General features: G+C 43.7%; 16 protein-coding genes across 16 annotated transcripts in view; 5 read left to right on the forward strand and 11 right to left on the reverse strand.

Moving 5' to 3' along the window:
- Nucleotides 1-649: 649 nt before the first annotated feature.
- Nucleotides 650-1723, reverse strand: C8R40DRAFT_1177984 (uncharacterized protein; the record flags this gene model as incomplete). The annotated part of the gene is made up of 1 exon (XM_046232774.1): nt 650-1723. One exon carries the CDS (start codon nt 1721-1723, stop codon nt 650-652), a length of 1074 nt encoding a protein of 357 aa, XP_046079340.1.
- An 11321-nt stretch (nt 1724-13044) lies between these two features.
- Nucleotides 13045-13353, reverse strand: C8R40DRAFT_1062505 (uncharacterized protein; the record flags this gene model as incomplete). Its single annotated transcript, XM_046225475.1, has 2 exons — nt 13045-13221; nt 13276-13353. Coding segments are annotated over 2 exons (255 nt in total), but the record flags the coding sequence as incomplete, so codon positions are not given.
- Nucleotides 13354-14370: 1017 nt separating this feature from the next.
- Nucleotides 14371-14913, reverse strand: C8R40DRAFT_1177988 (uncharacterized protein; the record flags this gene model as incomplete). Its single annotated transcript, XM_046232775.1, has 2 exons — nt 14371-14619; nt 14683-14913. 2 exons carry the CDS (start codon nt 14911-14913, stop codon nt 14371-14373), a joined length of 480 nt encoding a protein of 159 aa, XP_046079342.1.
- An 860-nt stretch (nt 14914-15773) lies between these two features.
- Nucleotides 15774-16964, reverse strand: C8R40DRAFT_1177989 (uncharacterized protein; the record flags this gene model as incomplete). The annotated part of the gene is made up of 1 exon (XM_046232776.1): nt 15774-16964. The coding sequence occupies one exon, from the start codon at nt 16962-16964 to the stop codon at nt 15774-15776; it is 1191 nt and encodes a 396-aa protein (XP_046079343.1).
- Nucleotides 16965-17711: 747 nt separating this feature from the next.
- Nucleotides 17712-18756, forward strand: C8R40DRAFT_1016742 (uncharacterized protein; the record flags this gene model as incomplete). The annotated part of the gene is made up of 3 exons (XM_046222938.1): nt 17712-17894; nt 17944-18313; nt 18362-18756. Coding segments are annotated over 3 exons (948 nt in total), but the record flags the coding sequence as incomplete, so codon positions are not given.
- A 1091-nt stretch (nt 18757-19847) lies between these two features.
- C8R40DRAFT_1164056 (uncharacterized protein) lies at nt 19848-24780 on the forward strand (the record flags this gene model as incomplete). Its single annotated transcript, XM_046230439.1, has 21 exons — nt 19848-19877; nt 20515-20579; nt 20631-20738; nt 20789-20808; nt 20912-21067; nt 21147-21203; nt 21273-21298; nt 21475-21604; nt 21650-21689; nt 21710-21751; nt 21817-22052; nt 22108-22238; nt 22297-22660; nt 22707-22750; nt 22842-22982; nt 23080-23196; nt 23302-23386; nt 23444-23487; nt 23508-23568; nt 23678-23952; nt 24751-24780. The coding sequence occupies 21 exons, from the start codon at nt 19848-19850 to the stop codon at nt 24778-24780; spliced, it is 2202 nt and encodes a 733-aa protein (XP_046079345.1).
- A 908-nt stretch (nt 24781-25688) lies between these two features.
- C8R40DRAFT_1177992 (uncharacterized protein) lies at nt 25689-28388 on the reverse strand (the record flags this gene model as incomplete). The annotated part of the gene is made up of 8 exons (XM_046232777.1): nt 25689-25897; nt 26493-26952; nt 27023-27217; nt 27276-27384; nt 27452-27606; nt 27656-27817; nt 27881-28058; nt 28120-28388. 8 exons carry the CDS (start codon nt 28386-28388, stop codon nt 25689-25691), a joined length of 1737 nt encoding a protein of 578 aa, XP_046079346.1.
- Nucleotides 28389-30291: 1903 nt separating this feature from the next.
- On the forward strand, nt 30292-33632 carry C8R40DRAFT_1074949 (uncharacterized protein; the record flags this gene model as incomplete). The annotated part of the gene is made up of 15 exons (XM_046226784.1): nt 30292-30368; nt 30422-30441; nt 30492-30586; nt 30635-30732; nt 30917-30951; nt 31010-31167; nt 31408-31506; nt 31741-31816; nt 31871-31884; nt 31938-32279; nt 32396-32528; nt 32575-32745; nt 32802-32897; nt 32954-33131; nt 33188-33632. 15 exons carry the CDS (start codon nt 30292-30294, stop codon nt 33630-33632), a joined length of 2037 nt encoding a protein of 678 aa, XP_046079347.1.
- Nucleotides 33633-52351: 18719 nt separating this feature from the next.
- C8R40DRAFT_1074950 (uncharacterized protein) lies at nt 52352-53224 on the reverse strand (the record flags this gene model as incomplete). Its single annotated transcript, XM_046226785.1, has 7 exons — nt 52352-52414; nt 52472-52538; nt 52587-52690; nt 52754-52839; nt 52903-52913; nt 52942-53003; nt 53054-53224. 7 exons carry the CDS (start codon nt 53222-53224, stop codon nt 52352-52354), a joined length of 564 nt encoding a protein of 187 aa, XP_046079348.1.
- Nucleotides 53225-53473: 249 nt separating this feature from the next.
- On the reverse strand, nt 53474-54738 carry C8R40DRAFT_1074951 (uncharacterized protein; the record flags this gene model as incomplete). Its single annotated transcript, XM_046226786.1, has 5 exons — nt 53474-53583; nt 53643-53735; nt 53784-54264; nt 54377-54573; nt 54630-54738. 5 exons carry the CDS (start codon nt 54736-54738, stop codon nt 53474-53476), a joined length of 990 nt encoding a protein of 329 aa, XP_046079349.1.
- A 130-nt stretch (nt 54739-54868) lies between these two features.
- On the forward strand, nt 54869-56546 carry C8R40DRAFT_1222988 (uncharacterized protein; the record flags this gene model as incomplete). The annotated part of the gene is made up of 6 exons (XM_046233288.1): nt 54869-54889; nt 55020-55186; nt 55239-55410; nt 55466-55946; nt 56003-56118; nt 56244-56546. The coding sequence occupies 6 exons, from the start codon at nt 54869-54871 to the stop codon at nt 56544-56546; spliced, it is 1260 nt and encodes a 419-aa protein (XP_046079350.1).
- Nucleotides 56547-59205: 2659 nt separating this feature from the next.
- Nucleotides 59206-59969, reverse strand: C8R40DRAFT_1178000 (uncharacterized protein; the record flags this gene model as incomplete). Its single annotated transcript, XM_046232778.1, has 4 exons — nt 59206-59529; nt 59571-59665; nt 59718-59752; nt 59815-59969. 4 exons carry the CDS (start codon nt 59967-59969, stop codon nt 59206-59208), a joined length of 609 nt encoding a protein of 202 aa, XP_046079351.1.
- Nucleotides 59970-61025: 1056 nt separating this feature from the next.
- C8R40DRAFT_1178001 (TUP1-like enhancer of split-domain-containing protein) lies at nt 61026-61641 on the reverse strand (the record flags this gene model as incomplete). Its single annotated transcript, XM_046232779.1, has 2 exons — nt 61026-61417; nt 61506-61641. The coding sequence occupies 2 exons, from the start codon at nt 61639-61641 to the stop codon at nt 61026-61028; spliced, it is 528 nt and encodes a 175-aa protein (XP_046079352.1).
- A 2957-nt stretch (nt 61642-64598) lies between these two features.
- On the forward strand, nt 64599-65154 carry C8R40DRAFT_1178002 (uncharacterized protein; the record flags this gene model as incomplete). Its single annotated transcript, XM_046232780.1, has 2 exons — nt 64599-64867; nt 64929-65154. The coding sequence occupies 2 exons, from the start codon at nt 64599-64601 to the stop codon at nt 65152-65154; spliced, it is 495 nt and encodes a 164-aa protein (XP_046079353.1).
- An 820-nt stretch (nt 65155-65974) lies between these two features.
- C8R40DRAFT_1178003 (uncharacterized protein) lies at nt 65975-67621 on the reverse strand (the record flags this gene model as incomplete). The annotated part of the gene is made up of 10 exons (XM_046232781.1): nt 65975-66289; nt 66340-66360; nt 66729-66842; nt 66894-67042; nt 67091-67148; nt 67199-67226; nt 67280-67314; nt 67372-67396; nt 67451-67551; nt 67604-67621. The coding sequence occupies 10 exons, from the start codon at nt 67619-67621 to the stop codon at nt 65975-65977; spliced, it is 864 nt and encodes a 287-aa protein (XP_046079354.1).
- Nucleotides 67622-69387: 1766 nt separating this feature from the next.
- Nucleotides 69388-69574, reverse strand: part of C8R40DRAFT_1178004 (uncharacterized protein) — a gene marked incomplete at both ends in the record, with an annotated part of 769 nt that continues 582 nt past the window's right edge. Inside the window, one exon of the mRNA XM_046232782.1 lies at nt 69388-69574. This exon is cut by the window's right edge and continues 123 nt beyond it. Coding sequence (XP_046079355.1) covers nt 69388-69574 — 187 coding nt within the window.

Raw genomic sequence — 69574 nt, forward strand, 5'->3', positions numbered from 1 at the left:
TCAATCAACTGATTGTAGCGGGATAAGAAACTGTAACCTAATACTGTTTTACAAGATGAATCTAAATGAGTAACATAAAAGGGCAATAGAAGCAGCTCACCAGAAGGGAACCGAATGGCAATATTCACCATATTGGTAATGGGTTTAGAAAATAATGAACCATCAAAAAGACAAAGATTAACAGCAGAGATCTTGGTACTTGGAATAGAATTTTGAGAAACATAATGAGTATTGATAAAAGAGTCAGTAGAACCAGAATCAACAAGAGTAGGAAATTTGAGAAGAGCAGATATAGGTTCAGCCGGCGCAGCTGAATCGGATAGTGGAAATTCAGTAGTTAATGATATTACAATAGATCATTCAATAGAAGAAAAAGTGGTCGCGTTGGAACCCTTGAAACCAGAGAGGAGTTCCAACATAGCACATTGCTCATTGGGAATGTAAGGAGAGATTGGGGTATGGGGTCCACCAGAACCACCGGGACAGGACCAGCATCCATATATTGACTGATATCTTTTAGTGAAGCACCATGGATCAAAGCAACAGCAATGGTACCAGTGCTTTTATCCAAGTTAGATGCACATGAGCCCCATGCAGTGTGACATTTAACACAGGCATTGATGTGTCCCAAGAGCTCACATTGCTCCTTCTACATAGCGTCTGGCATTTTGCTAAATGCATGCATGTAAAAAGGGCCAGATGTCGAAGGATTATCAGAGCTAGTACATTTGTTGGAATGAGTAGCTGTTTCACTTGTCGCCGTGCGTTTATGAGGAGGAACATTATTGTTGGAAGGAATGTTACTTTGAGCAAAAGATCCAAAGTTGCCATGGCAGCCATTGCAATCAGCAGACATGAGATGAGATTTAAAGCAAACTTCCAAATCATGGCAGAAAGTAATCCAATCTTTGTAGGAAATCGATTCATTAATGACAACACCTTGTTCGGAAAGAATAGCAGTAAGTGTAGGCGTGATTCCACGGGCGAGGATCGTGAGGAGTTGTGCAGGCATAAAGCAATTCCCAACACCTTTCAGACAATTGTTACAACCCTCCACTTGGGAAAGGTACTCGTCAAAATAGCCAACACCATCAACTGACATGCAAACTTCATCACGTCGACCGGCATGGATTTGAGCCCAATCATGGCCGCAGAATTTGCATTTGAGAGCATTGAGGAAAGGAAGAGTGGAAGGCGCCATCTCATCCAAGTCATCCTTGGCTTCTAGAGACAGACCAAGATGTAGGAGCTTTTCTGCATGGAACCAATCACAGTGTACAAGAGAATGAAATGCATCTGCAATGATTTCCCTGACATTTTCAATAGCGTTGGTCAATCTGGTCTTGGCGTGGTGTCGCGCTTCTTCGTAAAGATCATCTAGATCCTCGGGGGACAGTACAACTCCCGATGTGATCTGAGGGCCATATTTGCCAGAACAGAGCTTAATATTGCCAGATTCATTCAGGCAAGTAGTTGTAATGTCTTTGTCAGAGGAAGGAGATGATAAACGTGGGAATTCAGAGATTGTATCAAATTCCGGAGTAGTTTCTAGGGCTTCAAGTTTGACCAGCACTATTGGCTGTACGATGGAAGATCTGTCAGAAACAGATTGTTGAGATGGGCGTAATGAGTCTGGAGTTTGTTTGCTGTTACTCTGTAAACCTTCTTGCCGAGACTTGTTATCAGCCAGATTTGTACCAGGCACGATCCTTGTAGACAACATATTAGTCACCATTGACAACCAAGAATGATGTTTAAACAAACATTATGACAAGGGCAAGAAATATGAAAAGCCACTAGAGACAAATTTCAAGGTGCAAAAGACAAAATACGGGAACCGGCTCTAGGCGAGATACAAGAAAGACGAATCAAAGACAATGCAAAAGACGAAGTATGAAATGCAAGAATGAAACATAAAGTACAAAATGCGAGGACAAATTTTTGATATCCGAGGAGACAAAATTCACAACTAAGCAAGGTATGAGGAAACGCAAATGAATTCAACTGTGAAAATATGCGTCTATTGTTATATATTCCACACCAATCAGGTTTTGAGATGTAGTAAAAAAAATGGAGACCTGCAATGCTTCGCAGGTGACACTGAGAGGAGGACTCACAAGGACTCAAAGGTACTATGAATCAAGTATGATTGAGAGAAAGAGAGAGAGAAGTGTGAGTGGATATCTAATGAGAGAGTACTCAGTATGAGCGATGGAAGTCAGAGGTAAGTAGTGTCCTGTGAAGGATGAGTCTATATATAATGTGATCTTGTCACATGTGTGACTATATGTATGTATGTGTAAGTAAGCATAGTGTTTACAAACATGTGCCTTCTTGTGACTATCAGATTTAATGTTAAAGACCCAGCAGCTCTTAATAACCTTTCAGTTTGCTGGATGATCCATGAATTCAAAAGTACTTCACTGTTTGAGCACTTCAAGCTTTTCTTGCCAGGTCTTAAGCCATTCCTCATGCTCAGCCTTAGGTAGATAAGTAATGTCCTTGTAAGTCCATTTGCAGATGCTCTCAGAGCGTTTCAGCTCCCTGTCAAGTCCATGCCTCGGGCCTCTATTCCGTCACTCGGTATTCCGAAGTTCCATCTTTTATTGTAATCTCTCCTTATTGTTCTTTCTCGCTACACATACCCTTTCATTCTAGCCCCTCCTTATTGTCTTTTACTTTACCCTGCAGGTACTACACGTATAGCTCCTAGTAGTTAGTCTGGCGCTCTGCACCAATGCGCTGCTCTGTAGATATAAATACTGCCTGTACGCTACTGTAGTTCCTCAGTTTAATTATAAACTTAGATCTCCCTTTCCAATTTAGCCCTTCTCTAAGTCTTCAGGCTCAACGCCTTGAAGTACGTTCTACTCTACCTTAGGACTTATAAGTTCTTTGGTTTGCTCCTCGTCACCGGCGATACCGCCGCTCCGACTTGACTGCTACTAGCTCCTCCCTTCTATACTCTCGATCTCCGGGGACTAACGGCGTAACGGTGGTGTTGTTAATAACTTCACTACTGTCCCACTTGACCTTCCACTCTTAGACACCTTGTGGCCTCTGGCACGGTTACATGGTGTACATGATCTTAACAGTATAATTAAACTCAATCCATTAATGTCGTACTGACCTATCATTTTTTATGTCTCTGAAAACCCAAGCTCAATCTAAAGCTAACTCCAAAGAAAATATTTTCTTCACCACAGCCCAATCATTTGCCCTGTTTTCCGAATCTATCTCTGCCATCGGTCAACCACGTTGCCGTAATTGCGGTTTCGGTCCAGCCACAGTTCCTACTACGTCGACTCTTCCTGAAGCCGTGGAAGAATATCAACAATTTGAGTACAGTACTTTGTATACTGGTGATGGACAGCCTGTCCAAGTCTTGACTCCTCGCCATGGACAACCCCCCGTGGTCACCCCGGTTCGGGGTCAGTCTATTACTTGGATTGAATCTCCAATCCTTCAAGCCATAGCTCGTTGTACTGGAAAACAACCTCAATGTTGTGCTACTTCAGAATCTCCTCATGACCCGCCTCCTCACTTCAATCTGGATGCTGGTGATCACGACAATCAAGACCCTCCTGTCGACCCTGACGATCCGGGTGGGAATAAAATCAGATCTTACATCCGGGTACCGTCCTCAGTCTAATGGTCAAACCGAACGCGCAAACCATGACGTAGAAAAACACATTCGACTTTATGTGGGTAGACGAACCGGAATATGAAGTACAGGAAATCCTGGATAGCCAGGTCCGGTGGAAGAGGTTGGAATACCTGGTTAAGTGGAAGGGCTATGACGCAGGGCATAACTCCTGGGAGCCAGCGCCCAACCTCAACCGTGCTCTGAAGATTGTTCGGGCCTTCCACAAGAAACACCCCACAGCAGCAAAGGTTTGACCATCGAGGGCAATGGTCGTAAGAAGGGGGGGTAATGTTATGAAGTACGTAGCCCTTATCATTTTTTTTTTTTCACCGTCTTGACGCCCTTACTTGTATGATTACATCAGTGTCAAATCCCATTGATTACTGATCCACCTGTTACCCTTCTCCTTCTACTGGTTTCCACCACCTTCCTTGTTCCTAAACTGTACAGTATTACATCGTTATTTCTTACAGATCGGATTATGTATATAAAGCCATTCCCTCACAGTCTGGTCCCTCATCTTGACCTCTCTGTCATTATGTGGGACCAGGTATGTACTTACTTATTATTACCTATGACTATGATACTCAATATATCTCTGTCATTATCTGGGACCAGGTTGCCTGTACTCCGCTTCATCGCTCTGCTCCATCATTCTGCTTAGTCGCTCCGCTTCCCTGTTCTGCTTAGTCACTCTGCCTTCATCGCTTCATGACAGTCAGGTGATAATGTAAGACTATCAAGAATTGATAATTCTGCACAGGCTGTAGTGTCCCATTTTCCTTTTTGACAAAGAAGAAAGGTGAAGCCATGGGTGAATGTGATGATTATTTTTGTCAAGTCCATGCTTTGGTGCCCTGCTCTGCCGTTCCGCTGCTCGATACTCTGAGATCTACTACTTATTGTAATCTCATCCTTATTGTTCTTTCTTGCTATACATTCTATCAAACAGTGTTAAACCTCAGCTAATGGTAAAAGCTCGTGTATATTGAATTACCTATCAAACAGTGTTAAACTAAGAATATAGTTAGAATAAGTGAATAAATAATACGGACTGAAACTGTACTCACCCTCAGCTAATGGTAAAAGCTGAGGGTGCTTCGATATCGAAACGTAGTATATAAGGTAGTTCAACTGATAAGTAGTATTGGAAATATATAGCCTTCAATGATGATAACGAACCGTAGGGATAAAATATCCGTCGGTAGCGAAGGATAGAAACAGGAGAAAGGAAGATGAACGAATCGGAACACTTTCGGAAGGCTGTCCTCAGCCGGATCTCATATCTTCAGCCCTGGGCCGAGGACCCTCCCCTCACTCGCTCAACACTCCCCTAGATCCGGATGTGGACGATTCTCGGAGACCAAGCAGGGATACCTGACGACGATGAAGGGTCGTACCAAGGGTTTTGGTGAGGATATCGGCAGGATTATCTTCAGAGGGAATATACTCAATTGCAACATCACCTCCCTCTACTGCATCTCGGAGGAAATGATACCGAATGTCGATGTGCTTGACCCGCGAATGGAATTTCGGATTCTCAGATATAGCAATGGCTCCTTGGTTGTCGCACCTGATAAGGAAAGGACGAGAGGTACCATGTCCGATTTCTGAGAGGAATGAATGAACCCATTTTGCCTGCTGGACCGCTTTCGAAAGCGCGATGTATTCAGCTTCGGTTGTTGATAAAGCCACGACATCCTGCCTCTTCGATGTCCAGAAAGTCGGTCCTCCAGCCATCATAGTGAGGACTCCCGATGTAGACCTACGCGAATCCACGCACGAAGCATAATCTGCATCTGCATACACAACTGGAAATAAACCTCCAGGGGCGTCACGGGTGTATGTAATTCCCAATTCCCGAGTACCACTAATATATCGGACGAGGTGCATGAGGGATTGCCAATGAATTCTCCTAGGGTCATGAGCAAATCTACTAAGGACGTTTGCTGCGTGTGCGATATCAGGGCGACAAGCAGCAGCACCAAATTGGACAGCTCCCAGAATTTCTCTATAGGGTTTTCCGCGCATGAATTCGACGTCGTCGGTAGAGGGAGGAGATGACCCAAGCGATAGTGAAGCACCAGTTGGAAGGGGAGTCGATTTTGGTTTAACATCCCTGAGTCCATGATGGTCAAGGAGATTTTCCCAATAGGCAGGCATGGATAATGTCGCACATCCTTTCTCTCGGTCGTGGGTGAGCTTCATCCCAAGAGCAAATTGCATGCTATCAGTCTCCTTTATCCTGTATCTCGAGCCAATTTCCCTTTTCGCCCTGACCATTTCCTGGATAGACGAAGAGCCCCCCAGTGTATCATCAGTGTATGTTCCTGTCATCGTCTCCCCTGACTCGGATATCCGAGTTCTAACGCACTGGTCTGCTTGAGAACGGGAGTATCCTAGTTCCTTATATGTCCCATCTAAAGTCCTCCACCAGTTCCTACCTGCCTGCATCATCCCGTATATAGACTTCTTGATCCGCATTACCTTTCCTGTACCCCTGCCAGGGAAACCTTTGGGAGGCCAGGCATAAATTTCTTCGTCAAGGTCGGCATTGAGGTATGCGGATGCAAAGTCGATTTGCCAAATATGGTAACCGAGTGTAACCCAGAGAGCAATGAGTATTCGGAGGGATTCGAAACGGAGTACAGCGGCAAAGGTGTGGTAATAGTCTCAACCTTCTTCCTGAGATCTCCCATTTACAACTAGACGAGCCTTTTCCTCCACGATATTGCCATTTCCATCGACTTTGTGAGCCAAAACCCAGAGTGGAACCAGAATAGTGGCGCCGGCAGGAGGATCCTGTAACAATCCAAAGACCCCGAATTCCTTCATTCGTTGGATCTCCTTTTCAATGGCGGGTAACCATCGGTCTGGGTCTTCCATGGCCTTGGCGTAGCTTTTTGGTACTGGGGGAATTCCTATGGCGGAAAGTGCGGTGTTGTATTCAGAAGATACTTCATCAAAGCCTTTCACGATTGAGGCCAGATTTGCACGAGGTATGTATTCGAGATTAGAGGGATTCGAGGGTGATAGAGAGATAAGTCGGTTAGAACGACGAAGGGGAACGTTGGGGTCTGGTCGAAATTTCGTTCGAGTCCTACGAGTTGGATTCTGAGTGGATATGTCAAGAGATTGATCCGAGTCGACTTTAACCGGTAGTGTGGCGTCCGAGGTTTCTGTGGTGTCCGAGGCTTTTGTGGCGCTAGGCGGAAATAGAGAGTCCTCATTCCCTTGGTCTTCTTCTTCCTCCCCTCCGTCAAGCGACAGAGTACGCTGAGGCACACCCTCCTCAAACACGACATCTCTGCTCGGAATTACCTTTCCATTCGGCAAATACAAGAAATAAACTCCGCGCTCCCCATATCCCACCATTCTTCCTTCAACAGCTCGCATATCGGTCTTTCCCAATGTACCATCCACGATTGTAGCCGAACCTCGAGCTCCAAAGGGACGGAGATGGGATATATCCTGGCGCACGCCCCAAAAAATCTCAGCAGGTATACGAAGCCCATTTCGTGTTGAAGGCAGAAGGTTTTCCGTATATGTAACATAGGCTGCTGCCATGGCCCAGAGGTAGTCGGGTAATTTGGACTCATGAAGGATTGTACGCACTTTGGCGAAGGTAACACCATGTTTACGTTCTGCAACACCGTTAGCTGATGAGGAATAGGCCGGAGTTTGCTCAATTCGAATCCCATGCAAGTCAGCCCACATTCCCCACTTATCATTTATAAACTCCTTTCCTCCGTCAACCCGTACGCATCGTAGCCTCTTCCCTGTTTGGTTTTCCGCAAACACCCGGTACGTTTCCACCGCTATAAGTGTGGACTCCGCCTCCTTGTTTGCCAGATAATAGTCCTTGGTATACGCGGAGTGGCCATCGACGATAGGTAAGGAATAGTAAAAACCTCCCCTGGATCGAGTTCTAAGTGGTCCTGTTAGGTCTAGATGAACACGTTCAAGTAATTCCCGTTCGATGGGTACGGAGGCGTCAAAAGGCCGTCGCACGGCAGCCCCAGTCAGGCAATTTTCACACTTTCCCTCCTCCTTCATTGTGTCCTTAGCAACTGCAAAGCCGTCAACAAGGTTTTTAGTCTTCAACAGGTTAAGCCGAGAATCTCCAGCATGCGCCAGTCTTCGGTGCCATGTACTGAGATCGACTGGATGATGAAGGGATCGGGACTTTATTGCAAGGGCCATAGGTTTCAATTCCTCAATCTTGTAAAGACCATCTGAACCAATACCCGTTAGGAAATGTATCCCTTCCGGCGAGTAGAACTTGGCACATCCATTCCCAAAATGGATCTGGTAGCCTAGTCGATCAAGTCAGGCGATGGATATGAGATCGGAGGAGATGCTAGGACAATGGAGTGCCCCTTCGAAGATGAGTACCATGGCCTTTCTGTTTTCCACCACCGTCTTCTTCGCCGTTCCAACACCCTTTATTACTAAACCCGTTGACCTCTCTGATGACTGGCCCATCCGTTCGCACACAGTATAGGTAACAAAATCACATTGATTTCGAAAGAAATGGTCTGTAGCCCCTGAGTCGGCATACAGTTCGCTTTTCGTGTGGACTGTCTTGGAGGCGACCATTGCGTAGTGTTGGGTGGGGTCCCCGATCGCCATGGACGATGAGGAGTTAAGTATGATGGTGTCATCTTTCTTCCCTCTCCACCATGACGGATATTGACCTTCCTTTCCTCCACCTTTCCTGAAGCACTCGTCTTTCAAGTGACCCAGGCGTCCGCAATTATGGCATTTCTTATCGCTAGTTCCAGATCTCGCCAATTTAGCCGTAACCATTTGCTCGAGTTGTTCGATTCTCGACACCAGCGCAGCGTGGGTGGAAATAGCCGAGTGAGCTTGGGAGATGCGATCGCCTGCAACTACAGCATTAGGTCGGTTCTCGACACGGGAGTATTGGAAGGATATTTGTTGGATCACTGAGGCAGTAGTCGAGTATAGGGAAGCATTAGCCGTGATGTTTTGAATGATGTTGTCAAAAGCGTTTGTAGGGAATGCTGCAATCACAATATCTCGGAACTGAGAATCAGTGATAGAGTTCCCTGCCTCAAACTCATCCTTCCGGAGGGCACGAAGTTGGTTGAAGAATTCATCAATCGGAGTGGTTTCACGGAATGTCAGAGATCGTAGGTTACGCTCGGTAAGTACCTTGCGCATTCCATCCTTCTTTGCAAACTCATTTTCCAGAGTATCTAGAACTTCCTTGGCCGTTTTTATGTCGACTTCGGGCATCAAAGAGGGCAAGTCGTCAACATGCGACTCAATAATACCTTTAGCCCGGTCATTTCGAAATATCCATTCCTCTAGGGACGGCGTAAGCGAGAAAATCGCTGTAGATCTCGTCAATTCTGGATGAGTTTGGGCGGTAGGAATAGGAGTATCCGGGTCCGGAGAAGGGGTGGTCGAAGGGGGTGAAACGGTGATGATAGGGACAGGCTTATGGACAGTCCCATCAGTGTAACCCAGAAGGCCCTGAGTCTTGAGTGAGTTCACAATCCGTTGCTTGATGGGAGCCCAGCTGATTTTGACTCCTCCATCAAACTTAAGATCTGTCGAAACTTCTGGAATAGGAGGTGGTACAGCACCGTTACTAGCCATTATTTTTGAGTTTCAAGATGTTAGGATGAGGTGAACGGATATGTTTTCGTGTGAGCTTTGGTAGTGTAGCAAGGTAGTGATTTAGTCGGTGTAGATCAACAGCGGCGGGGCCTAATAACCTATCAAACAGTGTTAAACCTCAGCTAATGGTAAAAGCTCGTGTATATTGAATTACCTATCAAACAGTGTTAAACTAAGAATATAGTTAGAATAAGTGAATAAATAATACGGACTGAAACTGTACTCACCCTCAGCTAATGGTAAAAGCTGAGGGTGCTTCGATATCGAAACGTAGTATATAAGGTAGTTCAACTGATAAGTAGTATTGGAAATATATAGCCTTCAATGATGATAACGAACCGTAGGGATAAAATATCCATCGGTAGCGAAGGATAGAAACAGGAGAAAGGAAGATGAACGAATCGGAACGCTTTCGGAAGGCTGTCCTCAGCCGGATCTCATATCTTCAGCCCTGGGCCGAGGACCCTCCCCTCACTTGCTCAACACATTCCCTTTCTACCTAGTCTCTTCCTTATTGTCTTATTCTCTACCCTGCAGGTAGTACATGTATAGCTCTTAGTAGTTAGACTGGTGCTCCGCTCGATGCGCCGATCTGTAGGTATAAATACTGCCTGTACAATACTGTATTCCCTCAGTTTAATTATCAACTTAGATTATCCTCTCCAATGTAGATCACCCTAGATCTTCTTCTCTCATCCTTCAAGTCTTCAGGCTTGTTGTCTTGAAGCTCTCCTTACTCTAACCTCAGAACTTAGGTTCTCTGGTTTGCTCCCCATGGTCAGTGTTACCGCTGCTCTGACTTGGCTGCTCCTAGTTCTCTCCTTCTTTACTCTCGATTTCCGGGGACTAGCTATGTAACAGCAGTGTTGTTAATAGCTTCACTACTGTTCCATTCGGCCCTCTGCCCTTAGATACCTTGTGGCCTCTGGCATGGCTTCATGGTGTACATGATCTTAACAGTTTTCATCCCAATCTAATATTTTCTTTCAGGAATTCATCTAAAGCCTTCTGTTCTGGTGGACTAAGGGGATGAACGTTGCAATCAACTGGCTTAGAGCCTGGCATTAATTCTATAGGATGATCCCATGAATGTCTTTCTGGCATTTGGTCAAAATCTTTTTTAGTAGCATATCCAACAAGGTACGCAGTAGTGGCATCTGTAGTAGTAGTTTGTACTTTGGTATGACCTTGGTCAGAAAGGTATCCTTTCCAATTGAACCAGAAGATCCTTTCACCATTGACAAGCTTTTTCTTTGTACTATCATTCTTGGGTGATTCATATTGTGGCAAATACTCGCATTTGTCAGGACAATGTTCAAACGTTAACATAGATTCCTTTCAATCGATGCTGGGATTATGATAACGTAGCTAGTTTATGCCTAGGAAGATATCTGTTTTGCCTAAATTGGTAGCTGCCATAACTATCCATTTGGCATGATCATCTGTCACCATTTGGACTTGTACATAGCCTTCTATAGAACCATTTTTGTTCAGAGTGCCATTGGCATTATCGGTCAACATTTTGATTGGTAACTTCTTGACAGAGAGTTGGTGCTGTTCTACAAAATCCTTATTGATACAGGACTCTGTGGCTTCACTGTCTAGGAGGGCTTCCATTTCAATCTGCATACCATTGTCAATATTCTCAATAGTGGTTCGCAACTTTAGCTCACGTTTTCAGGTATTGCGTTATACAACCATTTTGAATCCTTACATGTATATGCTGTGCTTACCATAAACTATACAGTTCCAAGTAGATTACACACAACAGAGACTCCCAGGCTTCCTTGATTATTTCATTACCAACTGAGGTGAGCTCAACAGCGTATCCCAGCTTGATATATATAATAACTGTTGTCTATATATGGGCGTGGGAGGCGGGACAAGGGCCAACATACATTCTATGAGACATTTTTGTAAAGATCCTTATTTAAATGTTCGGCAATTTCTATCACGCTTTATCATTCTTAATTCCTCATCAATTACTGATCCACCTGATCTACCTTCTCCTTTTACTGGTTTCTGCCATGTTCCTTGTCCCTTAACTGTACAATATTACATTGTTGTTTCTCGCAGACCGGATTATGTATATAGCCAACCCTCCATGGTCTGGTCCCTTATCTTGACCTCTGAGTCATTATCTGCGACCAAGTATGTGTTTGCTTATTATTACCTATGATTACAGTACTTAATATATCTCTGTTATTATCTGGGACTAGGTTGCCTCTGTTCCATTTAGTTGCTTCCCCTTGCCATCTTGCTCAGCTGCTCCATTTCACTGCCTTACTTAGTCACTCCACTTTCCTGCTCCATAGTCATTCTGCCTCTACTGCTTCATGACAGGTCTATTTGCCTAACTGAAAATTGAAGAAGGTATGTCATGATTAAGTACCCCAAAATGAGATATACTCACATCAGAGAGATAGTTGCGAGCTGAGGAACCACAGCACAAAGAACCTTGCCAGAAGACAAAAAAATGTTGTAGTGAGTCTAGATTATACAACATAGGGTGGATGTTGAAGCTGCTCTGTGTATGTCAGGATAGGGTTGCTGTAGTATTTCTAGTTTCATATACACCATATAAAATTACAATAAATTGTACTATAGAGAGGTACATAGATTATTGCCAAACCTTTAGGTAAGGCCCCTTACAAAAATGTTTTGTCTGTTTTTGCTGAACCTTCAGGTAAGGCTCCTTACAAAAATGTTTTGTCTGTTTTTATAGGGGAAAGTTGGCCTTATCCACCAAATCTTGACCGATATAGACAAGTATGACTAAGCGAACTCATCAAGTCAAAGAAGTATAAACCAAGTTGGCATCTGCCCAATCAAATGCAATAGTAGAAATTGGCAGCAGAGCAGCTAAAGCAGTATTGCTTATGCAATTAATCAAAGGAACCTTAAGATATAAATGACTTGTACAGTGTAAGAGTTATTTGCCCCTTCATGGTTGTATTCATGTAATATTTTCAACTTGAGACAGGCAGAGTGCCAATTGATGGCTATTGATTGCTGCTGTTCCATAAGGATTATTCATGAACATGGTCACTCAACATACTCAACAGTCAACTATTGGGCCGCTGCCTTACAGGGCATTACAAAGTGCTATACTGTTTGTGTATACACACATCACTATACTCAGGAGATTGACCAATTATGTATATATTGGATATAGTAGTACTAAATGTTCGGCCCTTGCCGCTTGCGGCCTTACCCCCAGTCATATACCCTTGGTTGTTTTGAATCAATTAATGTGAGTTAGCTGGTACCCTACAATATGTTCACACCTTGTTTATGTTATAATTTACAGATTTCTACATGGATAATGCACTGCTAACTGAGAAAATGAAATTCGGAGTAATTTATGTATAGAAGAGGTATTGATAATAGATGGTAAGAAGAAAAGAAAGAGAAAATGTATATGATAGTACTATTGTTTGTTTTATCTTATTTTTTGCCCTGTTGCAGCAGGTAAGGAATTTTTGTTGTTTCTGTATATCTCACCTATTGGACACTTTATGATCCTTAGTCGTATTCTTATGACATAGAGAATTGTCTTCATCTACTATTCAATAGGTATCAGGTAGAATTCATACACAGACTATAAATATTATGAAAAGAACAATATTCAAACAGTTTATTGGTACATTTTTCCATCGGAGCCAAAATTCAATCTGATGTTGCTTTCCATTCCCTGTGAATTCATCAATTGTTTCATGTAAATATCAAGATGGATGTTGTCAGATTAGTTACTTTACTCTCTCAAGCCATTCTATCAATTTCACTCCATCTGTTTGCCAAGCTTCATCACCACTGAGAGCACAAACTTGAATATATCTCTCAACAAAGTTGTTGACAATAATATTTGGTATAACAGGTCGGAGGTCGTTTGTTTTTCTGCGACAGTTAGGACAGGTTTCTGCCCCCTAAAAAATGTCACTTATAACATAAATTTGAGTGTATGTTCTGATATGTGTCACCTTATCATATAGCCATTGATCTGCACAAGGCCCACAAATGGTATGACCACAAGGATTCAATAATTGTGCTGATATACTGTAAGAAGATTGATAACTTGTTGATTATTGCTTCAAGATTGAATACAACTCACTATATATCTTGACATCTGTAAAAGTTAGTAGGTGATAATGTTTTCCCATGAAAGAATAAGTTACTTACATTGGACAGATAAGATCCATTTCATATAGACTTGACAATGTTTGGTGTACTGTGTTGTTTTCTGTACATTTTGCATTGTTTAAAATAAATTGATCAATGTAGATTTGTGGATATAGAAGTTCAGTGTTTTGAGAGTCTATGTTGAGGAGATCCATTATGTATGTTGTAGCAGGACATGAAAACGTAATGGTACCTGTGGATAGTGATGCTATTTCATTTATTGTTTCAGTTGAAGAAACTGGTGAATTCCGGACAGGGAAAGGTGCTATCTCGATTGGATTATAGCTTAATGTGCTTTGAATGTTTTCCTCTTCGAAGTCATTATTATGATCATTGATATGATTATGTCGATCAAAGTAGCGGTTTCCGGTGGTTGCAAGTGATTCAGTTTCCATTGAATCATGTTGTAGTGTTTCGTTAGGTTCATCTTAGACAACGTTAGTACAAAATTATTAATCCAATGTTAATATTCTACTTGTGCGTTCATGAGACTGCGGTAGTTGTAGCTCACCATTTTCATTTCGTGGAGAAATTGCTGTAATTGAATGGATCAACATACAGCTGATCGAAGATTAATCTGATTTACCCGTAGGGTCTCCCGATTCTGTGACGTTGGAGATCATGACGAATTGGTTATGTATGGGACGGTGAATGTCATCCATGATGATGTATGTTGTCCAATAGATGGCGAAGTTGTTTTTTGGTACTTTATATATTGCTTGACATCGTGACCTCAACTAATAATGAAATGATCTGTAAATAGCAGTCCACGTTGTGGCGTTAGGTCAGTGATATCGAAGGAAGTGGTAGATCTTTTGATAAGAAGTCCGTTGACATCGTGAAGCCAAATTTGGCTGTTTGTTGTATTTTAGAAGTCTATCATACTGTATTGATTATTATATATGACGCCTATCGCTGATGGTATCGACGAGTCCGTACTTTAGATAGCCTGAGCTTTCAATGGCTCCATCAAGGCCGCTGAAGATTGTGTAATATGAAGGTGTAGATGTAGATTGCGTCGTCGCCGCCGCTGTTGTGGTGGGAGCGGCGGAGGTAGAACATTTGATAAGTGTTTTTGTCGCACTCTTTTTGATGGGTGGACATTTGATAGCATTCGCACTTTGAGCAAGGTTTGCGCATAAGTCCTTCAAACGGAAAAAAATAAAATATTAGTATGACATCTAATGAACAGTCAGTAGATAGTTCACCATGACTCTCAGCCATGGAAGACCGTCTGCCGAAGCTGGATCGTCGTCAAGGTACCACCCAGGACGAGAACCGAAAGATTTGGGTGGTATAGGCGCGCCGTGATTGTTCAACGCAGAAAGAGAGAAGACGATAGCCTCAGTGGATTCAGGGTCTTGATGAATGCCCAACGGAGTGTGGTATCTTACTAGAGAGGTGGATGCGAGCGCTGCAACAACCAGAGAAGATCGCATTGCGGAAGGACCGAAAGAGGAGGGAGACGCCTTTTCTGTGGTGGATCGGGTTGTAGGACTCAGGGAGAATGAGAAATGGGACGAAGAAGTCCATGGTCTTATACGCAAGCTTCAGGGGTATTCAGGTAAAGGTAACAGGGCAAGAAGGGTAAGTATTGGAAACGCGAACAACAAAATCAAGAGTGGACGGTCCGACGGCGGACAAGATCGTTGGTGATCGGGCCTCGGTCAGGCCACATGCGCAGGACGCCCCTTGAAAACGAACAAACAAACAACGATGTCAACTACAAGTACGAACGTCGCATGCACAATCCAGCTCAAAGCACTTGAGAGCACTAGTGCGAGAGAATGACCTTGCTATGTGAAGCATTTCAGCCGAAAGAAGAGCCTTGGTCCAGGGAAAATTGGACGAGTACTAAGGCGGGTTTGCGATCAGGAGTAAATTCCTCGCCCACTCAGGGCCATAAGACGATCGTAGGGCGGAGAACAGTCCCGGGATTGGGCACTTGAGCGGATGCTAACAGTTGAATGAACGAAGAAAAACTTGTTCACAGCTGCTCTGAACAATAGAATCCTGATTAAAGTTGAGTTTTTTTTCGTACAAGGCATCATTCATTGGTGACTGAGCATACTTGAGTTTTGTTGCTTGAAGGATTGTTGCAAAAGACGGCTTCAGCATCTATTGTTCAAAGATATCGTGGATACCTCCTTGAAAGAGGTCAATTTTACTAACAGAGACCCAGAGAGGAATACACAATGAGTTCTCGATACAGAGACTACAAACAGTATCTGATGTGTAAATGAAAAGTCTCAAAGGCTAGCTAATGCGCTTCTCCCTTTATCGATCTGCAATCGTCGCTTTAGACTAAATGTATACTTGTTATACGTGGTGTTAAGTCGTCGCACATTTCATCGTCATCTTTATCCTTCAACGTATCGATCAGAATTGCAAGGTCTGCATCGGAATAGGGTTCGGTCGTTCGAATACTCCCTGGAGATGGAAATCGTGAAAGAACAAAGGATAAGGAATTAAAATGTTCAAGTCCTCGACAATTGTCGATGAATCCACGATGGAAGAATTGTCCTGCTGCTTCAGCTTCGAGTAATGCGAAGCGCGGCATCACTGGTATCTGATATCTGTCAATAGCGATGGGATTATGACGACCACAAATATCTGGTTGTTGGTGGATACGGGATGTGATAGCGTGTATCGTTATGAATTGGTCAATTGTCGGGTTTAGAGTATCGAGCTCAGTTCCAAGCTTGATTCGAATCTGTTCAACTGTATCTGTGTCAGGTTCTGCACAGATATCTACTACGTGACCCCAGTATCCTCTCCATTTACCAGTAATGACGGTGACCGGCATATTTACGCATATGGGTACTTCAGCATATGGTGGTCTAAGACCTGATACCATAGATGCAAATGAAGATTTGGAGTTGGTGTCGATGCAATCGTAACCTGTGTTGTCGATGGCATGAGATATGTATAATGGACATTTGATCAAAGTGGCGAACGTCTTTACTGCTTCGTTGTTCCAGATTTTTTGCATGAACGGCCAGGGTGTGATTAAGATTTCGGCTGGTGTCTGTTTTGGTGTTTTGGAAGAATGCACTCCTTCTTGCAACAACTCCCAAGCAGAGTTGAGCAATTGTGCATGACGCGATGGTTCTACTGTTTTTTCTGTGTTGAAATATATACAGGTTGTGAAAGCCGTTTTCACAGCTGATGTCCACCATGATTTGTCTTGGTCACTATAGACCCATCCGTGCCGATTTCCGAATACTAGAATGTTCTTTCGATCAGAGATTTCGCATGATTTATGCTTATCATCTCTGTGATTTGCAGTAGTTGCAAGATGGATGAAAGATTCAATGGTAGAAGTGCTGCATGCTTGCGATTCGTCTATGATGAAGTACTGTTTTTGGTTTATTATATGATATGGAATGGCTTTGTCACGTTCAATATGATATCCACCATTAATCGCAGCGACAGGTTGTGAATGGGATCCGATAAAGAGTAGATGTAAGCTGTGCTGGTCGGCAAACATTTTTCAAATGATGTTTAAGGTTATGGTTTTTCCACTACCTGCTTTCCCGTCAATGATAACTAGTAAAGGTTCTTGGTCGATATTATTCCTATGGTTGAATAGGTGTTTCGCTACACTGTGAATAAGTTGAACTTGTTGGTGTTGGAGAGCAATGGGTGAATTCTCGATGTATCTGGCGATAGACGATTGATGTGGATATTGTGAGGGTTCCATGGCGTACAGGCAACTACAGCATATATTTTCGTGAATGAGTTGTGTTCCAGTACAGAGCTAAATGTATATTCACGATTACTGTTTACCGTGACCTTGTACGTTCTTGACGTGGAAAAATAGAAGCATAGCCCTTAGGATTACATTCAGATACGTTTATACCTTTAATATCTGACTTCGATTTTCATGCTGATTGTTGAATCAGCTTTGCAGATCATTCGAATCCACCGTTTCTATTGTGATAACTGTTCCATGTGATACAATATATAGTATTAATTCAGATGGCATATGTGTTTGTTAAATCGAATCTCATGGATTGTGGTTTATATCTTTCGAACTATAACTATATCTAATAAATGTTCCATGCTATACGTAGTAATAAGTAGTATGTGGAAACAATCAAATGCCTGTATAATTTTGCTCAAATATACGGTTCAAAGATGTTGTTTTGTGATCATGTCTTGTACAACTTTTCGCCGTACGCTGTGAGCATATGTTCATCTTTGATAACACTGCTTGTTGATATTACGTGTCAGTCCTATAGAAACTTGCGATGCCATCTTGGATTGCTTACCTCCTCGAGATATTTTTGCATTGGGAAAATGTTCTAAAACCGCGCGGTTTAATGTTACGCATTACAAACAGTGTGTGTTTAGCATTCAATATGCGTACCGCAATTTCTTCAGCGTCGATGAAATTGCAGAATTTCAAAAGATACAGGTATGATATGATGCAAGAAAAGTAATCATACTTACAATCAATTTGGCAGAGTTCAATTGCTCTTCTTGTTTCTGGCTCAACGGTGCTCGGATTTTTTAACAGAGAGGTTTACAACGGTGATCTTGACATGTATTGTCACTATGGTCTCTGTAAACCTGTGGTGGAGTGGCTTATAGGTCGCGGTTATTTGTTTAAGCCTGTTGAAGGACAAGTATCCGACTTCGACAATGCATTTTCCGAGGTTTACAACAAGGAACGTACAACTACAGAAGTCGTCGTTGTACCCAACGATTCAGACATTCGGGATTATACATTTGATACGATCGCCGCAGTGTGGAACTTTATTCGCGGTTCATCCAAAATTCAGTTAATTGCTACCCGCGGTTCACCATTGGAAACTATATTTTCTTTCCATTCAAGTAAGTGTCTTTGAATGCAGTCATCTATTAAAACTAATTACATTATAGCTTGTGTTATGAATATCTTCACACATCGCGCTGCATATTGTTTATTTCCTAAGCTCACATTGGAGGATAAAACAACGATGCTTATCGACCTCCAGGCTCCGTTGAATATGCGCGATATGTGTCCGATTCGTAAATATCAGGACCGAGGATTCAGCGTGGTACACCGGCCAACGTTTGAGCAAGCTTGTGATCCGTCTTCATCTATCTCATTTTTAGCTTTGAGATATGTTGGTGATGCTCATTGTTGTCGTATACCATTCCAGGATCTCGGTGGCAACTTGTCTTCTGTTGATATCATAGAATCAAATAGTTGGGACATGGCTTACACCCGGAAACACAACACCGTTGATTTCTGCTCTCTGAGTGTTCCTGGTGCAATTGTGGATTATGTTATTGGACCTCATAACATTGCTCTAGTCAGAGCACAAATGAATGCAGTCAACACCGTTCTTGATAATGGAGTCTTACAGTATGTTTTATCTTTCTATTATGTTGTTGTTCTGAATCAGCTGTTCAGAGGTGATGTTGCGATGACAGCAATTCAGAAACTTGTTCGTGGTTCGAATTATCGTCCGGTCAACGAAAGTTTAGTCTGGATGGAATTTTGCAAATTGTTCGACTACGTTAAAAATAATTCGCTGTCTATTTCGGCACCTACTGGGCAGGATTTGATCAAGTTACTTTTGATGATTCAACATCGATATACGGGAATGACTATGGTTAGTTCTGGTAATGTTTCATATAATGTTCTTGAAGCAATGGTTATTAGGATGATCCATTCACCAAAACTGAAGCGGGTATTACAAAGCTAATCTTGTCCATCCGTGTTGGTCTTTTGAGGACGAATGTGAATCGAGATGCATTGCATGCATTGATTCATTCTTTCACATCTGACAACATTCATATAACATTACACAGACAAATGCAAATGTAACAGGTAAATTCATTATTTCAGTTTGTGATGTTACTCTGTTTGATGGTTTGCAGTACAATGTTATCAGAACTGAAACAAATCATGCTTGAAAAAAAATGTTGTAAAACAAGTACTCTGTCTTTTATCGACGTTTGGTAGCATTTGGGGTTGACGTGAATTATTACGAATTCATACGCGCGATCTGGACCTTTATGTAGAAGGTGTGTAACCGGAGTGATTGTATTTAAATAATCCCCCTTTGAAAGCGTGTGTGTACTGGAATGTTCGTCAGAAAAGCTTGTCGACGTCTTGCAGACATCTGTATAGGTATCTCGTTATCGGCGAATGACATACAAAAGAAAACACGGTTCTGAATACTACAAATATAAATTAGTGAATAGAACCACTCCGCGTTGTCGGCACGTACATAGTGGTATTCCGAAACGACATTGGACAGATAGAACAAAAGTCCACATTCTTATGTACTATCTGGGAGGTTGATTAGTGTCATGCGATAATATCACGCGTGGTTTCTGATAGATCGGAAGAATTCTGGAGTAGATTCTGGTAGAAATGTGTTTGTCGCCATCCCGTAACTCCCGGGTGTGTGTCTATGTATAGAAAACTGTGAGGATAGATTATGAGGTGATGGCGATGGGTCATACTTCAAGAAAATGTCTGGCACGAGATATCCCTCATTCTTGACCCCGATAACTTCTATACCATTGTATATGTTTTATGTTTTCTATTGGCAAGGCTACGGGGACTATCAGTCGCTGTCCTATCCGCGTTCGCAAAAAAATTAGGGTCATTGACAAAATCCTCGGACTATGTTTTCCCAGATATTGAGTCAGATTTGCCATCCGATAGGTACGTTTCGGCTTCGATAAGCACGATTTGGATACTTGTGATTCTATGGATCTCGCCGTCAAAGTCGTACAAATTCATTGTGTACGAGTTTCTAGCTGAAACTGAGAGATCGTCATAAACTGAGTTAGCATTGGACACAATCATGTGTGGGTAGATGGGCGATACGTGTCTGGTTGAAAATATGAAAGGTTGAATCCTGAAAATATTTGGGAATCGCCGATGACATTGAGGTCGAGGTTAATTTTGGTGGAGACGCCCATCATAGTCAACGAAGCGCTTGACGTCACATGATTACTAGCTAGAGGCTTGATTCAACCGTTTCATCTGTCCTCTTGGGATTCGCTCCGTCTTTTCCTGTAAGATACCCAAGTTCAACGTCGATGCGGATAAAGCGACGTTTTCGAAAGCGTGCAAGATTTCGTCATTGAATCCCATGTAAATATTAGGGTGCAAATGTAGGAGATTTGAATGCTGAATTCTGCGTAGGCAATGGAAGAATATTGATTATGACTTGGAAGATTTTATAGCTGGCGCGCTGTTATCTTCTAATAATCAAACGGAAGGTGACCCGTTAGGCATTGGTTCTGATGTCAGGTGTGTTTTTTATCTTCAAACGGTTTGTTCTGTGTTGAAGTTTGCATTAGTTTGAAAGAAACGGAGTCAAGTGAACTATTAAGAGCACGCTGCAAGAATCTCAACTGGTCTGACTGAATACGTTTTTCCCAGTCTTCTGTCTTCATTCTGTCGAAGTCCTTCGATCCAAAAAGCCTTTCTGACCCTTGTACACTCCAACGCAACATATCAGGATCTTGCATCCGGTATATCCCATCTCCAATGCTCTATAAATGCCCGTTTGAAGGCCATTCGTATCCGGGTTGAAGATAACTTGGATCGTTTTGTGCTCGTGAAGGCGAGTACGGATGGTAGGCGCGCTAATCTATTCTGACGAGATACCAATCGATATTCATCTCTTGTCATCCCTTTATGCTGAAATGAAGGAAGGCCTACTGAAATCTTCAACAGAATACACATCGAAACCGTTACGGGACGAGTTGAAGCGTATGTGCTAACATTGTGTTCACGTGTTTCTTGCCTTCCAACTCACCATGATTAATTTACAGGACGCAGTGAAGGCTAATCAAATCTTTGTTCCGGTTTTTGAAAATACCTCCAAAGCGGACAAGCTCTGAACAACGCTTGGCGTTTTCGAAAGACGCAAATTCTTCCTCAATCTACTCAGTTTGATCATCGAGTCGATAGAGACTGTGAGTACGACGAGCTAATCCTTTTGGACAGGTTGAGTATTCATATCATATATTCTATCTGTCAGGATCGGTACGAAGTTGCGATGCGTGATTACAAAAAATGCAAGCTTCTTCTTGACATTTGTCTGGGTCAGCTTTTTCCTATCAGTGCATCGAAAGATAGAGAGAAAGACGATCAAGGAGGCGGAGCATGGGGTGGTCCTACATCAGCAGAATAACAGCAACAAAAGCGTATGTTAGACAGGGTGTGGGTGAACGTTGAGAAAGCCATGGGCGAAATGTGCTCCTTGGACAGTTGAGAGACCCTGGAAGGAGTGTAGAAGAACAGGAGAAAACCCTTACGTGAGAATAGTTTAACTGAAAGAATCTAACCATAACCTGAGCATTTCCGTTTTTTATGTTACCAGGCTACTAATTGAACTGCCATTAACGGAGGATCCTGCATGGACATACTTGGATAGTCAGTACAAACACATTCTAGAGCAGATGAACAAAACATTCAGAATATCTACTGCTGCTGTGACTGCCGCGTTCGAGAATAGCGTTTTCGACAATGTTGGCGATTTATTGACAGACTCTTTAGTCATTCAGTTGCGGCAAAGCAATTCCACGTTAGAAGCCAAACAGCCAGATGCAGTCACCGGTGAAAATACAAGCTTTACGTTTACTTGCCTACGTATTGACATTAGGAGATCTAGCGAAGTTGGTCGGCGAACTTGTTTGGCAAGCTGTCCTGGATCTTGTGAAAAATGTAGGCGAGGAGATGATGGAGAGCTTGCCTAACTTTTGGAAGATATCGAACGGATTCATAGATGGAAAGTTTAAGAAAGTTCGTTTTACAGTAATGAACCTTCGATACAATACTTATTGACGGTACGCATTCATAGGCATCGACCTCATCATCATCATCAAGTAGTCGCCGCAGTCCCTCCCAATGCCGCACTCTGGCTTTAGATATCGTCAAGTTGTACATCTCCTTCCTATCCCAATTTTTCAATCTTTCCGATATGGCTGTAACGTCTTCCCCGGGTATTCCCTCCAGTAATGATGTCATTTCAACATTGTTACCCTCAAACTCAATATCGTTTTCGACCGTGCATTATCTTCTGAAAATATTTGGCGAAATTCAGGATTGTGTTAATGAACTCAATGCGATGGAGATTTCCGGTGATGTCTCCGCAAGCCTGAAGGGGTTGTTGGATAGTACGAAGTGGAGGTTTGAAGATGTGTTAATTGTTGCTTGGCTGAGAGGTACTCATTCCCTTCAGGCGCGATTGCGTTAGCTTACTGCCAGTAGACGCCAGCGACTTTCATCATCTTGAAGCATGGGCCGGGTTTCTAGTCCCTGTGATTCATCTGTAACACACTATCTTACTCAGATGGAGCTCTACCGACGGCATATCACCACCGATTGGTAGTGTCGATTACTCAGAATTCTATTCTCGCAGCGTTCGTGTCGATTGTCAAGACATTCATGGTCGTACTGTATACTTTCTTAGAGGGTCTTGTGAAGCTCATGGAAGATGAAAGAGAAGGGGGAGTAAATGTTAAAGGAGTACATCCTGTTACAATTGTGTCAACGTCAAATGCGACGAATGCATTTAAGCAATAAGGTATGTTCTTCCAATAAGACCTGATTGTCCATATTCTCAGAATGCTACATGTCGTAGGACAGTCGTTTGTTGCTGGTGCTTTCGAACCTTAACTATATCTCCAAGTTAGTTTTCCCCAGTATGATCACACAGTTGGAAAATGCTTTCGGAGTTACAATCACAGAGGAGAGACAGGTACCCATTCTTCCTGATATGTGGTTGTATCTGATTTCCGGAATGTAGACTTTAATGACAATCATTGCGGAACTGGATACAACCGCGTTCTAAGGGTACTCGAAGCCTCGCGCTGCTGTGGTCACGGATCTTGTACGTGGAGGAGTCCTCGATGAGAGCATGGATTGGTATGAGACTCTTCAACCGAAAGGTAAGTACTCCAACAATGTCCAAAACAACCCGATAGCAATGCCTTTGCGAATTCAAGAAATACGCCTGTACATGTATGAGACTCTAATGTACCTCGTGGGGGTCCATGCGCAAATCACGAGTGTGGCGGAAGTCGTGCTGGAAATTACCTAGCGGAAGCGTTAGCAGAAGAGGCATTGAAATGTTTTAAACAGGTGAAGAGGTTCGGGATGGGCAGAATGTTGAGGGTAATCATAGTGTTCCTCATTCCTTGAATCTTTTCAGTCATTTCTTTTTTACATTTTTTACTAAGCGACTCTCGAAATCGAATTCATGCACCAATCATTGGGCAAATATGTCACACTTAGAGCCGCGAAAACACTATCGGATTTATACAACAAAATTTCTCAGGCGTATGCGCGTCGGCCGGGGGATGAGAATCTACAGAACCGTTTGGATGGGGTGGAAAAGATTCTTACAGATACGAAACGAGCAACGGAAATTGAGTTCCTATGCTTTAGGCAGCCAAAGACCGCGAGCGCAAAGACAACAGGGGGAGAAGGAAAGTCGAGAAACAGGGAAGCCAAGGTCAGAGACATCGCTGGACTTCGAAGCGCTGAAGTAAAAGTGCCATAACATGCCCAGCGTCGTACGCAACGAGACGCAACGCCGCAGATCTACGCCCACACAGGACCCACACACCCACGGCCCACCGACCGAAACCCGAGAAATCCAATCTTCACGGATACAAACGCCAACCGGCCAGCAGACACAGTTCAACCCACAAAACCAAGACAAGTAGCAACATACCATACGAATGTTGCAGTGGTAGCATTCAAGGTTTCTCTAACAAACAAGGGGGTAATGACCCAGTGGACGCCGACGGTGTGAGAGCGGTCATACCTAATTCTCTCGCCTTTATTCCGAAAACACCACCAGTCTCAGTTCTGAAAGGACCACCGGGAGTAACAGGAGTAGAAACAGCAGGCGTATCGAGCCGAGAGCGATTGTGCACCAGATGAGCACGGACGAGATGACTTGCAGCAAGAGCGCTCACCAACGAAAGTTCTCCTGCCATAACGGCCGCAGCGATTAAGCAAGCAAGAGCTTGAGCATTTTGACCAGGATGTATAGGGTGAGCACTCTTCAACCTAAGCATTTCGAGGATAGCCTGTTGGGGAGCGAGGACGGTTTTGCCGACAGTATCGGCCTCAATGGAAGGCATTGAGACTGTGATAAGTCAGTCTTCATCGTTATTGGTACTAGAATACACGTCAGTTTTGAAGAGTTCGCAGATTAAGAACCCAACTCACGGTTTCATGTGTGTCATACGGTTAGAACTTTCAACATTCTGCGCAGAACCTTGACCAGTAGCAACGAATATAGCCATCAAGATGTTGGCAGCATGAGCGTTGAAATCATCGATATATCCAGTCATTGCACTTCCAATTAAGTTCTTTACCGTGTTGACAAGACCGTGCCTACAGGTCAATAACTATAGAGGTTCTGAGGTCGGATATGGGCCAGAAATGGCCCGGGATAACTCCGAGGTCCGGAGCCGAGTACTGGCCTGTAGTACACACTGGGAGTGGGACGTCGGTGAAGCTATTAGCAACACCCTTCACACACTGTTGGTGTCCCCGGGAATTATGGCAAGAGTGCAAGATTGGTATGAGCAGCCTAAATGGGGTTCCTGATGATCCGGGAGTCCGGGAGCAAAGGGTAAAGAAGATATTAAAGACTGGGATAAGATGGTACACTTGATTTCAAGCTTGACTACAACGTACAAAGTATTCTAGCTTATATACATCCCAAATACAGTCAGAAGACCTCGATGAAAGCTCGGAACAATAAATAAATACAATGATGGTCACAAGGTTATTATTCCGAAGTCCGGCCGCTCCGGGCCGGGCCGGGAAGCGTATGGGGTGAATTGCATGCATATGACACGTGTTCAGATTGCGAAGTGCCCCCATTGTTGTCTCCAGAACACTCTTAACGAACTTCCCTAGTATGACCGCCTCCGCATCAACCTTCTTTACCTGATCCCTTATCCAGTTAATCACTGCTGGTCTCTTGTTTGTACAGTAGTTGCCAGATAATGCCAGTGGAATCATGTCAGGAAAGTGTTGCTGTATGATTTCCAAAGCGTCCTCGGTACCTTTATATTTCATATTCATACCCATGGTATCTTCAGTGACAGCGGTGAACCGGACAAGCAACGCTCGGCCAATCATCGTGCATCTGAGACTACGCAGTATCGCAAACCGTGATATGAACTCGACTGCTTCCTTAACAATAGAGTAGCTCTCCTCAAAGTCAATCTAAGCTCTACATTTCGTAATCTGCACAATAGTTGGAAAGTTAATAGCAGGCCCTCGAGTCATCGCATCCTGAGTCAAGACAGTGATCACTTCTCCACCAGCATTTAAAGCCTTGCATGCACGAGAAGTAGAGGTGACTAGTATACGTTCAGCTGTTGCTATGGGAATAGGAAACAGATGACCGTCGACCCCTAGAGGTCGAGCAATACCTAGGGGAAGGGAAATAAAACTGAGAACATTTTGAGTAGTTGTAATGACGCATAGGTACGTCCGAATGTTCGAGGGTTTGTGTTGACGAGGCACGAGCTACAGAATTGACTTGTTTAACAGATACTTGAGAGAAGACATTGACTTGCAATCAGGGCACGAGGAATTGTCACAATCATCTCATATTCAGTGTTTGCTAGCGCCTTCTACAGCACATATGCGGTTATGTTGTCATTTTGAGTGAGAAGAATAAGTTCCTCATCGTTCGATAATGACAAGGCGATGCTGACGGGTCGGGGACTTTCGAAAATATCGATACATTTCTCGAACGAACGGACAACCTCGTCATTTCCGTCGTTATCAGAAGACGACGATGACGACGCAACCCGAAAGAAAGAGCCTCGCGCGAGACGACATGCCCGGAGCGCGCAACTGACCCCATCAAGCGTAAACGTCGCTGGACGACGATGAGCGGGAGCGGAAAGCAATAATTGGCGGAGGCATGAAAACAATGGGCGTGACAAGTTGCTAGACTACGACAGGCTCGGAATGCGCGTCAGACGAGGGTTTAGTAGTAGCGCCACCGTCAAGACGAACCCCACCCAAGACCCGCGGCAACCCCCCCGAGAAAGTAGCCGGTGAAGCTAACAGAGATAGCTAGAACCATCATAATCCACTTCGACAGGAGAGGGTCTCCTATAAGCCGGGACCAGCTTGACATAAAGTTTTCTACTATTTCCGGAGTGGAACGAGGAGCATCAAAAATAGACGAAGGGTCCACAGAATCGTAAGCAGCAGAGCCCAAGGGCATAGCCCGAACATGAGCGGAGGGCCCAACCTTCACCCAAAGACCACGGTCATTCGCTTCAGCGCCTTCTTTGATCTCGGATTGAATGTGCTTGGTGTTTGCAAGGATGCTTAGGACATGCTGAATCGCAGGAGTCGAGATGTCAACTTTGCGGAAGAAATTTATTGATTGCAGGGAGAGATGTCGTTCAGGAGTCAAGGGAGTAATGAAGATATGCAGCGTGAAGAAAGTGGTGATTTGAAGACGGCACTCGTGAGCAGGGTGCATGAAGTTGAAGATGAAAACAAGCACCTTCCAGGAGCAACCTGAGGCGAGGTACAGGACTTTCAGATTTATCCTGTTTCTTTCCTAAAGTTGCGGGGAGGCTGCACCCCTTTCCATCCAAAACCAAGGAAGAGATCCCCCCGCCCAAACTAGAATGCGACGAACGAAGATTTGGTGAACCAGTAGGCGAAGTAGCTCTGGAAGCAACTCTGGATTTCGAGATAGCCCGATTGGATTGAATACGACAGACCTAAAGAGGAAACGTAATCAGTAATGTCGAACGAACCCGTCATTGAAGTCGAACTGACCTCAATCATCACATAGAGGATCGACGATAAGAACGTGCATAACAACAAGCAGTACATGCCAAACACGAGAGCAGTAAGCACCCACACTCCTCGTATACCATTAACTTCCCTGTAAACTCCGAAAACAAGAATGGCAATTTCGACAGCATAATCACGAAATATGGGAATGAAGACACCTGCTCAATGTCTCGAGCACAATTTCGCCTGCAGGCTTCGGCTGCCTATTTGAGCTAGAGTCACCTACAGGACCCCGCAGACGAGGGCGATCGAACACCACCCGAGTCAAGCGGAGAGGTTCGCCAAAATCAACCGTGCATCCGAGGAAGAAAGGCTTCGGTTAGTACAACTGGATCCATTAGAATGCAGAACCACATAGCAACCCGCAGAGACAAAAGAAGCGCGAACACGGAAGAAACAGAAACGGCAGAGGAGAGCCACAGGTTTGAACCGAGCCGGCAAGAACGATGGAACAACAAAAGGAAAATGGTGTGCATGAGAACATGGATTGCCAATATGAGAACAATGTCGAGGAAATCTACTTTCTGTATATGGTGAAATCATGCTGAAGGGTTCATGCGGCGCAGTGACAAGAAAGGTTGACACACGTCGGCCAAACCCCAGAACCGCACGACAAGAGTGATAGCGGCATACGCTACCCATTTGTTACCCCTGATCTCATCGATCACTTCAGTTTGCTTAGCTTCTACTTTAAATTCCATGTCACCGTGGAGTGGAGAAGATTTGATCAAACGGTCAAACGTGATTATGAAGTCTTCGAGCAGCCTACAAGAAATCATTGAGTGGTTTAGCACGTAAGAACGACATGATGCGCACCTCCGCCAACCGGTGAACGGAACCCAACAAATACTGGACCGGAAGTTCAAGAGGAACAATGGAGGCGGGGGGAAAATATTTGGCTTTCATATGATGCCAAAATGTGTTTCGGAAGTTAACCCATTCGTTACGATGTAAAAGAGTACGTGAAGGCCGGAGAACAGAACGACAAGAGGATGCGAAGAAGACTGAGTGTTTGATGGTGGAAAAGAGAAAGACGACAGTCTTAATGAGAGAATAGGCGGCGTGAATGAAGAAGGGCTTGAGTACAGCGCGCATAACGAAAACAGTGCGATAAACGCTTCAAACAGGAAGGAATACTAACGAACAACAATCAGTAACCAGCAGTGGAATCTAAGTATGGGGGGGACCTAAACTTACGAAGTGCAGTATTAATTATGTCTGAAGCAGCTGCGCTTCACCCAGATTCCCAAAATAGCGCCAACCAAAGGACAACGCCCCCGGGACGTAGTACGACACCGGTCTGGTTCAGATCGACCTCTTCATTAATTGCCTTCATCATTTCTCTGAGATTGAAATATCCGGAACATCGATTTATGCATGCTTGCAAGGCCTTGCATCTTGAATGTTGAAACATTAACGCGTTCAGTTGAACTGATCTGTGAGGTGACCGTTTTAATAGTAAACAATCTATCCTTAGCACCGTGCATGCTTCAGAGCGCTTGTATATCAGTCAAGGACTACCATACGTACCTCCAGACCGAATTTCATTGGCTAACGCGTGCCATATACCGCCAACGCTACATGGGTGATTGAGACTGTTCTCTTAACGTTTGGAGATAAGACGATGTTGTTATGAACACTACACTACGTGCAGTAAGTTCATTTAGCGCGAATTGTCCGACCATGGCTGTATACTATGTGGCGAAGGAAAAACAGGGCCCAAGCAAGAGGCACCCAGCGCCGAGACACACGCGAGCGGGGCCCCCGGAAGAGAACCCACCAGCACGCACATTGAAACCTGGAGTTGGAAAGACCCACACAGCGCCCACCAGGATATCGAGTTTTCGACAAGTCAACGAAGGACCTTAATCGACAGCCGTTCGTATGCTGTCAATCTCGGATACATCCATTTTTAAACCACACCGTCAAGCATTTTCAATTCAGTTATAGATTCTGAACGTCCAGCGGTCGCAAAAACTTTGACTTCTGGTTTACATGTCGAAGGCATAAGGAAATACTTTTTAATCGTTCAGTGGGAACGAGACATACCTCTACAGTAGAATTTCTTGACAAAAGCACGGTTGATACCACCAACGCTGCGGCCAGTTATCAAAATGTTCCTTTGCCTGATAGTGGATAAGAAAACGTTTAAGCGTACCTTGGTATACATAGGTCGAATTCATACGCATATGTTGTATTCTCGACGATCTTGGTATCAGCTATGTAAAGGATTCGAGTAGTTTAGTTCTGTTTTTTTGTCGAGGTCGGCACCGGTCCGTTTGTCGTTTCTGGTGCGGGGTCGGTTTTCGGTGTCTCGGACCGACGGTTATTTCCGAGTCTCCCAAACAGGTTCCAGATTTAGAAAAAAATTCTTATTGTCATGTGAGACGCAAAGCTCGTAATCTGCTTTCAGTTATCTTCTCGCGTATTTGACGACTCGTACACTACCTGATTGCCAATCCTTGTAAATTCAACGATTTGAGATCGCATTTCTTTCCGATTGGTCTTTGCTCGAAAATTGTTGGGGAGTTTGACCTGCGGTGACACGTTAGACAGGTCTGTCAAAAATTTGGCGTACTAGTGATTGGTTCCTAGAAGCAGAGGTCAAGAAACCCTTTGAAGATTCCCCTGATAGCACCTTCTTCGAACGACTCAGGTATCGCTCTAATTCACCGCTGTCATTGTCATCTCAACATTTGAGTTTTCAGCTGTTCTCCAAATGGTGCACGTATCACTGCTTCGAATGCCACCAAGAACAAGAGTTTTGTCTTCATCGCTGCTATCATTATTCGTGAGACATGGACATCAGATATCAGTCTGATTGGACACGAAAATACAGTGAAAGTCGCAGTATGTTTCATTTCCTTAATCGTTTATTCCCCAATATTGACCGTTGCAGGCATATAATCCTCATATCTTCTCAAGAAAATTCCACTCCCGTCGTAACCTCAAATACTTGCTCTGTTGTTGCATTGGGTGCAGTCGACCGATCTACTCCATGCGACAGACAAAATCTGCTCGACTTCTCATCGTTACGAAGGAGGTTTTTGATAAGCAGATAATGGTTCTGAGTTGGTGAGCTATCGCATGATTCCCACTAATCTCGTCTCACATTTCCGCTATTTCAGGTCGTGGGATGATATCACTTGTACATTGTATCGTCTGATGGGACCATCGCTGTATTTGACTTAGAACAAGATGAACTGGAAGGAATAGCTCTGCATTCCGTACAAGAACAATACCTTCCCAAATTCAGTTTCACCCCGCCTCTACTTCCTAAAGGTTATTCCCATGTAATTACCTATTCACACAACGCCACTGTCTCTAAAAGTCATTCACAGTCGGTTGCATTTGATATTGCGACTATCGGGGGCGAGGTAGTGAACGTATTGGTTGCCAAAAGGAATAACAAGAAAAAACGTACTGGCTCTGGAAAACTGTTACTCAGCTTCGTCGACTCATTTTTTCACGACGGGGGTTAGGGCCGGGTACAGGCGTTACTTGGATGGTGGAGTCCCCCTTGTCTTTCTTTCACAGATGTTGTATATTCGATCGGGGTAGGGGAGGATGCGCTATCACAGCATTCACGGTCTAATTTTCGTCTTCGTTATTTTTTTCTTTAGCATGATGACCGCTGCTGGCTGGGTCGCGGCGATAGGTGAGCTTTTCCAACCCCTTTTATCATGACCTATGTAGCTCATTTGGGTTTCATGAAGTTTCCTTCATTGCAATTCGTTATGCAACTGCTCGAAGACAGGGCACAAGAGGTCCAGACGGATTGGAGAAACAAGTCATCATCTACCCCTCACTGCATATTCGGCTACTTCCTATACTTGCTCGGGCCGATGTGTTTATTGTCCTAAGAAGAGTACTGGTATGTTCGGTAATCTTGCATCCTATATGCGTTGTATTCTCGGTGATCTTGGTATCAGCTATGTGAAGGATTCGAGTAGTTTAGATCTGTTTTTTCTTAGGGGTCGGCACCCGTCCGTTTGTCGTTTCCGGTGCGGGGTCGCTTTTCGGTGTCTCGAGCCGACTGTTATCTCCGACTTGAGTCCCGAACAGGTTTCAAATTTAAAAAGTTGTTATTGTCATGCTCGTAACCTGCTTTCAGCCGTCTTCTTTTGGGGAGAGAGGTTGCCTCTTAAGTCCTTTCTTTCGGGAAGCGAAGTTGCTTCTTAAGCCCATTCCGTTAGATGATTATGGAAACAAGGTGAATATTGCGACATGTTAGCCCAATATTAGATTGACGGTGTTGACAGATCCAAAGATTTGGCTATTACGCACTCTCTTGTGCTTCTTTAGTGAAACGATCAAAATCCGTTATAGGATTGTTCGTATTTGCAGACATGTTAGATGTCAGAAGTTGCGTAGTATATCATCTTCTATTGGTTTACACAAATGTCAATCATGTGCTGTATTAGGTATATGGATTTAGTTTATATAGGTGAAAGTTGCTACAACTTTTATTATCACTGTAGCATTATCATTCGGATCGATGTCAGTCAGCTCTTTATCTGAAGGTGTGTTCGCTATATTGTTCTGTCGCAATAATCTTAGGAACTGTTTGGGTATAGATTCTGCTGGAATGGTAAATAACCGTTGTTCTTTGTGTTGACATTGGTGAAATGTCTTGTATTCTAGGTGGATAAGTCATTCGAATTACGTTCATTCAGGTCGTTGGATGTTCATAATCGTGCAACTATGTACGATCAAGTTGAACAACTGATTATGCATAACGCAAAAATTCTGTTGCCCCTCGAAATGGTCATGCATTTTTACAAGGATAAGTTTGATGATTGTATCATTCCTGTGGCTTCTACTACGACGATGCAACGTGTCGCTTCCTTATCGGAACGAGGAGGATTATGGCTTGTGGACACTGCAAGAGATGTTGTGACTGTTGCTGTCATAGCTCAAATAAGTGATTCGCCTGGTGATTTGAAGTGTGGCGAATACCTTGATATGAACGTATACAATCGAGAGGTACGTTGTTTCTATGTCTATAAAAAACTCATCATAACTGGTTTCTTATTTTTTTTACTTAAAAGATAAATCTCGATTCATTTCGAAGAGCATCTGCGCGTTTATTTTTCACTCAGGTCTTTATACCTGCTGAAATCTCAGCAAAACAAAGTACCATATACGAGGAACATCTTTCGCGCTTTGATTCGTTGTTAAATTTTCTGCAACAAAGCACTATACAATATTTGGATTCGGTGAAAGTCATAGATGGTATAGACTTCCTGTATTGTGATTAATGTTTCTGACAATTCTCTAGATAAGTTGTATCCGGATCAAGATGTTGGTATGACTACCTTTGTGGAGTTGCATGATCACGGTTACTATGGTTTACGTGGAAAGACGATGAATATTTTTCACAATGTTCCTACTCAAAAGACAAGACCATCATCTGCTATGTTGAACATACGCGGACAACTACCAGATCCTAGTGAGTACCTGAGCATATAAACGTAGATTATTTATTATGTCTCAAATATTTGTCAGGACAATTACGCAAATCAAAAAAAGAGCGAAATCTTCAAGCATTGGTGCCAACTCATAGTATTGATGGTATACAACACGTATTTGAAAGTTTGGTATGTACGTTGAATATGTTCTTAATTTTGTAGAAATTCCTATCACCGAAAGAGTTTTAGGCCATTGGCCAGACTCAGAAGGTTGCATAAGATCTCTGGCCGAGAAACACGATCTTTCTGGTGTTCGCATCCACATTCCTGAAGTTTATGATTCTCAAGGGGTGTTGGTTCATCCTATGGACTACGAGAAAATCCTTGTATGTGGACGTGTTGTTGAGATTGAATTGAACTTTCATTTGTGAGTTTCAACAACTCCCTACATATAATTTTATTGTGAATTCATTATTTATTCAGATGGGATATCACAAAATCAGCTAGCGGAAATTCGGTGAATAAACCAAATCGCATATGTTCAAACATTATTCGAAAGCTTCGTGTTTTGCCTGGAGATGAAGATGACATACGTTTGCTTTTTCATACAGAGGCATTGAACAATATTGATGAATTTGAACGTCGTTCTGAGGAGTTGCGTGTTGCAGAGGAGGCGAGGGAGATCGCTCGACGCGAAGAGGTACTTCGTTTAGAGCAGACAATGGCAAAAGCTAAGGCGACAGCTGATGCAAAAAAGAAACGTCTACAAGAACTACGTGTTCAAACTGTGAACAGTTCTACCAGTTCTATTCCTTCTAAACGGAACGATAACAACTCGTTTGCCATATCAGAGACATCGAAACGAATTCGCTTGGATGAAAATGAAAATGAAATCGTATACGAAGAAGGTGAAATTATGATTGAGTAGAACAGGGTACACTATTTGTTTTTGTTTTTCTTCTTTTGATTCCGATTTTATCCGATGTAAAATTTCCATGTATTGGTATACGCTGTTCAATCTGCACAAGAAATATGTGAATTGGAGAAAGTCATACACCAGTCGGACATTAAGTCAAAAGCCTAGCAGCGCCTAATATTTGACAGAATAGTGGCTTAGTAATTTGTGCCGTGAGCGCTTATTGACTCTGACGTGGAGCAGCATATAGCGAGACCTACCGTACTATGGAACCCGGTAAAGTCATAAATCCGTAAATTCATAAGCTCATAAATGAGGTCACGTGAAGCTAATAGGAGGTCACAGGGGAGCTATTACACCAGTGGCACATCTTATCAACTTACATCTCCTATTTTCAGTTTACAGTGGTTATTTCAACACCTCTGTGATTTGAATGTATATGATAAGCTCTGTTGATAAAACCTTGGAATAGTATTCAGGCAGATGAGGTGCAGGATAACAGTTGAAAAACCAGTGACTGTGTTATAGTGTACATTACTTGCAAGGAGTTTCCCCAAGCATGACAGTCAGCATATCAACTTGAACAATTCATGGTTGTTGTGATGTATAAATATAGCAGTTGTAATAAACAGTGGTACTCTATGTCAATGCATCTGCAAAACCTGTGTGTTTGCCAGAGCAAGGGTACTGGCTGGAGAGCACTCTCCAGCACCCAAAGCACTGAGATTTTAAACTTGCTCTGGCTGCTGAAAAGTGCTTTCAGCTGCTCTTGGAGAATTAGCCAAAAAAACAGGTTTTCCAGATGTGTACTTAATGACAGTGTATCTTTAATGTCAGTGTACTTTAATGTCAGTGTATCTTTATGTCAGTGTATCTTTAATGTCAGTGTATCTTTAATGTCAGTGTATCTTTAATGTCAGTGTATCTTTAATGTCAGTGTACTCAGTTGACGGTGTTATTACATGCCATTGCCTCAGTTTGCAAAATATCTGTGGACACTAGGTACATTCAACCAGCATGAATTTTCTGTTGGTACCCTAAGATAATGCCGGTATGTATACTGATCTGCAAAACCCTACATGACTATTAATTTTGCTGGAAAGTGCTTCCAGCTGTTCCCAGGTAAATAGCTAAGAGTACAGGTTTTAAAGATTAGTACATTGCTGAACAAATTCAATACTATATAACTTGAATGCCCAGAAAGTATCTCAGTATTCTTGGAGACCCCTTGCAAGGACTTTGGCTTAAATGAATTGCAGAGTAGATAACAATTTGTACAAATTTGTGTTTGCAAGCAATTTCCTAGGATTGTGGTCAGTGTATCAGTCACATCTGTAAAACCTATATTTTTGGCTAAGATCTCAAAAGCAGCTGACAGCACTGTCCAGCTGGGAAAGCACTCCCAGTAGTTTATGAGTGCTGAACAGCATGCACAGCACTCTTCAGCTAGTATCATTTGGTCTCATGAACATCCAGGTTTTACAGATCAGTATATGGTCAGTGTACTATGGTCAGTGTAGTAGTTAGCAGTGTATTGATCGGTGTAGTACAAGTACCACACCTCAGGCATGGGCCTGTCTGTTTGCCATACTAATCATTGTACTGATACAGTTTTATCCATGTCTAGAGCAGATTGATCAATGATCAAGCTCAAGACTTGGTGGTTAAGATGAGCAGAAGAATATCAAGGCTGTAAATAATGATGTCATCAAATTAATGAATTTACAGATTTACAAATTTACGGATTTACTGGTTTCCATACCACGCCACTTCTGGATATAGCGGCACTGAGTTTATGGGTTCGATTTGATCACGGCTGGAGTAGGCGGGAGGGTCGAACTTCAATTTTGTTTTTGATCATTCTAACACTCGGTCCGGCAGATTCTCAAGGTGACAAGTTCCATGAGAAAATCACATTTTACAGTTTTTTTATTTAACTCTTCATTTACCGCAAGTAAGTATCACATTTTACAGTGTCCACTGTAAATTCCATTCAGTAGCACAGTGTCTCAGCCTCAGCATCAAGTTAGCACACCATGGTAGACAAGGAATTAAGCCTTTGAGGCCAATGTGCTACTCTTCAATGGGGAATCTCGTGATATTGCATTGTATGAAGTCTGAATGAAATTCTGATAGGCCTATAGATCTATCATATAAATAAGTCTAAGATTTTATGCATCCCAGTGAGATACTTGGGGATGTTAAGATAGACTCAGTTGGTAGTAAATCAACTGTGATATTGATGATCTGTACCTGTTAAGATAGACTATTCTACGTAAGGATTGTGTTCATACAAATATCTAGTGGGCTCACCCCTGCTCACCCTCAGTTGGTAGTAAATCAACTGAGGGTCTTGAAAATGCCGCACTTGCAATGTATTGACTATGAACTGTACAGTACCCAGTATAAAGTCATGTGTCTTGTACATACTTAGGCATGCAGAGTACTCCCCAACAGGGGAATATTCCATATGTATATTACAAGGCTGTAGTTTATGGAAGACCCGTCCTTATGTAGGTTGCGTCATTGTCAAGTCCATGCCTCAGTGCCTCGCTCTGCTGCTCGGTATTCCGATCTCTGTCCTTTATTGTAATCTCTTCTTTATTTTTCTTTCTCGCTACACATACCCATTCATTCTAGTCTCTCCTTATTGTCTTATTTACCCTGGCATGGTTCGTCTGAGCTCCAGTTACAAAGGGAGTTCCAAAAGGAGCTCCCTGCGGGGGTACCGCTTCTTCGAGAACTGCCAATGTTCTTCGTTGGTTTGGACCCCTTTGACTTTCCGCTCCCACTGCCTGAGACTGCATCGATACCGACCCTTGATACGGTATGACTGATGGATTACTCAGTCTTGGAGGAACGTGTACAGGGTTGGGAACCAACCGAGCTGTCAGATCTTGTCCAGAGATCCGGGATAAATGTTGTGTGCCATCCATCCTTAATTCGCCAAACTGATATTGCTGCATCGAAACTGGAGTTACTGGTTTCATTTGCAGGTTAACTCTGGGGGGAGGAGTCAAATTTTGAATCAAGGCATGTACAGTGGGGGAGGTCCCCGAGCATGACTGGGGGCTCCTCGTGGCCGTGTTACCAGGGTTAAGGAATTCAGGAACCTCAATATTCCTGGGCGATGAATGTTTCTGTGTCAGGAAACGGCCATCAGATCCATGGAGCTGCGTTTTCTGGTCAAATTGCTCCGGAGGGAACTCCCCTACACTCTCTGGTTCGCATTGAACCATATACGAGGTTCCCTGATTATCTGCGACCAGTCTGCAACAGAATTCTAAAGCTCTTTCTAGATTCAATCCCGAAAGTTCCTCCAACAGCATCAGAGTGTCTGATTCCGCTAGTAACGTCCGGTGTCGGGTCTCCTGCGAACACAACATCGCTTCAGACTCCTCACTCCTCACCAGAAGCTGGTGCATATGCCTCATGGGCATGTACGTGTATACCGTCTGTCTGTTATGGACCCGGACGGGACTATCCTGATCAGGCATTGACTCCACTGGGGCCAGGAGGTGAGCCGTGGTGTATCTCCTGCATCTACGATTTTTTGCAGCAATTGTGTTAGCATCCTTGTCACTTTCCTCATCAATTTTAGATGCTGCCGCCACTAAATTTGCGTTCCGAAGTATTTGGATCGCCTGGTAGTTTGGGATGTTAACTCTCGAAGGGGGAGGTTCAAATCGTACAGCTCCTAATCTGTAGTTAGATGCTCGGTACAATATACGCAGCCCCACTTCTCCACAGAATTCCTTCTCCCTTCCATGGGTATGAGGAAGGAGGGGAAGTATTCCCCTCGAGTTTCGAAACGTTCGCCCGTAACATGCCTCTGCCTCTAACAGTTCCAACATCCTTTCTGGGTCCAACAGGACGTTGTACAGCCAGAGAAAGTCTGATCGATTTGTTGGGGTCATCAGCCAATGCTGGGCCTTTTCTGGGAGGTCTATCTCCAGTTGAGTTCCCACTGTTAGGAACCGTACTCATAAGTCTGAGAATTCGAGACCGTCTCCCAATATTTCGATCCCCATCGACTCCAATACCTCCCTTAGAACCATAGCTACATCCTCCGGGATACACTCCTGAATTCGAATGACGTCTTCCATACGCAATGTCATTTCAGACAACGGTTGTACTGGGAAGTTGGTCCTGCTATGGTGTATTGCGTGTGTACACTCCCAGTTGGGCGTATTCATAGCTGGTCTCTTCAGGAGACTGGAAAGCGAACTTCCTCGTCTCGGGGGAGGAAGGTTAAGGGACTGTACTGAAGGAGTTGGTAACCTCCGGGATGACGTCCGAGACTGTTCGGATACGACAGATGATACCCTCCTCTCTGGAAGTTTCTCCTGTTGTCATACCGTGAGAGGGTCAGTACTCTCTTCTTGTATCCTTTTGATAGCGGCTACTTGGCCGCTGACTCTCCCACCTGCATTCGAAGCCGACTCCATGTCTAGCTGCGGTACTGGCCCAGGAGGAGGTCGTCTCGTTCCCCAGGTAGGGAAGTAGGCAAAACCTCCCATGGGACTACTGGCAGGTTGGGCATAACCCATGGAGGCATACCTCCATTGTGGTGGTCCCATCCCAGGTTCCACTGGAGGGGGTTCCTGTACCGCAGGTTGATGTCCCTCAGGGGTCTGGACTTTACTAGTGGTTTCATCCCCAAACGACTGTTCCGGGATGGACATCAGGCATTGACCAGCTGCCACCGTGATGACAGTGGAGCTAGCAGCCTGGTTCGATTTTTGAGCTTGTGTCGTGTTTCCATGAGATAAGGCGTTCTTTTGTTTCTTTGATTTGATCTTGGAACTAGAAGGTCGTTCTGTTGACGTTGCAGACATTTCGTTGCGACGAGTCCGTTCAGTGATGGGAGAGCTTGGTATAATGTAAGACTTGGGTCAGAAGAGGTCTTAAGGTAGGGTTTGGTATATGAAGGTTTATGTTGTAGCGTGCTAGGAGCAGGCTGGAGCTCGAAGGGAGCTACGGGAACCGCAACCGAGGACAGGAATGACCTAGTAGTGGCTGGGGCGAAGAGATGGTGACTCTTGAGGGGGTTCCGAGGAGGTCCAGAGAGGTCCCTAAGGTGTAGGGAGGTTAGGTAGAAGTACAGAACCTTGTAATATCGTGTAGTAGGAGTTGTACTCGCTAGAACGCCAATATAGGAATCGAATAGGTTGTAGATGGAAATGGGTCTCGAGGTTGTAAGCTTCCCGAGAAGGTATACGCCCGGGAGGGTAGGTTCCCGGGGGCTGGGCTTGAGGATGGACGTCCTCGAGTGTTGGAGGTAGTAACGGAGAAGCAATACGTGGTTCGACGTTACTTAGATCAAGGTCCCAAAGCTTGTAGAGTAGCTAGGGAGCTTGAGGAAGTTTGGGGAGGTCAGCTCACCAGGGCAGTAGGTGTTGGGGAGCTTTAGTATTGTTCGAGGGAGCTCGGGAACTCACTCAGATTGCTTGGACGTGAAGTAAAAGCGTGTATTGGATTGTATAGACAATCACAGAGACGATAGACAAGAGTTGAGAGAAACAGAGATAAGGAAATAGAGAGTAAAGAGAATTCCGTATAGGTAGCAGGTACAAAGGACAGGGACTGGACCTATGTAAAGGGTGTGTGTTCAAAATATACCAAGCTGAGCTTCTGGACACTACGAGACTGCTTAAATACGTATGGGGAAGTTAACAAAGAGACATGGTATGAAACAAGCACTTAATGGGGTTTCTAAATACGTGAGGATGAAATGATGGGCGCATGTACGGGGTTCCAGGACCCTGTCGTGGAGTGGTTCGGTTGAATTGGGGGGAACTAAGGATCATGGAGGTTGTTCTAGCAGTAAGGAAGTCTGTGGGGCATTGGAAGTGTTCTCGGGGATTCAGGGAAGGGGTCTGAGGAGGTTGGGAACTTTGTTAAGGAGCTTATGGGCTAAGGAATTTGGGGCAAGGCATGATACCGTATTTATGTTTCAAATCACGGTGACATTCGCCTTCAAGTCCTGCGCTACTTTCATGATTATCCACTCTCAGGCCATTTTAGCCAGAACCAAACGCTAGAGGCAGTACGTCGTCACTACAGCTGGCTCAAGGTCAGAGACTTTGTTTGTGACTATGTTACTTCCTGCACAACTTGTGGTCGCAATAAGCCTTGGCGTCATTGGCCTTACGGCTTACTAAAACCTCTGCCAGTTCCGGTCTGACCATGGGATTCCATCTCCATGGACTTCATTGAGCAACTGCCAATGTCGAATGGCTATACAGCTATCCTTGTTGTTATGGATCGATCTTCAAAGCAAGCTATCTTTATTCCACCTTTCGATACTATCACTTCTTCATGTCTTCTCTAAGCATGGTGTTCCTAATCATGTTACTTCCAATCGTGGTTCCGAATTTGTTTTGGCATTTTTCCGGGCTCTCGGTAAAGTGCTCTCCATGGAACTTCATTATACCTCTGGATATCATCCGGAAGCTGATGGGCAGACCGAGCGTCTCAACCAAACTCTCAAACAGTGCATCAGGATCTATTGCTTCTATCAACAAGATGACTGGTTGCACTTACTTCCGATCGCTGAGTTCGCCTATAACAACGCTCCCAATGCTTCCACAGGTATTACTCCGTTCTTCGCTAACAAAGGATACCATCCAAACATCACCGTTCAGCCCGAGTTCAACATGAAGTCTGACCTAGTCAGAGACTTTGTCGTTAACTTCGATGAACTCCTTGTTTTTCTTTGAGAGGAAATCCTTCTAGCTCAATCTCATTACAAGGAACAAGCTGACAAAAAAAGAATCTTGCACCTGGAGTTCCGGATTGGCTCCAAAGTATTTGTTCTTGCTAAGCATATTCGATCTACTCGTCCTACTGAAAAATTCTCTGAAAAATACCTTGGTCCTTTCAAGGTCATCAGTCGACCTGGTACTTTGTTTTATGAACTCAAGCTCCCGGATTATCTTCATCGGATTTACCCGGTATTCCACGTCTCACAGCTGGAGCCGGTTACGCTGAACCCGTTCCCAAACCGTACTCAATCTCCTCTACCTCCAATTGAAGTTGATGGTGAAGAGGAGTACAACGTTGCCAAAATCCTTGACTCCAAGCTGGACAGAAGGTATAAATGTTGTCCCCTTTGTTATTACATTCGATGGGCCAGTTACGAAGGTACCGACGATGAATTTTCTTGGATTGCTGCTGATGAACTACATGCTGATGAATTGGTACCCGCATTCCATGCCCGATACCCTCAAAAACCTGGACCTGGATAACAAAAAATCATTTTATTCCTTTCCCCGAAATTCCGTTCTCCGCCGAAGATTTCTTCGTTGCGTCGAGAAGGTAAACATAATGATAGCAAATCGAGTGTTTATCTTCTTCCTTACTTACTCTCTCCTTCATATCGTTCATTTCCATTTTGTATTATTGATTAACTTGTTTCATTTTACAATATTCATTCACACTTAAAACTACATATACTTCAACTAATTAGCTCTTAAGCCGCTTTGCAGCCCATTTGCTTTCCGATTTGAAGATGCGATAACATTTTTAATATATACAAAAGCAAGAAAAAGGATATATGTAGGAAGGGACAAGAAGGCAAGAAAGACTACAAGAAAGGGCCGAGGGGCCGAGGTCCAATGTTCGTATTCTAGTCTACTCTACTCTACTCCTCCCTTTCCTTCCCTTTCTCCGACCGGGCCTTCTTCGGTGCCGGTTTGTGTCTCTCCTCTTCTCCTTTTTCCTCCACTTCCTCGCTATCTACGACTCTTCTCTTCCTCTTCGGCAATTGTGAAGACCCGGCCTGCGGCAATTTGGGTGGCGACCTCCTTCTGGCTGCATCCATTATGAGCCAATCCAAGTTCCAGCTGAAATGGCAGTTGTAGGTGTTTGATTTCACTTGTTCCTCCCGGAATTGCTGATTGTTGGCAAGCAACTGAGCCATCTGGCTCTCAATGACCGTCAGATGCTCGCCGGTCGAATTTTCTCCTCCCTCCCGCTTCACCGTTGAAGGCCGCCTGGAGTATGAACATTGTACCTCCGCATCATGGTAGGGTTTACAAATAACAGAGCTCCTCTTGCCAGCCTGCATCTGGCAAGAGATCTTCTTGCTCCTGTATTGATCGCAGGGAGCTCTGTCATCTTCATCATCATCATCGTCATTCCCATCACCACCATCATTGGGATCCCCACCAACAGGCTACGAACAGAAATGTTAGTAAAGGGTTGTTACCGAGGGTCTTTGGTACTCACCTGGGCCTTGGCCTTGCATTTTCCCTTTTCCTTCCGGATCTCCACCACCGGCCACCATGGGGAAATCGAACTTCCTTCTGGTGAAGAACCCTGTCAACTACGGGCTGTAGCTGCTTCCGCCAGTACTCTTCTCCTCTCCTCCAACTCCCATGCTGCTACCTCCTTTTGCTGGCGCGCCTCCTCTGCAGCCTTCTTGGCTGCCTCCTCCTCAGCGTTCTTCTTTGCCGTGGCCGTCGGCTTTTTCTCCTTCAACCGGTGCACCTTCTCATGCACTCTCCTTACGATTTCATCCTCATCCTCCTCCAGGTTCTCCTCTTCTTCGACGAGATCGGCGGAGGATAGTGCTATTGGGTGGGACCTTGAAGGGCCGGCAGTAGACAAAGAAGTGGTGGTAACAGTTTGAGTGCGATTAGTGGACATTGTTGACTTAGAAGTTTTTGGGGACTCAGGCCCATAGCAGCAAAGTCCTGGCCCTTTTATACGGGAAAACCGCGCACGGACCAGCTAAAATTTTTCTTCAAGTTGTACTTGGCTTACGGTGGACCAACGAAATTCTATGCTGACTAAAGGGATAAATGCCAATGCTGACGGCTTTCAAAATTTTTCTTTGGTGACTAATAGTAATCCCCGATACTAACAACTTTCGAGGGCTCAAGCCTAAGAGGGGGATACTGTCAAGTCCATGCCTCGGGCCTCCATTCCACCGCTCGGTACTCCGAGATCTACCCTTTATTGTAATCTCTTCCTTATTGTTCTTTCTCACTACACAGATCCTTTCATTCTAGTCTCTCCTTATTGTCTTTTACTCTACCCTGCGGGTACTACACGTATAGCTCCTAGTAGTTAGTCTGGCGCTCCGCACCATTGCGCCGATCCATAGATATAAATACTGCCTGTACGCTATTGTAGTTCCTCAGTTTAATTATCAACTTAGATCCCCTGTCCAACTTAGCTCTTCTCTAAGTCTTCAGGCTCATCGCCTTGAAGTACTCTCTACTCTAACCTTAGGACTTACTTATAAGTTCTTTGGTTTGCTCCTCATTGTCGGCGATACCGCCGCTCCGACTTGGCTGCTACTGACTCCTTTCTTCTATACTCTCGATCTCCGGGGACTAGCAGCGTAACGGCGGTGTTGTTAATAACTTCACTACCGTCCCATTCAACATTCCGCCCTTAGACATCTTGTGGCCCTGGCACGGTTACACGGTGTACATGATCTTAACACCGCTGCTCCATACCTTGTTGAGTATGCTGATGTATTTAGTAAAAAGGACTTTGACCAAATGCCAGAAAGATGTCCATGGGATCATGCCATAGAACTGACACCAGGTTCCAAGCCAGTCAATTGTAAAGTCTATCCCCTCAGTCCGCCGGAACAGAAGGCTTTAGATGAATTCCTAGAGGAAAACCTTAGGTCAGGACAAATACGGCCATCATGTTCACCCAGGGCTTCACCTTTCTTCTTTGTCAAAAAGAAAGATGAAACACTATGGTCCATACAGGATTATCGAAAGCTAAATGACATGACTGTCAAGAATCAATATCCACTCCCATTAATTCAGGAACTCATTGATAAACTGAAGAATTCCAAGGTCTTTACCAAAATGGATGTCCGATGTGGATTCAATAACATTTGGATCAAAAAAAGAGACAAATGGAAGGCAGTGTTCAGGACAAACAGAGGTTTGTTCAAATCTACAGTTATGTTCTTTGGGCTTACAAACTCACCTGCCACGTTCCAAGCGTTTATTAATCACATCCTTCAAGAATTAATTGATCAAGGACATGTCATTGTCTATATGGATGATATTCTTATCTTCACGGACAACATTGAGGGACACTGAGTCATCGTCAGAAAGGTTCTTAATATCCTAAAAGCCAACAAGCTGTACTTGAAATCTGATTAGTGTACCTTTGAGGCTAGGGAGGTCGAATATCTTGGAATCATTGTAGACAAGGAACAAATTTGGATGGACCTGAAAAAGGTTGAAGCGGTCCGAACCTGGCAGCCACCAGAGAAAAAATGTGAATTACAATCATTTTTAGGGATTTGCAACTTCTTCCGCCGGTTTATCCGATATTTCAGTAAAATTGCCAAACCCCTAACATGGCTCACAGGGAATACAGCTTGGTAATGGACATCTCTTGAACAGGATGTGTTTGATTGACTGAAAGACCGGATCATCAAAGATGTTACTCTCATTATCCCAAGAGAAGCTGGAAAGTTCCGGGTTAAAGCTGATTCTTCCGATTATGCAAATGGTGCCGTATTGTCACAAACGTTGACGGAAAGTGGAGACCAGTAGTCTTCAGGTCCAGATCACTCAACGAGGTTGAACAGAACTATGAATTTATGACAAAGAGATAATGGCCATCATGAATTCTTTGTCAGACTGGAGACAGTACCTTCTGGGCACAAAAAAACCTATTGAGGTCTTCACAGATCACCAGAATCTCCAGTACTTCCAGAAACCTCAAAAGCTGAACCAACAACAAGCCAGATGGGTAGTTGAAATCACTGAATACCATATTGAACTCTTCCATAAGCCTGGGAAATCAATGGGAAAAGCCGATGCCCTGTCACGGATGTCAGGCTTTGAGAAAGGGAAGAACGACAATACCAACGTCGCACTACTAAAACCGTAATTTTTCATTTCTCAAATAATGGATCAGACATCTGCCCCCGAAGACAAGGATGCATCTATGTCCCTAAGGACAAAGAACTCAGAGGACGAATCATACAGGTACATCATGACACCCAGACAGCAGGACACCCCGGCCGCTATAAAACTATTGAGTTGATTACATGCAACTACTGGTGGCCAGAAATCAGTCGGGACATCAGGATCTATGTGGAAGGCTGCAAAAAATGTCAGGCTACAAAGACACATCATATCAAACCTGTAGGACCGTTACATTCACACAACGTACCATCTGAGTCTTGGGAAATTATAGGAACAGATATGATTGACGAGTTACCGGAGTCCAAAGGGTATAATGCCATCAGTGTGTTTGTTGATCACTTCACAAAGAGATTATGACTCTTTGCCACACATACTATGATAACATCTGAAGGAATGGCACGTATCTATCGTGACAAAGTATTCCCAGTCCATAGAATGCCCTGGAAGATTGTCCAAGACCGAGGTCCTCAGTACCATGCCCTCTTCATGAAAGAACTGTACAAGTTGCTGGGAATCAAAAGCAACTATACAACTGTGTACCATCCCCAGACTAATGGCCAGATGGAACGAATAAATCAAGAAATTGAATATTACATCTGCATTTTCGGGAACCATCATCAGAACGATTGGCACAAGTGGCTTCCTGATGAAGTTTGCATATAACAATCGGGTGCATTTAGCTACGGAAGTTTCACCCTTCTATGCAGACAATGGCAAACACCCATACAAAGGAACCACACCGAAGATGACGTCACAAAACCCAACAGCCCAGGAGTTTGCCAATAGTATGAAACGCATCAGGGAAGAAGTAGGGTCAGTGCTGAAAAAAGCCGCTGAAGACATGAAGTGCCAATATGACAAACACCGAAATGAGGCAATAGAGTATAAGGCTGGAGATAAAGTTTGGCTTGAAGGAACCAACATAACAACAGATCGCCCAATGAAGAAATTAGGTGATAAATGATTTCGACCATTTAAAGTTCTTGAAAAGATTGCACCCAGCTCATACAAACTCGACATCCCTCACACATGGAAAAGAATCCATAATGTCTTCAATGAAACACATCTATCCTCATACCATGAACCCAGTTCCCAACACAACCCTGAAATACTGAGCCACCTCCAGAAGTAGTTGGAGAAAAAGAAGAGTACAAAGTAGAAGAGGTTGTGGATGCACGCCAGTATCAAAATGGCATCCAGTACAAGGTAAAATGGAAAGGTTACGGACCACATGAAATGACGTGGGAACCTGCAGCTAATACAATGAATGCCAAAGAAGCTGTTCAGGACTTCCACAAGAAGTATCCTAACAAGCCCAGGCCTTGAACCCTTAAACGGATTGATATTCCGATTGCTCATTTTCCTACTGAATTGTTCTGACCAATACCTACACTAGACATAGAACCAGTCCCAAGTACCATGCCATCTGAAGCACTTGTCAACCAACTTGCGCCTTAAAGGGTGCGTAATGTTACAATCACTTCTTTTTCATCTTATCTTTTTCCTTATTCCTTGTCTTATCTTTTATCTTTTGTCTTATCTTCTATTTCCCTTATCCTATATGTTGTCCTATCTTGTCACCTGACCTATTATTCATGCTTACTGATACAACATGCTTTTCATTTACTTATATTAAACACAGCAGTCTCACAACACATATACAGCATGACAATTGAGTTTTCATTACTTACACATTACTTTACTTATGTCCTACTCATTTTTACTACTAATCCAGGGTGTTGGGCATTACTAGGGCTGAGGGTTGTTTACTTGTATATAGGCTGTAGTTACTTGCTGTATCTCCTTAGTTTTGATCTTATCTATTCTACCTGGTTTAGCCCAGAAGTCTGCTTGCCTCCTTTATCACTCTACCACCTGAGGTTTTCTTGAGTGTGACACCTGGTGACACTTGTTACTAGAATCAGTCGCTGATATAAGATGTACAAGGTGGAAGTTCTAGAATCAGGGAATATGACAGCCAATTATTCATGAACAAGGGATCAACCAGCAGACATACTTACATGGCATTAACACCTGGCATAAGCATAAAATGCATACCATGTATGTTCAACTGCAAAGTAGTGAATGGCAACATAACTAGCTGAAAATTTTATGGAATGTGTGAGGACTGTCTATATGGAAAGGCTACAAAACAACCCTTGTTTATTGTAATCTCATTGTTTTTGTTTTTTGTCATTACACATTCCCTTTCTACCTAGTCTCTTCGTTATTGTTTTATTCTCTCTTATTGTCTTATTCTCTACCCTGCAGGTACTATACATATAACTTCTAGTAGTTAGTCTGGTGCTCTGCACCAATGCACTGATCCATAGGTATAAATACTTCTGTACTACACTGTAGTTCCTCAGTTTAATTATTGACTTAGACCATCACTGATCGAATTAAATTGCCACTCATTCTCCCTTTGAAGTCTTAAGAATTCTTCTTTGAGTACTCTCTACTCTGACCTCAGGACTTATATGTTCTGTGGTTCGCTCCTCATCGTCGGTGTTACCGCCATTCCAACCTGGCTGCTTCTAGTTGCTCTTTTCTCTGTTCTCAATCTCAGGGACTAGCGGCATAATGGCAGTGTTGTTAATAAGTTCACTACTGTTCCATTTGACCCTCCATCCTTAGACACTGTATGGCCTTGGCACAGCTTTCTGGTGTACATGTTCTTAACACAAGGTCCTAACATATGAATTGAAGGTACTAGAACGAGTACACATGGACCTGTTTGGCCCAGCCAGAATGCAGATATGCAGGAGAGCAAATTATCTGATGTTCTGCATGGATGGGAGATCATTATTCCAAGTCCCATACTACCTATCGAACAAACAGAAGGAAACAGGACTAAAAGCATTACATGAGTATAGGGTCATGGCAGAGAAGCAAACAAGCAACTTACTCAAAGTCATTAGGATAGATGGTGGTGGAGAACTCAACAATGGGCTGGTGGACACATACTGCACAGAGAACGGAATACTTATTGAAAAGGTCCCACAATACTCTTATGCAACAAATGGAATTGTTGAGTGAGTGTTCAGAACAGTCATGGATGGAAAACATACTCTGTTAGAGGAGGCAGACCTCCCATACTCATTTTGGAGGGGAAGCATCTGCAATCTTTGTCTATGTAAATAACTTCGTGTCATCTGTGCGCTTCCTGGATACAGTGCCAGTGAAGGAGTAGACAAAGAAACAACATGATGTTGCACCTATGATCATTTGGATGCAACTGCTGGGCAATGCTACCAAGACAGCAGACAAATAGTAAACTGGGAAGGCAAGCAGTGAAGGGGCAGCTTCTGGGGTACAGGGGCCGACATGGGTACAAAGTATGGATACTGGAGAGCCAGAAGATTGAAGAGTTGCATGATGTGACCCTTGAGGAAGGAAGACCACATTGTATGCATAAAACACAAAAGGAGGAGGAAGAAGACAAAGAGGAAACAAACTGGACAAACATTGGATTCACAAACCCTAGTAACCAAAATAAGGACCCACCAAATATTACTGAAAATACTGCAAACAGGGATCAGACACCAGAAACCCATAATCCTATTCAAATGCCAATGTCAAAGAGAGTACAGACAGAGATGGCCAACAGGCAGACACCAAACCCGCTGCCGGTAGCTACACAACAGGGCCAGAGAGGGCATATACTGTCTTGTTGGTACCTCAAAAGCAAAGAATACAGTGCACAAGAACATGAAGTGCAAGACCAAGGTGAAGACTAGACAATAGAAGCACAGGCAATGGATCACCAGTAGCATTAATAGTGCAAGACTTGTATGCTTTTGCAGCAATGTCTGGCAGCCTGTGGGTGCCCCAATCCTTCAAGCAAGATATGATACATTAGGCACTCTGGTGGCAGCTCATGGAAAAGGAATTCTGAATGCTGATGGACAAGGGATGTTGGGACCACTGGAAATACCTATACATTGACCTATCAACATCATTATTGGCTATTCAAAAACTCTTTAGCCAAAGTGCAATATAAGCAAATTCTGGCTGGACAATGTTTGTTGTGTTTTTGTCATACTCACTGGTTTACCACAGGGTGTGGGTGAATTTAAGGTCTCTTTGATGATCAACACCTTTCAGTGGGACAAATGTGCAACCTTCTCATGGGTCTAATACTATAGCATGCACAATATCCTGAATAATTTGTAGGAAATAGACAACTGATGGCTCCCATTGTAACAACTGTAATGACCAGTGGAAATATATGTATTTTTTCAGTGGAAGCATGATCACGTGCTTCCTATCATCGACGCGTCCTCAATGTCATAGGTTTCACCTATGGCTATATATACCTGTACATTACCTTCTGCTTAAATAGACTGGTACCACCATTATCCCTCTCTCTCATACATATTTCTCTCATCTCTCTAATCTAGAACCCTTGTCTGTTTACTCTCAGATCTGATGAGTCTTTGTTTCCTTTAGTGTTGTTTGGTAGTACCCCTGGCAGGCTTCCACTTTTTTTTAAACAGCGCTTTGGTCCTCAGACCCAAAGAAACAACTCGTTATACCTGTATTATACTTTGCCATTTAAAATTATCTATTCCTATAGCACTACACACTGGCTCTGTTTCCGGATTGAAAACTGAGTGACCCTTCATGTAGTCCTTTTGCGCACTTTGGTTTGGTGGAAGGTGTACGGCTGTGAATATGCGGAATGGCAATTTTTGGATCATGGCTTCGACACCGTTGGATACTGAGATGAAGGCAAAATTAGAACAAATGGGGCCTGTGTAAGTTCCATCTTGCTTCGCATCATTCTGTTTCTGTAATTAAATAAGTTTATCATTGGCGCGGATGCTGTTCATCACTTGTTCCTTAGTAAATTGCGGTTCGTTTTTTTTTTCATGCAGATTCATTGACTAAGCAACAGATAATATCAAGAAGGCCTATGGGTGCGCGAAGGCGAGAGTGTTAGTTTTGTTGAATTCACTGGCTTAGGTTACCCTATATGTAGTCCAACCATCGAAAATTGAGAGGGTTGATATACACTATGGTTGAGTCTGAGTGTTGTGTTAAAATAAAGAGGATGTCTGTTGATTCCTTCACTCCCGTATTGCGGATGACGCTTATAACTTCCTCCACCTTATCATACTTAGGTCGTTATGTACATCTCTCGGCGGTCTAGAAGTCTAAACCTCAAACCCTCCCTTCATGCTGTGTTTTAATAAAGTCTCAATATCAGTACTATCCTGTCAGTATCTCTTAGACTATAGATATTTGATATGGGGCTCTGTCTAGGACGGGATCCAAGCGAACAGCCGGGCCCAACCATATCCGCTGCAGCGAATGCTCATCTAACATGGAATGGTAGACTGCAGTAAGAATGAAGCAAATAAAGTCACAAAATACCTAGATATACAGAATATACAGATACTTAACCCAAGTGAGATCACGATGAAGTCTGATGAAGTCTCATGGAGTCTGACAGAGTCTGACCTGCCCACACGATTTCGAAAATTAAATCCCTTCAACCACTAGGTATTTTTTTCTGCCGGCTAGCGCAAAAAGTATTTCCCTGTACTTTCCATCGTGTAAGTCTTGTCTTTTTCTTAGCTATCGGTAATATCATCATCTGCATACTACTGACTGCTCAAAAATTCCACAATGTTTGTATTCCGGGACGTCATGCTTTACTTAGCTGTTAACGCTGCACTCATTTCTGTAATTACTTCACTTCCGACTCCCAAGTCTAACAACACATCTGCTGTTCAAGTTGGATATCTTACACCCCTTGTGTGGATTATCTTTGTTCAATGATCCTTCGATATGTGGTGCAAAATTCAATGGCGTATCAACCTCCTTCGACCTGTAAGGAATTTTATTCCCTGAAGACCTATGAGGTTACGACTTTAGAATAATAGTCTTTATTGACATTTTTTGTAGTCAAATTGGATCACTGGAAGGTTGCAAGAAAAACCAGGAACTTGTGAAGGTATGGACCAAATGATTCTGGTTTCCGTAAGTTTACAGTACTACTTACTTAGTGTTTCTCTGTGCTTCAAAGTTTGTGGTCAGGGCGACGCAAACCCTACAGTGCCTAATGCTGATGACCGAGAACTTTGATAGCCAATTTGGTTAAGAACGAAAGGAAGTGAAGAAATTCAAAAGCTGTCTCTTGTCAAAACAGATGGCAATGGAGGGTTCAATGTCGGGATACACAATGTCTCACGAGGATCACACCTTTCCAGGGGACAGTGTCTACGTTGTAAAGATAGTCGATCTCATCAAGTCCACTGTTTCATGCGAACTATTTACCCTCGAACAATTCGGAGTATGACATCGAACCGAGACACGGAAAATGAAAGGGGATGGAAAGGAATACGGTGTTATTCTCTTGGAGAAAGTTCATGGGGGAGAGATATCTGACAACCAGCACCAGCGACTAAGAGGGCATCAATTCTGGATCAAACCCGATCCTCAGCTCGTGAGTGAGTGCATGCTCTAGCGTTTGATACTTTAACGAATTGAGCACATTTTCTCCCTACGTAAGCCGCCGCTCTTTACCATCAATCCTTAGCATCGCTTAATCTCTCTCCTCTCTTTGCAGGAATCTTGGACTCAGCAATGTGCTTGTTTGGATAGGTTTTTCGTCGAGCAGAGCATTACATGCTCACCGAAGATTGATTTTGGATGTCCCGGTGTCTTGACATGGCAACCAGAGCTGAAATTAATTACTACTTTGCATGAAAATTGGTTCAATGGTTCAACCGCCAGTTTGACCTATTGTGGGCAGATATTCTAAGGAAGACAGATAAGCAATCTTCCGTGGTCGAAGAGTTCACTGAGTGGTACCGCTTGACTCCGGCTCAATAAAGAAAGGATGATATGGTTAATATGATCAAGGCTAGAGAAAAGAGTGATCGCAAAGGGCAATAGACCGAGAGGGAAACAGGTGCGGGTCGGATCTGAAAGGAAGAAGAAAGAGAGATGGTCGGACCCGACAGGGAAGTGATTGGGCCTTACACACTGGCACATCTTCTGAGAAATGAGACGATGTAAAACGAGCGTGGGGTTAAAATTGGGATTATATTGATCACTCCTAGATTAGTTACTTGAGTTCTGCGTTAATGTGTAAAGTACCTCATTACATTAGCTCTGGTCAGCTCGTTACAACTGCGTCACACATGGATGAGACCGGAATTATACATATCCCACGAAGACCTGTCTGATACCCTCCAGTACGTGGTGTTATTTTCATGTATACAAAAAACCTCAGAGATAAGGGGATACATTGATCTGCAAAAATTCTAACCAACGCAACTCAAGGCGAAAGGTTGAGTCTAAATAAACAGTAGAGCAATAAATTGGTTATCGATGGTGTGCTAGATCGTCCTATGAAAGGAAACGAGTCGCTATCCGAATCTTTGGTCGAGTAACCTTCCATACTTACTAGTATATGAATTACACTATGTAGCATTCTCCGAGTACACATTCAAAGTTAAATTAACACGCGAGCGGAAGCATCACATGCCTGAAGGCATTGTGTAGGCCCAACATCATCCTTTGATGATCCTGGTTGAAATCTGACAACGAATTTCAGATTTGGACGCATTCTCGGAGGTCAGGGAATAGATATACCTGAGAGGACATATCTACAAGGAGGAAATTGTCACTCACCTATCAAGAATCGGGGAATACGAAGTCTCCTGGAATCTTGATTCGCAATGTGGCTTAGCCAGGAGATCATCACCATCTTGATCGAGAATAAAATAATGTCGATTTCCATACAGTCATCCAATACATAAAACTGACGTCTGAAGACTTTGCTTCTGTTCTAGCTGCGTTCTAATTCAAGTAAGCTTTGTATGCAGCCTTCCAAGCATTCTTATCCCCAACTTCAATAACATCCTGGAGATAACATGACATTGTGAGTAGTGGTACATACGATGAGGGTACCTTACATACTTCATGACAAGGTATCATTCTCTCAAAATCCCAACTGGCGGCGGTCTTCATATGTCGTTGCATTGCCCTGAGGAAACTTGATGAATAATTATTTTGGGCTCAGAAGGATGCTCACTGTTTATCTTCGCCCTTTGCAGAGGCAAAATTTCTGTGGGACCAAGAAAATGGCCCGAAATTCCCTACAAATGGTACGTGTGCCAAGGACTTGGATTTTGAGTACTAGATAGGGAGAGGGTGTTCACGTCAGCATCAAATATAGCTATTTTCCTTCCGAATGCAAACCTGTTCAGTCGGAGGAAGATTGAAAAGTATATCTGCTTGCACCATTGTTTTTGAAGCAGGAAGAACGCAACGTTCTATTGCTAAACCTAGAGAAACAACTGCAGAGCTAATTCAGAACACGAAAAGAAAAGGTTCTTGCGCATACAGACCAAGGCTGGACCTAAAATCATTAAATGGTCAATATAAACATATAATAGGGCTCCTGTTCATCCTCTTCGAAGCCGTATCGAGCATCTTCTGTATCGGGGCCCTATGCTGCCACAAAAATTCAATTCAAATACATCATGTAATTTCAAATACAGTGCGGAGTTCATCACCGTCAAATTTCAAGATCTTATCTTGCACTCTTTCTATTGCGACCCTCGGGGCAATAATTTTGGCTTCATCTTCAAGACAAAGTTTGAGATGGGAAGGAACCCAGTCGAGATAGAGACCGGTGTCTGAAGGTTGGAGACAAGTGACATTCGACATGTATATGTGATACCCAAAAAATGGAGCACGAGATATAATCAGAGTTCCACTAGGACTGGCGTCTGGTTTTATCTTAGCCTCGAGAGTGGCAGAAAGAGAAAAGAGAAATAGACCGGTGTTCTGTCGAGGTCTAAGACGAAGAATCTGCTGAGATTTATAGAAGATCTTCATTGACATTAACGACAACGACGCGGTCATTATGTATTGCTAGATATTTTGACGGGCTTCGAGAAGCTCCGAGCTGAATTTTTACCATGCGATCGTATATGAGAAGGGACCTTCTTGAAAGTTTTCTAATATCACCACCCGCGCGCTATCCAACATCGCGACGAGGTGTCGGCCACAAGAAGAGGCATGTACTGCAGAATGCACCGTATCTGAAGGTTATACTCATCTATAGGAAAACAACAGGACTGACCGGCAACGAACTCTTCAATGATCCGTGGTTGAAAAGACGACGAGGATAGTGCAAACTCTTTACCATGGGTGAAGTGGTTCACAAGTGCTGCACCTGCCGTCGGTGTTTCAGACTCATATGTTACAGAGAATTTGCGTCAACCAAATTCTCGTCTTGCGGAAGATACGTCAAGGACGCATTCTCCTGTTGCACGAGAAAATACACGCAACGCAGTAAGATCACAGATGAATATATGCTTTTCGTCCACGTCAACGTAATTGAGATGTCCCAGAGGACCAAATCTGAGAGCAGGAGCATCCAAAGAAGGGGCGTTTGCCACCACGACTACAAAAGCAGAACTGGAATTCTCGGCCGCCCGGATCGACGGGATCGTGTGCACAAGCTCGTAAGAGGGGGTGTCCCATAGGAAAGAATGATCCCGAGCCCCGACTAGGAGAGTTGGGTAAACGAACCGGAAAGCACTAGTGAGTCGGGGTATCTTCAGAATTGCCCATGGTTTGAAATATCCTTTGGAGTATGTAGCAGCATGTTTCTGATAAGATTCCTCGGAGGCGGAAATTTGGTCTGGAAGAGTGTTCGATTGTGAAGGAGTAGGAGGAAATCCACTCGCATTTGTTCCTTCCTAGACGATCGAATATGAGAAATCCTTTTTCACATTCTAGATGAGCAAACTGCTTGACATAGGTCTACGTAGATGTAAGCAATTGCGATCGCATTCATAGCCGACAAAGTACCTTCGGTAGCGACCATAATACCTGGTCGTCTACGAGATCATTTACCAGTAGACCGCCATCTCGGAAGCTGGTTAAAATAAATCCAGCTTGCTCATCGACCTTGATGCGGTGCACTTTAGATCCAGATCCCGCGTATGATCCATAATGGGAAGACGCCTTGCCAGTCCAACTTTTGCTGATATGGACGCATCTTTGGCCTATTTAGTTTCTAATTGAGTGTTGGTAAGAATGGCAGAACTTCATAGCTGCGCACAGAAACATTTCCGATTCGTCACGCCGACCAGGGCCTGAAGAGTACAGGAAAAACAATTGATTGAAGACGGTTTCTGAATCGATATATCCACGATAAGCTGAAAGGGCATGGTAGATGAAAAATCGTTTTCATCGAGAAGTCTTTTACAGATCTTGTAAACGAGGGAAAAAGCTTGGATGCAAGATAACTCGAGCAACGAAAAAACAGAAAAAATCAGTTCCGAAGGCAGTTGAACGATCATGACGAGGTTTGCCGATAACGTCAGTGTTTAACACTGAATTTCCTTTCTTCTCTTCCTCTGGTCGTAATTCTATTCAGAAATTTCATTTGTACCACACAAGCATTAGGATAGCGTCAGATAACCAAAGCATTGATAGGTTAATCCAATAGATCACGACCAGTAACAATCTCGAGGCTTTGGCGTACACTTTACGCACACCTGGAGCATCTGGGAAAGATGTCTGTGAATTTATACTCGCAAGCTCTTTATCCTCCGGCCAAGACCCGTTTTCTGTTCTTGATAGAAGAAGTAACATGCTTGGAGTAATGTATATCTTGTATGTGGCGTCTTTCCCTGCCTGGTTTACTGTAGCACTCATGTTTTTGTAGATCTGCAAGACTACATATGTACTTTAATGCACAGAGCGGCGTGCAGAGGCCCCTATGGGCCACAGTGATCCAGTTTTGCGACAACTTTGATCCAGAGCAAGTGCGCCTAGCTCCTGAGCGAATGATAATGCTCGCCAAATCCTTGATGCGATATGCTTCAGATCAAGGAAATGTAAGAGACTGAATCTGAAGTCGCGCCCATGACAAATTGATTTTTCTCTATCTAGCTTAAACTAGCAATACCTCTGCTCTATTCTCTTGTCACACGGCTCCCAACTACTCCCAGCATCCTCACTCCGAACCATTCTATCTTGCTCCTGATCACACTTCAAACCAGACACATCACTCCCGAAATCTGCATTTTGCTCGTTGAAAACCCCATCGATGAGTTGTTTATGTTCACCAGCATTTATTCTGACGACAGTCTATCGTCTAACGATAATCTTTTCTACCATTATCTCGGTGGAATCACTCTCACAAAAATGGGAAATTACACTGCTGCACTCGACTACTTTGAGACTGCGCTCACTGCTCCAAGCACCCATAACTCACCTCCTGCTGGTCTTCAACTCGAAGCGCTCAAGAAACTTCGTCTGGTGCAATGTATTGCCCTGGCCCGACCACAAGCGCTGCCAAAATATACATCACCTGTTCTCATGCGTATATTCAAGGAATCTCCGTACCAGAATCTGATTAACGCTTTTCCTAGTTTTCCAAATTCTGGGGGCCGCGAAGGGGGTTCATCTTCGGGGATCACCGTTTAGGGCTGCTCGTAAGCAAAGACAGGAAACTATACTTGTTGGAGTGTAATCTTGGCTTGGTCGGCCTGCTTGTGTCGGAAGCTTTGAAGTGGATTATCAAAAGGCTAACTGAAACCTATGTCACGCTAGGCTTGGCTGAGATCGGAAAGTATATTGGGATCGACGATGAGTAACAAGTCAGAACCTTGGTGCTGAAGGGTACCTTCATCGTATTTTGTTCTCCGATTGTTAAGCCTTTCTACAGATTGAGTCGAAAACTATTCTTGCCACAATCTCCGACTCCGGAATTGTCATCTTCCACGATCCGCCTGGCACTGTAGATATCGGTGTAGAAGATATACGCCGGCTTTTAGGAGTTTTACCTACTGGAATTGGTCTACAAAAAGTGTCCGTTTCTATTCTTCTAGAAGCTATACGAAGACAGTCGGTACACCTTGCTCAACTCGATACGGAGACCGGGCGTAGCAAGGAATTCATTTCGAAGGCGATCAAAACGAACGATAATTCTGGTACTTATCCATCTTCAATGCTTCTGTCTAGAGACTGAGGGATGTTTTTTTCTATCTTAGATATGGGTGGTCTCGGTCCCGGTTTCGGAGCCGGTGGGACGTTTCCGGACGAAGACGAATACCCTACTCCTGGCATGTATGCGATTGACAGAGAAGATACCATGATGTTTGGTTGACTCATAAGTATCATATACCTAGTAATTGAGTTTGGTGATTAATATACACTTCGTCGCTTGCGCCGAACGTTACCACCTCATCGATTTTACCGTTCTCAGTCCCGCGAAATATAAACGATCGTTTACACGAAGCACTTATTATTTTGATCGGGTACTTCAACCTACGAACTTTCAGAACTTCAAATAAATGAAAAAAGGTGTTGCATAAAGTATAGGTAAAAAGAAAAAATAAAAAAGAGCGTGAATAGTAATCTTGTTCGATTCTGTACAGTCTTCGAGAATTGGGAGTTAGAAAGAGAGGCAGAAGTAGGGCAGAGAGGTGTGCGGCGTAATGATAATGCAAAGGAGTGTGTCAGGTTACGACTATGATACAACGATGTGCAGAGAAAAAAAAAAGCTAACGGTGGTAAGGGTAACTTGCAGAAGAAAGTAAAGAATGGGGATATCGGAGCGTAGGATGAGGATGCAGTCGTCGTATTCGAAACGGGGTGAAGGAACTAAAGAAAATGTAATTATACACTCTAGTTGGAACCGATGAAGACAGAATGTGCGATGATGAACGGTGAGAAGATAAGTCCATGCAAGGGGAGACGATGACAGGCGACAAGAACATAGGGTGATGTGCCGTCGTGAAAGCGCCGAAGCAATGGCGCTGCGAAGAGATCAGTCTGTTTGATGGGGAAAGTGTATGCATGAATGCCATGTACCAGAAGGTACAGAGAAAAGAAGGGAAGCATGCATGCAAAACTAGAGAAGAAGAGTTATCAGTATAGCAACAGCAAAAAAAGAAAAAAATACGCACGTAATCGACAAGTACACCAAAAGGCATTCATAATCACAATGTAGTGACGATGGAGCCGCACAAGAAAAATAGACGCAAGGAAGAAAATATAGAACAGGTACCACACGGGCAAAGAAGAGAATTTAAAAAAAATCTCAAGAAACACAGATAGAAATAAATTGTACACGCATAGAGACCTTCCCCAATGTTTCTAATACAGCAAAGGGACCAATGGTAGGCGGGGTGTAATATAGGGATGTGGGAACGAAGATGCAGATGGTTACTTGATACAGTGATTCGGGTCAAAGAAAAGTTATGAGGTTAAATGCGAACGGGAAGATGGAAAATAATAAAGAGCCACGAGCACCGGATGGAAATGGGGTAGAGGGGGTAAAGGTGCTCGGAAATAGAAAATAGAGATACGATAATCGGGAGAAAATACAAGGACAATAATAGATGGGGCCGAGGATTTCGTTGGACAAATGGTAAAATATGTTGAAATTTGGGATCCAAGCGCAATCCAGACCAGAAGAAAGCTTTGTAGACATCGGTAGGCGTTGACGCGACAGAGGCTGGCCGGCTATAGCCTGCCCCTCGTGCTATTGGCAAGAGTAGAAGATACAAGATGACACCACCGGCAATGTTCAATAAACATGAGCAATCGTTCCTACCACTGCATATCGTATACAGTATTCCAAATTCATTTGAGTCAGTGCTTTCCCCCTTCAATCAGTAACCTGACTCTTTTTTACATTCTGGCACGGGCAAACCGCTAGGTTCCACGCTACGCAGGCACGCCGTCCAGACCAAAAACATAGAAAATTGCAAGACGCTCGGTGGGTTGCAGTAAGCGAAGAAATTGCGATGCGAAAACAGTGACAATAGAGGATATGGATGGAGGATCGTGTGGTGGGGGACCTAGATGTAGAGGAAGCAGGAAAGACGTGAAACGTCAAAATGCAAGCAAAAGTCTAATCGGCTAGGCAAGGGAAGGTTTTGAACAAGTAATCCCTGTAACTAAAGCCTCGTTAGTAGACTATGATGATCTAGACATTGCACTACTGACCTCAACACCATGTACCTGTCAAAACAAAGTTAGACAAAAACAAACGAAGGAGGAGGAAGTTCCTCGGGACTAGGGGAGTTTTGAAAGTTGGAGCTCGCGAAGTACGCAGCAACGGCGGCGGCTTCTCGTTCCTACTGGGACTCGTCCGACAGTGGCAAACGCTTTGCAGTCAGACTGAGTAACGCCTTCAAGTCAATATTGGGCCCGTTGGCAGTACGATGAGTAATTGACTCTTCGTCAGAAGACATAGCAAATATGCCTTCACTAGGAACTCGATAGTGCGTCCTGACTGTTTTTCTACCTACGGGACTGGATGTAGAAGAAACACTGAAGGGAAACCCAGAGGACGAAGCAGAAATAGGAGCAGTAATAGGAGCAATACGAGGTTCATCACCAAGGCCCAATTTGAAGCGAGGAGTTGCACGAGCATGTGTAGGCGTAACCGGAGGAGTCAGTCATCTGTGTCGTCTTCCGTGTCGGTCAAGTCATCACAGATTGAGAACGGGTCTCCGGCGGCAAAGGGGTTGTCTTTACGAGAGCGAACGTTGGAAGCGCTAGGCTCCGATCGAGACAAATTGGTACCGACTGAAATGAAGCTGCGGGGTACAGGAATAACCTTGGAAAACTTTGTTGTGAACTTCTCTTTGGGCTTTGAATGCAGACGCCCTCTCGCATTAGCCGAAAGGGACTTGTTGTCCCAGATCTCCGGCGAAGACTTCGGAACTGAAATTGCTTCTGGCGCTGGCGTTGCGCTCGGCGAAGAGCTCGGCTGAACCTGTTTCGACTTTGACGATGGGCGGTGCCTCGGTAGTGAAGGCAGTTGTCGTTGTACAGGCTTCGACAGTAATGGGAGGCCTGGAACCTTGGTCGGTTAAACGACGACGGCAGGAGGTGCGGACGGATGCCGCCTGATGAACGTATGGAGAACATAACGGAAATTTTTGTTTGTGGACGTAGAAGATGGCAAAGTTGTAGAAAGTTGTAGTGTTCACGACGAACTAGAGATTTGAAGGCTCGTAGTAACAATCTAAGAAGATACTTCTGTCAGTGCTGTAGGTGGTAATGACAAAAGACCAGAGCTCCGGCTTTTCGACCAATGAACGCTGGATGTAGTAGGTACACTAGTGCTCAATGCTGTAAACGAAGGTAGAGGAAGATCGGACGTTGGAGTCAAAATCAAATTAACGGGCATCAGTCATGCTCCGCTTCCAGACGATCATACTGGACGACATGAAAAAAGGAGATGATACCGTCCAGTACCCGATAAAGATGAATGTCCCCACGTGCCATCCGATTCTGAAGCATATAAATCATCTTCCGCCACAGATAATTCAGGAATATCAGTAATGTCAGACATTGGAGGGACGTAGACAGTACTACGATTCCCGGTTCCGCTACTCGCAGTAGAACAGACATTCAGATTCGAATCCATTGACATGATGGTCCGGATGGAGCCAGTAGGAGAACCAGAGCGTCAGGTGATAGTACGAGTGAGGGAAGAGAACGATGAGGTGAAAGAAGGAGTGATGGATGGTGCACGAGAAAGGGTCGGTGTCGGGGGTGTGTTCATCACTTCCCTGTAAAAGAATGAGAATGACGACGGAGTTCATAATTGATCATGAAATCTACCAGATTCTTTCAATCCATCTTAATCGCTGTACTAAATTATCTCACGCCAACCTCTCTACGCCATCGCCATAAACAATTCAGGATAGTGCCAGGGACTCCATCTGTCCAACATCATCTCTAGGACTTAGGCTAAGAGCACTCTCAACCGCACAACAGCTGACGAGATCCAATTGAACGATAGCGCGGCACAACGGTGCCCGACCAGTAGATGGTCCAGATACAGATTGAGTAGTAGGAGCCAACCATGACAACAGAAGTGTATGGCAATAAAGTAGTGCTTGACATCGCTGCCATTGACAAGGAGGCTCTGCATGGATATCGAGGTAATATAAAGTTCCAAGATGAAGCATCTGTGGGAAATATGAGGCGAAAGACAGTAATGAGGTAAAGAATATTGACTGACTGTCTCTGTCCCGTTTCCGCCCAAGAATTTTTCCATTTCGCTTATATCAATACTACTTCCATTGCTGCCATTACTTGTACGTTCTCCTTCATTCCCGCCCAATGATTCGGCGGTGGCCTTCTTTCAGCTCGCTCTGCGACGAAGTTCGAAAAGCACTGTGTCATCGGCTCCACCCAAACCCCGTTGAGGTTGACCTTCCCTCCGTCCACGGGCATCCGGAGTAGGGGAAACAGTGGGAGCCACAACCTCACCTCTGGAATTTTTGGGACCATCATTGCGTGTGTGACCAGCACATGTTCTTCTCCTCTCCGGGACGCCTGTTTGAGGATGAACATTCTATCATGCACAGTGTAAAACGGAAACTCAACAATGTATAGGACCGGAAAGATCCTTTGTAAGTTCTTTTGCTCCGCTTCTGAAACCTTCGTCCGCAATTTTCTTTACATAAAGTCTGAGATACTGTTAATATTCAACGGGGCTATCAAGCAATTTCGCAGCATGCAGTTGTGTTTCCAGATGGCATAAAGTCAAAGTCGTATTCCAGCATTCTGACCAGGGGGTCTCTAAGGCCTGGCTGGGCGGACCACTGAGGGTCCCTTCAACAAAGGCAACTATGCCACGATTAGCGACTTGTGACTGGAACCTGTGTCGTCCTTGCCACACGTCTGAACCTTCCGACCACCATCGATCACTGATCTTGACCCAAGTGAAGAGGGCGGCGTTATAAGAATAGACAGTTTCATTTGAGTAGTTGACAACTGGAGTGCCATTTCCTCGCACGACGCAAGAGACAATGGTGTCGTTTGGTGATGATATTACAGGTGCAACGGACACAGGAGAAAAGAAGGCGATTCCTAAAAAAACCCTGATTATCAATTCGAGCTCAAGTGAGTAGATTAATCGTTCACACCACAAATGCAGAACATCGGCTTGTGTTATAACCAACAGACAGTTTTTGGAACCATCCAGGATAGAGCAACGAAGACCCATATTCAAAGTCGGCATTAACCTTGGAGAAAGGCGACTGAGATTCGAACGCGGTCGTACATGTCAAACCTAGAAATACCATCTTCTTCATGGCGAATACACATTGAGAGAACCATCCGACATGGCGGCAACACAAAACTGTGGCGTGGTATGTATTGCGATGACCGGTGACGACAGATAATCCAGCCAAAGCGTTTGCTTACCCTTGAAGAAATGCACCGAGGTAGCACCTGAAAATGTTTAAAACAATCGACATCGGTCTGGGTAAAGTACTCATGTCCGTTTTCGAAGTTGAGACCTTCGAATATATGAGTACCATTGAGCTGCGCAGTAATTCGCATCAAAATGGCAAGAACAGGCAAGCTGAGTCCAGCGAACTTCCAACGGATATGTAATCGTTGATTTCTTTGACAAAGATATTTCCCTCTGACTGTTTCCACCTAACGTCTTATACGTAGGACGTAAAACCTCATCTTTCTTCTTCATTGACCTATTCACGAATGCATCACTGGATCATGTTGACATCACCATGAAAGTACCAGTCCGGATGTGTATGGAATATTTGCTCATCCGGTACTGGGAAGAATAATTCGCGAACGAGTAGTGACATAGGCTTGCCCAATTTTGCATCTGAGTCAGGAAGGAAACAAACTGGCTTGTTGTCATGAGGCGAAGGTCCCGCATCAGCAGATGGTACGGATTACATGGTCGTCAATCCGGCTCGTTTCTTCTTGTTATTCCTTTTGGCAACCAATACGTTCACTACCTCGCCCCCGATAGTCGCAATATCAAATGCAACCGACTGTGAATGACTTTTAGAGACAGTGGCGTTGTGTGAATAGGTAATTACATGGGAATAACCTTTAGGAAGTAGAGGCGGGGTGAAACCGAATTTGGGAAGGTATTGTTCTTGTACGGAATGCAGAGCTATTCCTTCCAGTTCATCTTGTTCTAAGTCAAATACAGCGATGGTCCCATCAGACGATACAATGTACAAGTGATATCATCCCACGACCTGAAATAGCGGAAATGTGAGACGAGATTAGTGGGAATCATGCGATAGCTCACCAACTCAGAACCATTATCTGCTTATCAAAAACCTCCTTCGTAACGATGAGAAGTCGAGCAGATTTTGTCTGTCGCATGGAGTAGATCGGTCGACTGCACCCAATGCAACAACAGAGCAAGTATTTGAGGTTACGACGGGAGTGGAATTTTCTTGAGAAGATATGAGGATTATATGCCTGCAACGGTCAATATTGGGGAATAAACGATTAAGGAAATGAAACATACTGCGACTTTCACTGTATTTTCGTGTCCAATCAGACTGATATCTGATGTCCATGTCTCACGAATAATGATAGCAGCGATGAAGACAAAACTCTTGTTCTTGGTGGCATTCGAAGCAGTGATACGTGCACCATTTGGAGAACAGCTGAAAACTCAAATGTTGAGATGACAATGACAGCGGTGAATTAGAGCGATACCTGAGTCGTTCGAAGAAGGTGCTATCAGGGGAATCTTCAAAGGGTTTCTTGACCTCTGCTTCTAGGAACCAATCACTAGTACGCCAAATTTTTGACAGACCTGTCTAACGTGTCACCGCAGGTCAAACTCCCCAACAATTTTCGAGCAAAGACCAATCGGAAAGAAATGCGATCTCAAATCGTTGAATTTACAAGGATTGGCAATCAGGTAGTGTACGAGTCGTCAAATACGCGAGAAGATAACTGAAAGCAGATTACGAGCTTTGCGTCTCACATGACAATAAGAATTTTTTTCTAAATCTGGAACCTGTTTGGGAGACTCGGAAATAACCGTCGGTCCGAGACACCGAAAACCGACCCCGCACCAGAAACGACAAACGGACCGGTGCCGACCTCGACAAAAAAACAGAACTAAACTACTCGAATCCTTTACATAGCTGATACCAAGATCGTCGAGAATACAACATATGCGTATGAATTCGACCTATGTATACCAAGGTACGCTTAAACGTTTTCTTATCCACTATCAGGCAAAGGAACATTTTGATAACTGGCCGCAGCGTTGGTGGTATCAACCGTGCTTTTGTCAAGAAATTCTACTGTAGAGGTATGTCTCGTTCCCACTGAACGATTAAAAAGTATTTCCTTATGCCTTCGACATGTAAACCAGAAGTCAAAGTTTTTGCGACCGCTGGACGTTCAGAATCTATAACTGAATTGAAAATGCTTGACGGTGTGGTTTAAAAATGGATGTATCCGAGATTGACAGCATACGAACGGCTGTCGATTAAGGTCCTTCGTTGACTTGTCGAAAACTCGATATCCTGGTGGGCGCTGTGTGGGTCTTTCCAACTCCAGGTTTCAATGTGCGTGCTGGTGGGTTCTCTTCCGGGGGCCCCGCTCGCGTGTGTCTCGGCGCTGGGTGCCTCTTGCTTGGGCCCTGTTTTTCCTTCGCCACATAGTATACAGCCATGGTCGGACAATTCGCGCTAAATGAACTTACTGCACGTAGTGTAGTGTTCATAACAACATCGTCTTATCTCCAAACGTTAAGAGAACAGTCTCAATCACCCATGTAGCGTTGGCGGTATATGGCACGCGTTAGCCAATGAAATTCGGTCTGGAGGTACGTATGGTAGTCCTTGACTGATATACAAGCGCTCTGAAGCATGCACGGTGCTAAGGATAGATTGTTTACTATTAAAACGGTCACCTCACAGATCAGTTCAACTGAACGCGTTAATGTTTCAACATTCAAGATGCAAGGCCTTGCAAGCATGCATAAATCGATGTTCCGGATATTTCAATCTCAGAGAAATGATGAAGGCAATTAATGAAGAGGTCGATCTGAACCAGACCGGTGTCGTACTACGTCCCGGGGGCGTTGTCCTTTGGTTGGCGCTATTTTGGGAATCTGGGTGAAGCGCAGCTGCTTCAGACATAATTAATACTGCACTTCGTAAGTTTAGGTCCCCCCCATACTTAGATTCCACTGCTGGTTACTGATTGTTGTTCGTTAGTATTCCTTCCTGTTTGAAGCGTTTATCGCACTGTTTTCGTTATGCGCGCTGTACTCAAGCCCTTCTTCATTCACGCCGCCTATTCTCTCATTAAGACTGTCGTCTTTCTCTTTTCCACCATCAAACACTCAGTCTTCTTCGCATCCTCTTGTCGTTCTGTTCTCCGGCCTTCACGTACTCTTTTACATCGTAACGAATGGGTTAACTTCCGAAACACATTTTGGCATCATATGAAAGCCAAATATTTTCCCCCCGCCTCCATTGTTCCTCTTGAACTTCCGGTCCAGTATTTGTTGGGTTCCGTTCACCGGTTGGCGGAGGTGCGCATCATGTCGTTCTTACGTGCTAAACCACTCAATGATTTCTTGTAGGCTGCTCGAAGACTTCATAATCACGTTTGACCGTTTGATCAAATCTTCTCCACTCCACGGTGACATGGAATTTAAAGTAGAAGCTAAGCAAACTGAAGTGATCGATGAGATCAGGGGTAACAAATGGGTAGCGTATGCCGCTATCACTCTTGTCGTGCGGTTCTGGGGTTTGGCCGACGTGTGTCAACCTTTCTTGTCACTGCGCCGCATGAACCCTTCAGCATGATTTCACCATATACAGAAAGTAGATTTCCTCGACATTGTTCTCATATTGGCAATCCATGTTCTCATGCACACCATTTTCCTTTTGTTGTTCCATCGTTCTTGCCGGCTCGGTTCAAACCTGTGGCTCTCCTCTGCCGTTTCTGTTTCTTCCGTGTTCGCGCTTCTTTTGTCTCTGCGGGTTGCTATGTGGTTCTGCATTCTAATGGATCCAGTTGTACTAACCGAAGCCTTTCTTCCTCGGATGCACGGTTGATTTTGGCGAACCTCTCCGCTTGACTCGGGTGGTGTTCGATCGCCCTCGTCTGCGGGGTCCTGTAGGTGACTCTAGCTCAAATAGGCAGCCGAAGCCTGCAGGCGAAATTGTGCTCGAGACATTGAGCAGGTGTCTTCATTCCCATATTTCGTGATTATGCTGTCGAAATTGCCATTCTTGTTTTCGGAGTTTACAGGGAAGTTAATGGTATACGAGGAGTGTGGGTGCTTACTGCTCTCGTGTTTGGCATGTACTGCTTGTTGTTATGCACGTTCTTATCGTCGATCCTCTATGTGATGATTGAGGTCAGTTCGACTTCAATGACGGGTTCGTTCGACATTACTGATTACGTTTCCTCTTTAGGTCTGTCGTATTCAATCCAATCGGGCTATCTCGAAATCCAGAGTTGCTTCCAGAGCTACTTCGCCTACTGGTTCACCAAATCTTCGTTCGTCGCATTCTAGTTTGGGCGGGGGGATCTCTTCCTTGGTTTTGGATGGAAAGGGGTGCAGCCTCCCCGCAACTTTAGGAAAGAAACAGGATAAATCTGAAAGTCCTGTACCTCGCCTCAGGTTGCTCCTGGAAGGTGCTTGTTTTCATCTTCAACTTCATGCACCCTGCTCACGAGTGCCGTCTTCAAATCACCACTTTCTTCACGCTGCATATCTTCATTATTCCCTTGACTCCTGAACGACATCTCTCCCTGCAATGAATAAATTTCTTCCGCAAAGTTGACATCTTGACTCCTGCGATTCAGCACGTCCTGAGCTTCCTTGCAGACACCGAGCACATTGAAGCCAAAGTCAATGAAGGCACTGAAGCGAATTACCACGGTCTTAACGAACAGTATTGTCAACGACACCATGTCCGGATTGGAGTGCAGCTATAGACGATTTCGTCACAGTGTTTATAAGACCGCCGCTTGTACCGTACAACCGGGGGACGGTCCAGGACCTATCAGAAGTAAGTCAAAGAATTTCCTGACCTGCCTGTAAAGCTTATTCCTGAACTCAACCGAGCTAGAACAATTGAAACCGACGACATTAATTCACAATCCCAATATGATGAGATCAACAATATCATATTTTGTGCGAACCGATGATTACATCTTTCACGGTCAAGTAACGCAAAAGCCCAATCAATGTCTGATACCGGTATTCACTCGACATTCAAGAAATACAACGACAAGAAAAAAATATAAAATAATACCAGCCTCTGCATAGTGGTAGTCAAATTGCATTGAAATGAGCCTCTTGCGGAACCGTAGGCAGCTAGTAAAAGAATTATATAGTCTGCAGAGATCATAAAAATTCAGGGCATACTTTCTGACCGATATTGTCCGAAGACATGTCATATAATTCGTACATCTGTGTCCCATTCGTTTCCATCTCAAGCTGTGTACCGTCGATTGCGTCAACTGCTATATCACTCTGGTTCTAGTATCAATCAATAAAATACAGTAGATAAAAGAACACCACTGGACTAACGTTGAATATGCTTTTATTGATTACTCTTTCATTCGCAAAGCTTCTGAACGCGAGGGGAGACATGCGGCCAAGTGCAGTTTGTATACTGTCAGCCGCATTGCGCATGCCATTGCGAGCATTGAGGGTTGCAAGTAATGATGCCGTGTACACTGAGTAATAATCAGATATTATGACTACAAGTTCGATATCATACATACGTCGCCCGATGCAAAAATAAAACGCAATGTATATCAGAGTTTTTGGAGCTGCCAGCATCTACAAAATAACGATATTTAGCAAGAAATATTCAAGTGATTATGTCTTACAGAAACCAATGCTGACATGGCGCAGATACTGTCGATTTATTCCAATTGGCAATTGTTATAAACGTCGATCACGGTACACACCTAGTAATTGCTCCGGTGTTCACCGCATGCAACGTCTACAACAATCATCGCTATAGAATGATTGCCAAGCAAATACGGTTCTAATAACTTACCAATCTGTTCAATATATTAGACGTACTATACTTGTAGATCAACCTAATGTTATTCATGAATCCACATTAATTATCTTACCTTCCGAACCCATTTTTCGATGATTGGAATAGAAATGACAACATGCAAGCGATTATAACATCATCAATTGTAGCAATGATATTGACGACGACAGACAGCTCCTATTGAAACGATTGATCAGGAATTCAATATCGTATAAGTAATACGACGAACTCGAAGTTTAGGTTCCATTCCGGAAAAAGTTTCCACCGTAGTAAACCTATGACTTCGTTGAATAACAAAAACGGAATGTGAGCATGTTATGTTCCTTACGCGATTGAAACGAAAGCTACACATATCAGTGTCATTAATATTCACTGAAATTCATTTATTTACTTGCCTATAACACAACCTGTCAAAGACATGATGATCAAAAGTTTACAAAGAAGTCTCGAATATAACCTACCAGCTTGTGCGACAGCGATTATCTCCTGTATCAAAAGTAGGGTCAAATTCACGTAGCGCATCTGTAACAATGATTCGTACCAATAGCAATGTGATACAAAGCCTGTACTTGACGACTTGAATGACTACTTCAATTGGTTTAGAATGTGGATAAAGATGAACTTCCTACGTCGAGATATCCGCCAAATCCAGAAACTGGAATACGTTAGTTACAGATACAACATCTTTTCATGGGTAACACATTGTACCTTTGCACACATAATGCAATCAATCCCTACAATTGCAGACAAGCTTAAATGTTTATTCATCTGTTATCAGGCGAGGTGCATACGTTGAAGAGTCCTTCGACCTGGAAATGGATAATATGATCAATAACTGTTGACGTGCCGAAGTTGTCATTCCATACCGTCAAACTCCTGTATGTCGATTCGTTCATTAATGAGGACTATACGATATTGAGTCACCCATACCATACAATGGAATCCAAGAACATGGCGTCGTTGAAGTGTAACACAAGATAGTAATATACTTGAGCTCAATTTGTTTATTGAAATTTGATACATAGTCGACTGTCTCTTACCGCTATGCATAATCAATCCTTGGTGGACACAGTTCAACAACAAGAGTGCTCCAATCTATAAACTAATATAAACTAGCGACAAGCATAAAGTACTAGTTGTGCTTACCATGTAACGAATCACACGAGGATCACTCTGTTGTGTGAAGTATATGAACGCTTGAGCACAACATACTAGATACTTCCGGTTGAATCAAAGGTTGATCACATTAACTGAATGTTACAAACGGCCTAATAGGAAAACTGCAGCCGACACCCCTACGAAGGCAGCACCCATACTATGAAAAAAAAAAAAAAAACATCAACTATCAAAGCAATCATGACCCAAAAAATCACATACGTATCATCTAACGACTGAACAGAAAGCATAGCGGGCGAAAAAAATTACAAACGAACGCGATACGAAAAAAAGCTGGGGAATTTGATTCGAATTAGCTGCGCGGTTTAAGTAGACGTCAAAACAGGACCCCGTCTGAGGTTGAAGATGCTATTGGGGTCTTGAAGCGATTAGTATGGAATACGAAAGATCGTATGCACGTATTTGGTTCATGACATAACAGTGCTTACAAAAAGGCTACCTCAAGAAGGAAATTGAAGTAGATTAATTTTTTCACCAACAGTGTCGACGATATACACTTCCTAGTTCAAGTGACAATTTGTGTCGACTTCGAATGATTTGCGGCGGACTCGTACGTACTTCTCCGTCTCTGAAGTCACATACGATTCAATAGGATGTCACGACTTACATCTCTCTCATTTCCCGCTGTTGAGTACATTGAATTTCATTGTATCCTGATTTTCACAATGTGGACGTTTGTGATCCAGGGCGATATTCGATTTACTCTATTCAACAGCTATACATCAGCACACTCTGGCAACATCCAATTGGCGTTTGACAACCAAGGGGGAAAAAAAAAAAAGCGTTAAAATAAAATTCCACCATACAACATGATCACAAAAACGCCGGTTTCATCCGTCAACGGTAGGTCGGTAATTCGATCGGATGTACATTGGCAGGGAGAGTATAATCATAGCGATTGTTAAAAATTTCTGGAAACATCGATGAAATACTAGGTAACGTGGTTCCATTCCGGAACGAATTTTCATGCGATGCTGCTGCACGTTGGGTGTATCCAGGAGTAGTACCAGATACTTCCGTTGCG

The sequence above is a fragment of the Lentinula edodes genome (genome assembly GCF_021015755.1).
Source record: "Lentinula edodes strain Le(Bin) 0899 ss11 chromosome Unknown C8R40scaffold_73, whole genome shotgun sequence".
NCBI classification, from domain to species: domain Eukaryota; kingdom Fungi; phylum Basidiomycota; class Agaricomycetes; order Agaricales; family Omphalotaceae; genus Lentinula; species Lentinula edodes.